At 36.0% G+C, this 61,241-nt stretch overlaps 6 protein-coding genes and 1 long non-coding RNA gene across 12 annotated transcripts in view; 3 read left to right on the top strand and 4 right to left on the bottom strand.

Annotated features, from left to right (window-relative positions):
• Positions 1–1,072: 1,072 nt before the first annotated feature.
• On the bottom strand, positions 1,073–9,710 carry LOC116166634. The gene is made up of 6 exons (XM_031481648.1): positions 9,462–9,710; positions 8,458–9,347; positions 5,169–6,261; positions 4,801–5,124; positions 4,423–4,622; positions 1,073–2,984 (listed from the first exon to the last, which is right to left on the bottom strand). Exons 1-6 carry the CDS (start codon positions 9,525–9,527, stop codon positions 1,436–1,438), a joined length of 4,122 nt encoding a protein of 1,373 aa, XP_031337508.1. The 5' UTR covers positions 9,528–9,710; the 3' UTR covers positions 1,073–1,435.
• Positions 9,711–10,772: 1,062 nt separating this feature from the next.
• Positions 10,773–22,316, bottom strand: LOC116166628 (plastin-1). Of its 2 annotated transcripts, none has more exons than XM_031481639.1 (6): positions 22,140–22,316; positions 13,961–14,391; positions 13,442–13,910; positions 13,181–13,394; positions 12,595–13,127; positions 10,773–11,518 (listed from the first exon to the last, which is right to left on the bottom strand). In XM_031481639.1, the coding sequence occupies exons 1-6, from the start codon at positions 22,215–22,217 to the stop codon at positions 11,345–11,347; spliced, it is 1,899 nt and encodes a 632-aa protein (XP_031337499.1). In that variant the 5' UTR covers positions 22,218–22,316; the 3' UTR covers positions 10,773–11,344. The 2 variants fall into 2 exon arrangements, with proteins under 2 accessions (XP_031337499.1, XP_031337498.1); XM_031481638.1 differs by lacking the exon at positions 22,140–22,316 and adding an exon at positions 15,577–15,983.
• Positions 22,317–25,202: 2,886 nt separating this feature from the next.
• Positions 25,203–32,208, bottom strand: LOC116166631. Its single transcript, XM_031481646.1, has 7 exons — positions 31,485–32,208; positions 31,198–31,385; positions 27,387–27,568; positions 27,155–27,221; positions 26,699–27,103; positions 26,377–26,648; positions 25,203–26,035 (listed from the first exon to the last, which is right to left on the bottom strand). Exons 1-7 carry the CDS (start codon positions 31,620–31,622, stop codon positions 25,602–25,604), a joined length of 1,686 nt encoding a protein of 561 aa, XP_031337506.1. The 5' UTR covers positions 31,623–32,208; the 3' UTR covers positions 25,203–25,601.
• Positions 32,209–35,055: 2,847 nt separating this feature from the next.
• LOC116166632 lies at positions 35,056–40,437 on the top strand. Its single transcript, XM_031481647.1, has 6 exons — positions 35,056–35,459; positions 35,508–35,645; positions 35,698–35,781; positions 35,831–36,007; positions 38,872–38,932; positions 39,479–40,437. The coding sequence occupies exons 1-6, from the start codon at positions 35,406–35,408 to the stop codon at positions 40,183–40,185; spliced, it is 1,221 nt and encodes a 406-aa protein (XP_031337507.1). The 5' UTR covers positions 35,056–35,405; the 3' UTR covers positions 40,186–40,437.
• An 80-nt stretch (positions 40,438–40,517) lies between these two features.
• LOC116166629 (glutaminase kidney isoform, mitochondrial) lies at positions 40,518–46,515 on the top strand. 5 transcript variants are annotated; one of them, XM_031481640.1, is made up of 14 exons: positions 40,518–40,776; positions 40,832–40,875; positions 40,959–41,000; positions 41,057–41,083; positions 44,270–44,360; positions 44,415–44,548; positions 44,597–44,726; positions 44,779–45,022; positions 45,072–45,193; positions 45,245–45,403; positions 45,455–45,631; positions 45,679–45,810; positions 45,857–46,011; positions 46,061–46,515. In XM_031481640.1, the coding sequence occupies exons 1-14, from the start codon at positions 40,663–40,665 to the stop codon at positions 46,344–46,346; spliced, it is 1,857 nt and encodes a 618-aa protein (XP_031337500.1). In that variant the 5' UTR covers positions 40,518–40,662; the 3' UTR covers positions 46,347–46,515. The 5 variants fall into 5 exon arrangements, with proteins under 5 accessions (XP_031337500.1, XP_031337501.1, XP_031337502.1 ...); XM_031481641.1 differs by lacking the exon at positions 41,057–41,083; XM_031481642.1 differs by lacking the exons at positions 40,959–41,000; positions 41,057–41,083.
• Positions 46,516–52,715: 6,200 nt separating this feature from the next.
• LOC116166626 overlaps positions 52,716–61,241 on the top strand; it is a 30,287-nt gene continuing 21,761 nt past the window's right edge. The window contains exon 1 of the mRNA XM_031481632.1: positions 52,716–52,953. Coding sequence (XP_031337492.1) covers positions 52,908–52,953 — 46 coding nt within the window. The 5' untranslated portion in view covers positions 52,716–52,907. The remainder of the gene's footprint in view (positions 52,954–61,241) is intronic.
• On the bottom strand, positions 56,226–56,843 carry LOC116166633. Its single transcript, XR_004144364.1, has 2 exons — positions 56,707–56,843; positions 56,226–56,660 (listed from the first exon to the last, which is right to left on the bottom strand). It is a non-coding gene; the product is annotated as an uncharacterized LOC116166633 (long non-coding RNA).

The following is a 61,241-nucleotide window of genomic DNA, read 5'->3' as shown; positions in this document are numbered from 1 at the left end:
AAAAATATTCAACATCAAAATTACCATATTGTCTATACTTACTACTGAGTTTGAGTATTGTTTTGTATATTCTTAACACCGCCTCCCACTGTAATTTCGATTCCTGAGTATCACCTTACTTAAGAGCTACCCAAACTCCTTAGACGTCACACCCAGCCCTCAGAAACGTAGGTAAAGTGAGAAGATTCAACCCCTGCCTGTATGTTACTGATGGCCAGCTTTGTGTAATGGGGTCAGTTACGGCGAAGAGAGTTGGTTCAAAACTGACTTCAGAAGAAGAAATGTTACATGATATGGGTTTGAAGGACCACCTAAAAATTCACTCATAATTTTTTTTTAACTGACTAATTAAATGTTATGGGTTGTTTTGGAGGTTTAGACCTCGAATATTACCTAATGCATGCAATGTTCGTGGGGATCTTGCTGATTAAACACAAATCTAATTTGTTAATGTTACATAATATTCAGTCAGTATTTTGTCTTTTATTTTTTTTAGAAATTATGGCGCGTTAACTACTGACAACTACCATAGTCTAGTATGATCTTTGCTACTGTGGCCTTTCGCGCTATCTCTTTGTTTTATTATACTTCTCATATATATTTGTGGCCTTTAGGTATTGTTTCTTAGATATAGAACATATAACCATGATAAGAATTGACAATTATGTTAAATTCCTGGGGATAAGAGATGGATGAGTTTCTTCCTTGCCATACACAGCTAAATCTATTCCGGCATTAATAGGCGCCTCCCATGGGGAACCGCAAACGGCTTTAATTGCAACATGCACGGTACGAAAGCATTTATTAATTCAAGGATGTGTTGAATATTCCATCAAATGGGTTTATGTAATCTTCCCAAATCATCTAGTGGTCTTACATAGATAAACATGATATTATCCTTAATCCTTAAAATTGGGCCTGAAGTGACAGTTATTCACAATAAGGCTGCAGTATCAACATAGAGGGATCTCACCTCACTTTAGAATAAAAAACAATTTTGGGTTTATTGGAAGAAGGCAATATTTTTCAAGAGGTACTGGAACACATAAAAAAAGATAGGAAACAAAGTATAAATTTTACTTTCACATCATAATGACATTTTTCTTACCAAACAAATAATCTATAAACAGTTCGTGATTCGCAGACTGTAACAGAGCGCATTCAGTTTCAAGTTACCGGTGTTGTGAATAGTGGACTACGAAGATCCAACTATGGGAAGAATCTTTGAATTGAATTACTGACACAAAAGAGACAGCTGTACCTAACGTACTTACATTACCACTAAGCCTAAAAGTACGTTTTCATCACCATTTGACTCACTTGGCACAAATATAGTGTGGCCCTACACACCCATGAGATTAACGACACAGCAGGCAATCTGATTTGGAACTACGCGCTTCCTATTCTGTGCACTTGTTATCCATGCAGGTTTCACCTACACTTCAGCTAAAAGATCTGACGCAATATCGATCTGCTCATCTAACAGTTTTAATATACTAAGCTTGTGCGAACAGATTTCTTCGTTTTGCCTCATATAAAACATACCACAATCTTCAAATTCGTCACCGAGTAGCAAAACAAACCGTTTCAAGTTATTTAGAAAAGCAAGTGTCCTTTCTGGAGATTCCAAACTCTTACTTAAATTATGAGCAGATAAAAAACTTACAAGTACAGTAAGTAATTCGCAATATGGCGTCTCAAATACAAATGAGAGGAATCTGCTAACTTCCAACGAGCATTCAGGTACAAATAGCAGAATGAAGGCAATTTCGTAAACTAAAGGTCTAAGAGTGAGGCCTACACAATTGTAGAGATACATCAATGTTGAAGAAAGAAACATTTGGAGCTCAATATCACAGCAAAGGGTAGAATGTTTATAAAGCAAGGCGATTTCGTGCAACAGTGTACTATCCTCAACATAGCTGGAGCAATGGGCTAGCATAGCGATATAAACTGATAATTTATACAAGTTTCTATCCCCTGTTACACAGTAACTTCGCAGCTTCACAATGAAATTCTCAGAACATGAGTAACAATACTCCGAAGCCAGCAATGACAAAATGATCCTAGTATATGTAATTAATACGAAATCATTAGGGTGCGTTAAACCCATTAAGCTAAGCAACATTACTTTGAGTACTGTACTTGTAAGAGAACTATCCACCAATTCGCTGTAGCGAGTTATAATGCTATTCACACACTGCTTTACAGTCATCAAATTGACAGACAAACCCAATATACGTTCTAGAAAACTGGGATAGTCTGCAATATCGATATTATTTAGAACTCGAATTAAATTATTATTTAACCAAATTCGGTTTGCAAAATTATGACCATTTGAAAGCATTACGATTGTCTTTTCTTGTAATTCTCTGTAAGAATTGAGCTGAATTCCTAAAAAATTATACAACGACATTTCATACTTGTTAAATTGTTTTAAAAACAGTTCCAAGTCCCTAAAGGTACTATCTATCTTATGTCTTAAAGCAGTCTCATCGTAATGAAATGTGTGAAATGTTTTACGGAACGTAGCGAGCAATGACATAACCGAGGCGAACACATTCTGATTGATAAAAGTGAAGTTCAGTTTCAACCACGTAGAAATATCACAGATAATATCAGGTACAAAAGTAGAGGGATACAAAGCGGCATAAGCGTTAGCCGCAAAATACCCTACAGTTTCACTAGTGCGAATTAAATATATGAAGGCTGTCTGTAAGCTTTTATGTATAAAAGCTACATTTTTGTCTAAATATGCATGAAATGAGGAGTAGTAAGATTCAGATAATAAACCTAAAATGGCAATAATGCTATCACAGTTAGCTACATCAATGCTTCCATATAGTTGTGTGATGAAGTATAATATTAGATCAGGATACAAAAGAACGAGGTCATCAATGCCATAGCGACGACGATTGGTTAAGCTGTTCTTTTGTCCAAGCAGTCTGTTCATAAGCGCTTGAAGAACTTGAATTGATGCATTCCTAAAAAGAGAATCAATTTTAGCATATTATCGCTTTTCTTCTTCAATTTTCAAAAACATTTTAAATCCGTTATTTTCGCATTTAAAACGCCCCAGGTACAAAATTTCAACAGGATCCTTTCTGCACAGACACATTCGTGAAATTTTGGGCATTCTTTGTTGCAAAAGGCAAAAATCGATTTATTTCATTGCAAGCTGTAAATATTCGTCTCCATGCCTCTGTATCTCATATAAGAACGTATTTTTATGATGTTGTGAATTGTGCAAATTGGCGGAAGTGGCTTATCAGGATATTTTGGCCGCAAATTATCTATTGAAATACATCTGTAACATTTCCATTTTTCTTTTTTTGTATATATTTTATTAATAGGTAATAATTGAAAAAAGTAGGTAAGATCGGTTGCATATCTTAAGGGGGATTTGACATGAATATTTTAGAATTGTACATATGAGTTTTATATGCACGAGATTTGTATGTTTAGAGTTCAAATTTACACACTGTATGTATGTAGGTACATACTAAAAAGATTTTAAAAAAACAGAGAATATTAAAGAAGAAAATGTAGCATCCGTTTTCCTCCTGCAAATTACCAGTTTTAGGAATCACTCTGTAGATGAACACCCGGTATCTAGAAGCGTTTTAAGTGGGCGCTTTGTTTTAACCGTTTACCGCTCTGACTTAATTATGAGCTGAGTTTTGCTACTTTCTGTTTAATTAATTATAAGAGGGAGGAGGAGAATATTTTTCCGCTTTCCTGCATTTACTCTTCGATAACCCCCAATAATTAATTTGTTTTTTACTGCTTTCCCGCTAAGGAAATTGGCGCAGGAGCCGTAGGCCATTATTTTGTTTCAGGTCGTCTGAAGTGCCCTATGTTTATAGGAAATTTCATCATAAAATAAGTCAAAGAATCGGCCCCCTCCGTATTTACACATATTTAGGAATATTCTGTATATTTAAAAATGTCCAATTTATGCTATAAGAGTTTGGAGTAAGGTAATTAATAATTTTGAATATTTGGGGGAGTATTCATCTGATGAGCAATTAATCATAAATCAACTTTTTTTGGGAATAGCCACTAGAGGGACAACATTTGGAACATCCTGGGAATACACACGATACCTTGCGTTCTGAGTCTCTTGGACAGCTGGAATTTAGTATGCCAGAAGCATGTGTGACGATAGAGGACAGTAACTACAGTAGATGTGTCTAGTTCAGATGTCCCACTTACCTTTTATGAGTACCGTCTACCGACACTTCATTTTTGAGATATTTGTTTACACCTCATCAATAGATATTCCTCGTTCAGACGATTCATTTTGCCTCAAGAAAAATTCATGAGAGGGGCCCGCTTAATAGAACCCGAGATAGAACCAAATTTGGACATTTCATAGTCCATGATCGCAACAGGTGTAAAAGTACATTTTGTGATACTTACTTCACATTCCAAAAACTGCTGGAAAACCCTTCAATAGCATGAATAGCTATTCTAGTAATATATGGAGATGTCTGGGTGACAAGGTTACTATCGGAAATCAATATTTCGAAAGTGTGTAGCGCAGATTCTTTCATGTTATGCTTTGGGTAGGGACTCGAAACGACGTCTAACATGAAGTCCATTGAATGATGTAAATTAGGCTACAATGAACTTATAATAATTACGCATTCTATGAAGCATAAAATATTTCTACAGAAATCATGTCGCTCAAAGAGTCTTCTTGACGAGAATCAATTAATTTTTTTAATTATATTTCATAAATTAATTAATATTCCTTGGCGAAGTGATTTTTGTTGAATCAGCGAGTAATCTGCTTACATGAGTGGGGTATTTTTCCGCAGAGACGACAGAATGAATTATCAAACGATGTTCCGGATTTTTACGAAGTTTAGATATCTTCACCTCAGATGTCCGATACATAGAGTTCAGAACAAAATCCAAATACTGAATGGCAGGAGCTTGTAAGTCCACAGAAGTTTCAAATATGTTACGGCAGATAGTGTGCAGTGCACCTGCGACAGCGCAGGTTACGCTTTTTCCGCTTCCCTGCTCCATTATTTCACCTAAAAATTCAAAAAATCGTCGAACGATTGCGTCGTCGCGTACAGTTTTCAAAATGAAGCACAGCACATCCATCATAGCCTACAGCAGTATTGTAATAGTGTCAATTGTTATGCAACACTTACAACAAGAGTTTGCTCGACATTCTTAAGTACAAGAACATTATCTGTAGAATCTTTTCCAAGCAAATTTCTTCCGATCTGCAAACATGTGTCGAATATCAAAGGATAATCTCCAATCAACAAATTCCTTTGTAACAGCAAAGAAACGCACAGAGTAAGACCGTAAACCAAAGCAACTCCATGGACATCAATTTGTCTATCGGATGAGCTCAATGCAATACTATGCCACCTGGTAACTATATTAGTAACTAATGACTCTTTCTTACTAGGACACGATTTAATCAAATTTAAAATGCAGAAATTTGCTTTCATTATCGATTCCTTATCCAGTTTATTTTCGAATGATTGGTTAATAGTTGTGCACGTCTTAATATATACATTTGACTGACTTTCTATCAGAGTGTACAACTCTGGGTACACCTTCTTAGATACTAGCCAGCTTTCTAAAATTTCCATATAAAACCCATCACTCATACACGGCCACTGATTTGTTTCCCTCAGATGGGCGAAGAACAGGTTCGGATTAATGGAATCCTCAATTTTGTACTTGATTCTTTGGTCATTTCGTACAACAGTACTTTGAACTAAAGTTAAAATTTGCGTGCCTACTTTAATCCGCCTTGAGCTTTTACTCAACAATGCCAGACGAATCATCTCATACAGCCACTGCATAAACTCGATATGGTGTTGGGCAACTTGCTCACTTATTAAGACCTGATTAGCTTGCATGACCAAGTGTGATAAAAAATAGTGCAGTTCCTTATCGTAAAAATTGTTGCTCGAAAACAAGGCACTTTGCAAATAGTACTTTATGCAGTCTACATGCCAATCGGTTAACTGCGACCGTTTGCGATTGAAATTACATACAGCCTTCAAAGCGTAGTACTGCATTGTAGCGTTGGGTGAATGCAGTAACTTTACAATATCCTCTCGATAATCGTTTATGTTAAGACAATCCTGTTCAATAGAGTGGTAGAGAACAATAGCAGAATAACAGCTAAATAATAAACTCGACCTTATTCCATTGTACATTTGCGATTTAAAATGAAGTACTCCCACTTTTACGCACTGTGATATTGTCTTCGAAATAATATCCCTGAAAATAAATGTCAATTACTTGTACACGCCCTGTATATAGCAGTAGCAGTTATTTTTATTATTATGAATTTATCAGACGCTTAGAAAAAAAGGCAGTATAAAACGACTGTATGGGGTGTTCCAAATTGCTATTTTTACGTAACTATTATTGTATCTACTTTTTTATGGTCCCACAAATAACTTTTTATTGCATTTTTGGGCTTTTATAATAATAATAATGCTTTTATTAATCCAGGTGATCCATTATAATAGATATAGGACATGTCAGAAATCATAAGTATAATATAATGTAACTATGATATTGATAAACATAATATATAATGATTACTTAATTTAATTTACTTAATACCTAAATTATCGCTAATAAACTCTTCCAGGGAATAGTAGGCTTTGAGAACTAGAATTTGTTTTATCGTCTTGACAAATTTATGATACGGTAATTGTCTTACCGCGGGCTGTAGTTTATTGAACAGTGTAATGCCCATGTAAAAAGGATTCGATTCAAAAAGGGCCAATTTGTGGTTCGGGTATTTTAGGTCAAAGCCCTTTCTCGTATGATAAGAGTGGTTTTGATTTAAATGACAAAATTTGTGTGTATTCAACCGAACAAACTTTAGTATTTCAAGTATGTATATACAGGGTAATGTCAGAATTTTTTCTGTTACAAATGTTGTTCTACAAGTATCACGGAAAGGAATATTAAACATAAAACGTATGATTCGTTTTTGTACAATAAAGACTCTGCCCACATTTGAAGAATTTCCCCAGAATATAACGGCATAGCTTAATAATGACGCAATATGCGCGTAATAATAGGTTTTGCATACATTCTTATTTGTTATGTGAGATAGTCTCTTAAGTGCAAAACAATTTGGTGCAATTTTTTTGCACAGGTAGACAATGTGATCCTTCCAGTTGAGAGACATGTCAATGTAACAATTAACCCAACAATTTAAATGCACTGACGTGTTCGATGGATTTTTCACCTGTTTTGAATAGGGCGCTTTCCCTGTATTTGCTTTGCTTGGTATAAAACTGCATAAAGCAAGTTTTGGATTTATTTAGTATTAATTTAATATCATCTAAATGATTTTGAACAGATCGCATGGTTTTGTTCATGTCAATTACCATGTCTGACATGTTATTCTTAGATGCTAATATTGTCAAGTCGTCAGCAAACATACAGTGATCACTACTCATGACATTACCAATGCTATTTACATATAATAATACTAATAAAATAGTTCGCGCAAATCATAAATCAAAATTGACATCGTCAATCTAAGCAGCTTTGAAAAGTAACTCCGGGAAATGCAAACTGCATCACTATATCTCTTTTAGTTCTCAAAATATCCCCGAAAAACATCGAAAACAAGCAATTTGGAACACCCTGTACAATTTTTAAGGCATGCACTTTCTGAAATATTTAAAGAAATAGAGAGTGACATTGAATCATTCTTATTGAAGCTGGACCTGCATTTCGCCTTCAGTCCAGATAGTTAAGATTGAACAGTGGATTCTGTCTAAATACACATTTGAATCCTAGTCTGAACCTGAATATGTCTAATACTGACTCGTAGGCTGGATCGAATGCTTGACATCCCAACTCAAATAAACGCTAAAAAGGTAGTCGTTTGAGTCTGAGACCGACCCAAGTTAGGGTGTATTTCTAATCCCCAATTATAGGACTAAACCTGCGTCTGAGTCAAAATTTGACCCATCTGAGTCTCAATTTTATACTATACTGGAATTTTGACATCAGCCAGTATAAGACACTTGTACGGTGGATTTGGTTTGAATTAAGTCTGAATCAGAATCCAAATTTGAATCCTATTCTGCTCTCCCACTGAGTTACTGGATGTATTGGAAGCCTGAATATGACTTACAACATCAAATCTTAAATCAGCCCTCAAATTAGTGCAAAGACTACAAATGATCTACAGACCAGACTCCAATGAACGTTCAGCCCTTGACAAACTATGACATGTTGACACCCTCCCTTGTGACAACTCCCATTGTAATCTGAACGTTGCAGTTAGAAAGGTTCTCTCATTACTTATTCACTTAGTACATTGACATCTAATTAACTAAACAGATAACTATGCTCTCTGCAATTTTCTTAAATATTTCATATTTCAAACAAAACAACAAAATTGATACCATAGAGCCAATTTTTTCTATGATAAGATCTTACCATTCATTATCGCAGTGGGACTCTACAACGATGACAATATTAGGAATAAATGCATCTTGCCAAACGTCAAGGCTAATGTGAGTTATTATAATCCGTAATAACTTTATGGAATGATCGGTAACGTTCTCTAACAGCATAACAGCCAAACGTGTGGTCATCGCACATATAAACGGACGTAATTTCACATTAGTGGGCCAGTAATTAATCAGGTGAATAACAATGGCGCATTCACCTTTATTCCACCACGCCATTCGACTAATCTTTTTGAATAGAATTAATTTGTCATCGGTACTCATTTGTTTGATAACCAATCCCAATACTTCATCGGCACATTTTGTCGCCTGCTTGTGATGTACTGCTTTTATAAAAAGATACATGTGCTGTATGATATCCGCCTGGCAAATATGTAACTGTGCACCGGCTTTCTTGACTAGAGTATGCAGTACATTCAAACAACATACGCATAATGGAGAGGTTGCCAGAGAATTCAGTGTACCAAGCACAGACCTTATCAACTGCAACATTACAGTGTGGTGTGAATTAAATTTACAAAATCTCCTTAGAATATGTGATACTGCGATGATCACAAGTGTTTGGAATGGTTTCACATTTCGTATACGTAGCGAGACATTGCACAGTTTCAGATTTAGCGTTAGATTACTGCCCAAATTTTGTAAGATATGCAACAGCGTGTACATCAGTTCATCAACATCATTTCGAGACAAAAATAACAGAGCGTCAAACAGGCAGTGACCTTGTGTGTAGAGATTATGCGATATACGTTCTTCACCATCACAAACTAGCGCAATAAATTGTAGTAAGGACATTGCATCGGAAATTTGTTCTCGCAAATCTTCTTCTGTTAAATGGACACTCCATTTTAATGTGATCTAAAACAAATAAAGCTACTATGCCTTTTGTTACTAATGTAGCCAATGTGAATTTTTTCGATAATGATAAATGAAGCCCAAAGTGAATTTAGGAAAAGACCATTGACAAATTACCTCCTTAATGAAGCACCGATTTCCAATATAATTACACTGACTTATCAATTTTTTAGAAATTTCCATTTCAACTATTCCAATGTACACAAATTTTGAGGTTAAATACAATACAAATTTTTGAGGTTATCTATCGCTGGCAGCGTTGGACAATTTAGTTCCAGGGCCGGCGCTATCACTTAGGGCTGGACTATATATCACGCCTAAGCACTTTGGCCGTTGAATCTGTTGTGCGTGATCCCAGCGTCTTACTCCGAGAGAGGCAGTTTGTTAAAAAATCTGAAGAACTTGTCTGGCTGCAACTCCCTGATCTGCTGAGGTGCTATTATAGACTCACCCAGGTCTTGTAGTCTCTGTCCGGAGACAGCCTCACACCAGCAGATGATGTGTTCCGCTGTCTCTTCCTCCTCGAAACAGAGGGGACATGTGTTATCCTCAGGTACCTCTGATGATATCTCAAAGGGCAGTCTACAGTGACCTTGGTTCACTTTCTGCTGAGAAGGTTTTAGTCTCCTGGAAACTGATCAATTGCCTGGATTGTCTTAGTCGAGGGACACATTCCCATAGACGTTTCCACTCTTTTCTGAGCTGACATCTCAATTACTCCAGCTAGACTCGCCGATGGTGCTCCCCATCAATAGGGTTCCGGTCAGCCTCGTTACTGGCTATCCCCTCATGGCTAATTGCAACCCACACTAACGTAACGCTACTACGCCTGGCTATTTCTTCCAGTTTTGCTTGGCATTCCATGCGAGATGACAGCTTGGAGGTCAGGCCTAACTGTCCAAACAAAAAACCACATCTACCCTCCTCAAGTCTTAAGGTGCTCTAAACACTTCTACTAGGAAGAGCGTTAATGTCTCAGCCCAGGCCCGTAGCCAGAATGAAGTAGCAGGAATGGCCGGTATTTTTCTAGGTGGGGCTTAAGAAATTTTTGATAAAGGCTTCCCGGTCAACCCTAATTTCCAGTGGGGGCAAGACCACATTCTAGGTGGGGCTGGCCACCCCCTAGCTCTACTCCCTTTTATATTTATATATAGGCCAAGAATGAGAACATGGTCACGTGTATATTGTCATATACTGGGATATGCAAATGGACCGATCGCAGCAGGCGAAGGGATTCATAAAGAACTCATATTTTGTGTAATTTTTTTTGTGCAATTTTGCTTTTTTTGGTTGCAGAGGAAAAAACCACATTGATTTATATCAATATTTGTAATTCATTACCATTTAGTGGCTGTACAAATCGTACAAATGTTAAATTTACACAGACGTACAAATGTTAAATTTACACAGACGTACAAATGCTACAAAATTATCGTATGTACTTCACAATTGCTTAAAAATAATACAATATGTTTCAGTTTCAGTACAAAGGAGCATCAAAGAAAAAAAGGATCGACTTATAAATGTATCAAATGCAAATTTGTGGTACACAACAATTTATATTCATAATTATTGGTAAATGGCACTTAGGTTGCTCTCCCGAAGTCAATAAATTATATGTAAAACATTAAGGAATATTATATACAATAAAACAACAATGGTAATAAAAAAAAAACTTTTTAAGTAATACGGAATGATTACGATTAATCAAAAAATGTCCTTACAAAATTATTGGTAAATATCAAGTATCTAAAATTCTTAAAAAATAAAATTACTTAAACTTATTGCACCCAAAAAAAGTTAGATAGAATGTAACCAGATTTTGAAAAATAATACTTGTACACAGACTAGTATACATAAATGGAATTCCATAAGTAATGATTTGGAATGTTCCTGAATCTAGTAATCACAGATTATGTAAATTTTTTTACAATGAATCCTAATGAATGTATTAAGCTGTTATACTAAGCTGTAGATTGCAATATTTATAATTCTAAATACTACTGTCTTGAAATGCTGTCCATATTGGGAACGTAATCTAGTGCCATCAGACAAGCAAACACGGTCATCACCATTTTCGGTTTTACTTCCGTGATGTCCTCCGGAAGGGCATATACTCGAGCTCCCGCTTTGCGAGCCATCGAAATTGCATACTTCGCATTAGCCAGATTATCCTGAAAGTTAATTTTAAATTTATTAATCTTTAGGGTCATTACACAATTAGTGTAAAGAATTATTTCATGTTAATTTAATGTTATATTTAACTTTTGGGGGTGTGAGGGATGAACCTCTCTACCAGATGCGTTCTCGGGTCGTATATAGGAGAACAACCTGGTAAACAGTCATTGGAAGCAAATAAGTTAATTAGTGTTTCGCTAGAGTCAGAGGTAGCAGTTGCCTCAACCAGTGCGTCAGTGAGTCACAAAATCCAGATGAGGCTGCAAGTATGCTGGGTGAGGCTATGGCCAAACCCAGCTGAAAGTTAGGCTCCATAAGATCAGTGTTGCAAGGAAACGGTAACGTTGGCTGAGGCAACACAGTGTAGAACTGGCTTAAGTAGCCAAGCAAACCGCCAAGGGAACACGGTAACTTGGTCAAAGGGAAGAAAAGATCCGAGTCCGACAACACCAAACTGCCCAGCCAAGACTTATCCAGAGAGACGACAGTCCCAAGTGGGAATACAGTTCAACAGGAGGCAATCGCTCTACATCCCACAATGTATAAACAGGCTATAGAGGGTAAAAAGGTAAGGGCACTGCATGGCAGGTACCCGGAGGTGAACATCACTACAGAAAAACTTAAAGCACATCATGAGGGCGTCGTTGAAAACATTACAAACCTGGAAAAAGAAACAGTGTGTTCTCAATTCCTCGGTTCTACGTTCAAACCAAGCTGTTTGCTAGTCAACATCAAAATTTTTACACATATTGACAAATGTATAATACGCTTCACACAGATTGTTAAATCTTTTATACTGATAAGAAGTGCATGGAATGTTGAGTATGTAACTGTGCTTACTTAATTTTTCTGCCACTATTTGAACTTTCTCAAGAGATAAAAAAAATGATCGACTATAGTTGTTGTGAACTTCATCTCGAGACACTTTGTATATTAAACGAATCACTTACACATTCCACAGCACCCTTTGCACTGAGACGCAACGAATTTGTGTGTCTAATGTTTGGACAGCTTTTTTTGTTAAGTTTGTACAGAGTTAAAGAATAAAAAACAATAAAATCTGTATATTTACCTCATCACTGCCACCAGTCCTCACTAAATCATAATTTATCGCGCCCGGTTTGATGGAGTCGATTAAATCGATAACGACCGTCGCGTCCTTAATACTAGAATCTTGAAAGTTATTAATGGAAGACTTTTTACTCGCGTTTTCTAATTTAGCATTAACCCACTGAACTATCTCCTTCTCTACAATAGGATTTCCAGTCTGAGCAAGTTGCGATAAAATTGACAATGTGTACGCTCGCATTAACTGCCATATTAAAGCTAACGTTAGCGTTATGTTTCCCTCATTTAAATCCTGGCCGGCGATTCCCACTAGCGAAAATTTGATTTCCCTTCCTAGTTCGATCGCGTAATTACAATTCTCTAATTTTTCCATGAACTTCCTAAGATTACTGAATTTCCTATGAACTTTCTGCCAATTGACAATGCCAGGTTTGATGATGTCGTACAGTTGAAATATGACCAAACCATCGGCAAGATCGGAATATAACCAATGCACGTGCGGATTTACGCCCATTGAATTTATCCAATTTCTGTAAGCTGTAAAATATGAATTGTAGCGAGCTCTCCACCGGTAAAGGTAATTGACTTACTTTTCTCTTCCCTTGTTTCTTCTAGTGTTTCAAAACCGTCTAAAATTCCATTGGATTGCTCTAGACATGGATGATTGTTAAAAAGATTAGCTACAAAGGCCAAGTTAAGTTTATAAACTCCATTGACGACGTCTTGTGGCGTTACAAATGAACGACATTTTAATTTGGCCGCTTGTTGTAACATAATTTCTGCCCGATTATGAAGATCTCTCTCCTACAAAAAAGTAGGTAATAGGGGAACCTCAGTGAGATTCTTATTACCATAAGTGCTTCCATAGTCACTCCATAATCTCCTGGGGCAATTTGTTTAAGCAGGTAAGTGTACACCTCAGAATCGGTGATATCACTTTGGAAGTTGTTAACGCGTCTATGCGTACCCGCCTTAGCTAAATGATAATTGACCCATCTCAACAATATAGCTTCTGGCGAGAGTTTTAATAAATCCTCAATCTTTTCCTCATCCGTTAAAAGAGCCGTAAGTCCTGGACAGTGCTCCAATGAGATTTGATTGAAAAGACCGATCCGAATGATTTGCCAAACTAATCCTAATACTAGATGTGGAGTTCCTTTCTCTAAACTGTGAGCATCAATGTTAACTACGTTACAACCTATTGATTGAGCAGAGGAAAGCGCAAGCGTTAAGTTTTCCAACTTCCTATATAGCGTTAAATTTTTTTTATTGATGGCTCGTTCGTCTATTGTATCCGGACAAGAGTGATTAATCACCTTACTGAAAATCTAATTTTAAAACGCCGTTTCAAGTAAAACTCCTTACCATACCATAATAAAATTCCATCTTTGACTTTGTCATATAAGGTTTTCCCATCGGGATCAATAGGTAATAAGTGCTTTAAATCTGGATCATGTTTTAAGTTCGAGTTGATCCAATCTGAGAACGCCAATTGCTCTTCTACACGTACACAGTGCATTGTACCTTCATTAGACGCATCCGAAGTTCCACCTAAATGATGAAGGTTTTCCTTCTTTTGAACTACCTGTTTAAAGGTACTCGCCACTTCGCTCGCTTTTAGATCGTTGCATAATTTTTCGAATTCGTCGTATGATAATTTACCGTCCGCCATGGCGCCCTTTTTTTGCTTGAAATCTTCCTCCATTTGTCTGACCTTCCAGCCAGGAATTTTGAAACCGCAAACGTCCAAAGCATCTTTCAGTTCTTTTAAGTCGATGAAGCCATCATTATTTTTGTCAATCTGGAAAAGAAAATTTCCTATAGTGACATTAACATGCTTTCCAAAGTAAATTAGTAGCCGTTCAATTGTATATTAATTTAATAAATTTAACCATTAGCAAAATTGGCGTATGTATTGCTGTATGCAATAGTGTGCGGTTACTAGACCAATCACAAGATACCTGTCCAGTTAGCTGGAAACTTAGAATTTCTAATAATCTCTCCTTGTACACATCAGAGAAATCCGAATGCCTCCATCAACTTCGAAAATCCCAAAAATTTATTACACATCTTTTGATTCACATCTGAAATAAATCTTGGCACAAATAGAAAAAAAAATCTATATCCGAGTATAAAGCCAGGGCCTACTGGACCATTTTAAAAACTATACTTTCATTTAGCTAACTACTGCAAATTGATTTATTTTTTACTCGATAACCGTCACAGATACGAAAACATTACAAGAGACCAAAAAGTTTCAAAACTTATCAGAAGAACTCTTATTTCTAGGATCTATCAGAGGTGCGCCGTAAAAAAGTTTTCAAAGTCGTATGACGCTGATTTCTGTTGAGGGTACGCGGTTGAATAAACACACGACAGGCAAAAAATATTAAGAAGATTGGTTAAGGGTGAGGAAAAAATCACGTCACTCGAATATCTCTTGGGCATTCACTCTGAAACCCGAATTTCGTAAAATTGTTTGGATGGTTACACACGTACTTAAACTGCCTTTCAAAGAAATAAAACAATAAATTTTTATTTCCGGATTATTTTAATAATTTCTGAATTATTTTTTCACGCTAGAAAACACCGATTCATTCTGGCCTGCAGTCCGAGCTCTTCTATGCGTATCAAAATTCGAAAATAGCATTAAAAGTTATAATGGCCTATGAATGTTAATCATGAAAGAAAATTCAGTTGAACGAGTAATTAACGATTATGGTACATTAATGAAGTTGGCCGAAAATGTACCACCGTTGATGCGTTACGTTAATGACAACCCACAGAAAAAATTCAAGAGTTCGATAAGTGATAAGATAATTTATATGAGTTTCGCAGGGTTTGACCGCAATGAATTGCGTGATTCATTCGTCGCCAAGTCACGTAAAGCAATTCTAGTTGGGCAGTGCAGATACAGAATATCATAACAATTAGCGACACTTTTACAAATTGATCGATAATTCTACAAGAGAAGAGTAAAACTTACTTGTTTATACCAGGCATGCACCTTCAGTTCATTGACAAACTCCTGATGAGCGCTAATTTGGCGACTGAATGTGACATTCATTGCAGACACAACTTAACGCAAAATGGAACTGAAATCAATAAGTCCAGATAATTTTATAGGAATAGTGGATTTTATCAATCACTTTCCTAAGAGGCGTGTGACGTAAGGATAGATAGTCGCTTGCCCTTGGGCTCGATAGCTGCAAGTGGTCTTGAAATAGCGAAAATTTTTGGAACACCTGGTATGGTACCAAATAGACATCTAAAGCGATGGCGCAAAGTGGAGAAAAGAGGTACTTCTGCTGAGGTAACAGCGTACACTGCCATAATCTTCATATTTAATTTTAATATAATTATCCAACCAATTTACTTTTTATCAACTTTAATTAGGTCTGAGGCGTAAACAAAGTATTAACATTATCTTACTGTGTACGCGCTCATATTTGGGTTCCAACTTTGGAATTCACTACCGATCTACTGATAATGTTGGCAAATTCTACCAGTAAGCCAGAACAAATCGCGAGAGCAATGTACAATTCGAAAACAATACGTACCATGACGTCAAACTCTAACACTATATTTTGTTTGCATTGATCGTACAAGGTACGAATGGATTACTAGATCGATTATCATAAATTAAATAAACCTTAAGGAGGCGTTTGTCCTCGTTTTGAAACTAAATGTCCAAAGTAATGATATAATGAAGAAGTATTGTACATTGTTAGTACCGCAATATTTGGACATCAACATTCAAAAATCGCTCGTTTATAGTTGGTGGCTGTCGAGACCGTTCGACCGTTTTTGGAAGGAAATTGGTACCTGTTGAGTTGCTGACCATTCAAACCGTACGCTTGGCGAAGAAGATAATAGCAGGCCCGTACCCAGGATGAAGTAGCTAAAGCCGGCAGGAATTTCTCGAGGTGGGGCTTGAGAAAAAGTAAACCTACGAGATTATTACCCAAATTACCTGTCAACATCAACATTTCTACACAAAAATGTTTTCTTGTTTGAATTTGTTTACAAGATCCACAGGCAACCCTTTAAGTGCACATAATAGTATAAGACCCTTCCCGTTTCACAAATTACGTAGACAACGAGTTGGGTAGTTTCTAGATCAGGTAAGAGCCCGTCTGGCCACCCCCTGGCTAGGGGCCTGGGTAATAGCGTAATGGACACTAATACAAGAAGGTGAAAATGCATGGCACATTAATTACACGTCATTTAGTTAGCGTGGGCCGTAGAGCGGCATTGTTATTAATTTGGTCCTCTTCAACGTCCTCCTTCTAATTAATTACTATCTACCATACAATTAAATCAAGGTTAATTAACATTCTCACGCGCGTAAATGCATTCTATGCTAATGCAAGTAAAGCAAGAACGTCGCATCACCATTTTTTCGCAAGATTTCTCTTTTCTCGGCGAGTACGGTTTATAATGGAGATAAATGATACATCCAGATTCTGAAAAAAAAGGGAAGGAAGTCAATAACACGACATTGTTATGGTATTGAGTATTGATTGCCCTAAAATAAAAGCTCATAGTTCAAGGGAATCTTACCATTAAAGTCCGCGGATAAAGTGTAGTCGGAGGGTAAACTCAGCCAAACACAAAAGCCAAGGTCATTTAACTTTATTGGGTTGCAGTGTTGCATCGGTATCGATCAATAAATAACAAAGTCGATTTTATCCATAAGACGTGTGTTTTCATTGGGAAATGGTCTATCACTTGCCACGAGAAAAACTGGTGTGGCCACAAGCTAATGAAACCCCGTTATGGATAACCCATTGCCCATATTATATAATTGGATGAACGTTTCAGCGCAAGGGATCGGGATCGGTAAATAAAAAATTATCATTTATTATCAACATGTTATTATATGTTTCAGAAAATGTGTCGACATTTTTGGAAAAATGTTAAAAATGTGCCAAAAAATGTACGAAAAGTGTACGAATGTTAGGAATACTTAAATGAATGCTCAGAAAATTTGAAATATTTCAAAACGTCCAAAACTTTAAATTTTAAAAAAGGCTGGAAATGTGTAAAAAATTTGGAAATGTTTAAGAAATTCCGGAAGTTCCTACGTAACGTTAAAAAAAATGTTATAACTTATTGCGAAAACAAATTTAGTGAAATTCTAGTCACTTTAGTTTTTCGCCCAAGAATTTCAGTTCCAATTTCATTTTCAAATTTTGAAAAACCAAACTTTTCGATTCGTTAATCTAAGGTTGAGAAAATTACATATAAAGTCTGACTATTGAATGTTTACCGGTGTGAAGTCACGAAGAATGGATGGTCAACTGATTATTTGTACCAGTGGCGGCGATACCGGCTTGTTTTCAGGGGATCATTAACGGTGTATTGTCGGCCTTATTATCGGGGAACCCGGACAAGTCGGGTTGAGGATTTATTTCGTAAATTTCAACATGTCTGATGGGCACACAATCTCGTGCTGTTATAGCCCCAGTATTGCCTAGTCGCTGTCTATGTAGGTAGTCCAAGTCCTGTCGGCACCAATATGGATGATCAGGTCCGAAAGTTCGAAACTTGAGCGATAACGCCGAAACGGATGTACCATTGGGCTATTAACGTTCTCCGTGTGCCTAACGGCAGAACGCCAGCGTTAATGCGTACATTCCGCCAGTGCACGGTCCCACATTTGGAGGAGCTTGCCGTCCCCATAGCCATCATGACCTATGTAATATCTTCGCCTACCAACAATGAAATGGTAGAACGGTTACATGCAAACCTCTGTCTAAATTTACCTGCGATTAGTTCGATGACAAAATACGGAAACACAAGTTGATGACATCTACCGCATGATAGAACCGAGGACAGAACAGACACGAACCGCACTGGCGATGTGGTGAACGCTGTGACAAACTTTAATCCATTTTTTTTGTCTAAGTGACTGTGGTCGCATGGTTGTTCAATGGGCTTCGCTATGGCCCAGACATACGGTTTTATATCAATTTGATAAACCCAGTACTCGACACAGTATGTACTATGTGTACAATAAAGACCGTAGTAAATTGGCATTTCTGTGATAGAATCTACGAGTGACGTCATACCGGCAAACATTCAATAGCCAGACTTTAGATTACAACATTTTTGGTGGCGATCTATGGTTGTAGGTCTCAAAATGAGGGGGAAGTAGGTACTTTTTAAAATTGGAACGATAATAACTTAAAAAAGTTACAAGATTGAAATTGAAATTTGACAGAGCTGATCATTATTTACATATTAAAAGTTGTGGGGAAGATGACTGTAACTGTTGCTTTACGTTAGTCGTCCCGAGAGGTCAGGCGGAGATTTGGTGTTGCCCAAAAAAACTTAAGTTGAAACTAAGGTTGTGAATATACCCAAACGAAATATTTTGGCTCCTTAGAAAATAGTCCGTTTTTGTCCCCTCTACCTACAGCGTGTGCTATTGGTTAAATAACTACAAATTTAAGCCTTTCGCGTAATTGCGTATGTTACTTTTTGGTTCAGCAGAAAAAAAGAATCCCCTGTTAACGTCTTTACGTCACGGCAGAAAAAAGAAGCTAAAAGCTTACAAATTGCAGACAGAAGTTATTGCGGTTAACCCTGCCACTCCCGTCTACGATATTTTCAAAGGTACAATGCCCCATTTTGTATTTCAGATATTCGTAATGGGCAGTTGGCATACCAATTGGAAGAGAAGATAATTTTCTAAAAATAAACTCTCGATTGATGAACTCAATTAGGTCTAGGGGTAGAATAAAATGTCCCTCCCACCTTTTACTTTTCAAGTTGAAGTATGTAGGTCATGGAGTCATTTAAATATTTTTCCATATAAGCGCACAAAGAATTATACTTCCATCTAGTTCATGGAACAAATATGGCGAAGTTAACGACAATGACATTTGACACTGTCATATAAAAAATGTACCAAATTATGACATTTTTGCATTGTGAGTTGAGGGAATTTAAAGAATCTTAGTGATAATGAACGAAAGCTTACAAAATAATGGTGGGTATTTTTAATAAGATCACATGAAAGCATCGACCGCCGATGCTTAATCGGAAATTCTATACAGAAAACCGGTCTATGGCACGATTCGGAAACTTGCGATGACAAAGTAATGATCCTTTCGATGACCCCCAATTCGACTATGGTCGAAATTAACATACGGTAGCCACTTGAACTTTCGAATGAAACGTATGTTTAGTTTAGTCATACACAAGTCGGCCCTACAGCAAGCAAACCACGTCACCGCACCCTTTCGCGTAATAAAAAAAAAGCGAGTTGAACGCCCCCACGATAGGGTTAGTCTTGTATTTATTTTTCCTCTTCACTTCACTAAAGTAGTTTGGGGCCCAACGAGGAGTCGATGTACAATAATGAATACCAATTACTGACGAGAGTTTAATATAATAACAGCATTTAAGATGTAATTGAATTACCAAGTCTACTCCTCGTATGCACCACAACATCCCTGAATCATAAAAGTATTTTTAGTGTGCTCGCTAATGGCCCAAATTGAAACAACCGGACCATTTTAACGGTTTACATAACGCACACGTTTCAGGTGAGTTATTACGCGTTTATGGTTTGACGATTTTCGCTCAATTCTAGCGAGCATTTAAAATTCGATTACCGCAAGGGGGAAAGTTCGAGGGGGTTACGTTTTCGATTACCATTCATTAATTCTTTAAATTAGAAACGACCGCGAATCCATTTCGAACCGGGTTATTGCTAATGGGTACGCTTCAGGTGGGATACGAAATTTTCGCCACTGCTTTAGAAATTAATTAACTTACAGTAAATGCGAAGGTAAATGTTTATTCCGAGCCCTTTTTTGGTATAAGTGTTCAGACCTTCGTCTTCGTCGAGGCCTGATACAATTTCTGTTGTCACAATTTCCAAATAGGTAGGTACTTGTCATTACCTGAACCCTCACGAAAAATATTATGTATTTGGTTTTGGTGACACAAGGTACTATGGCAGTTGTGAGTATATACAATTGCTCAGTGAATGTAAAAATTGTAAAACAAGTAATACGGTGCCACTGGGCATTCTAGAAACGGTAAGATATAAATTTGATTAAATGAGAAATGTGTAAGAAATTTGAAAATGTTTCGGAAATGTGTCAATAATTTTGGTTCGTTTTTTTTATAATGGAGCGAGGGAGAGAAAGAAGTAGTCAAGTGCCAGTTCCCAATTTTTTTGAACATTTTTTTGTGTATTTCTCAACTAAAACATTTCAAAACATTTTTTTCGAAATTTGTTTGGCCCAAATCTCCACAGTTTTCAAGGCAAAGATGGGAGTATGAAATGGAGAAACATCTCTTAGGACATTTTTAAAATAAGAAAGAAAAGCTTTATTGAATTTTCCACAGGTGGGAGGTAAGCCATTAAATCGAACTATTTCTTTCCTCCTATCCGCATTGGTAATTAGTTTAAATTTTTTCGCTTTTAATCAGTGGATGGAGCATATAGGCAATAAAACAAACACTTTGAAGGACAACTAGGGAAATAAGGGAGTCCCCCGCATTATCATCATGCAGAAAAACATTTGATAATGTGAACAATTTCGTATTGGTGGAATACCAAAACTAGAAATGCAAAAGAAACGGTGATAAAGACGGTAATTTCGTGTGACGTATTAAAATTAACGAACGGCAATAATTACGCTATTTATCGGCATAATGCGCCTTAATAACTCAAATTTCAGCAGGTAACGCGAAGTTATACTTATTTTTGCTGAACAGTTAAATAACATTAATTTTGTAATGCTTAGCATATTTTATAACGAGGTAAATGAATGAAATTTGAAGGAAGTGCATGACTCAATGGGAACCGTTAACTTTTTTAAGTAATTTACCTACGAGAGCGACTTACAGAAAATGAGTCAATACTTGAATTACGCAAGTAAAAAATCAAGGAAGAAGTAATATTGTACCGTGACTTGATAATTAGTCATATACTGACATATCAATTTTGCGAGCGTAGGCGGATTTACTTCATTTACACGACGAATTTTTAATTTACCTGGAAAGGTTTCCTAGTCGGCAATTAATTTACAATGTAAAACAAGATTGTTTGTTGTATCATATTACGTGCTTTGTTAGCGCGAAATTGCGAGGCACACTTGAATTCACAACTTACATCTCAAATTCGAGGGCGCACATTAATTAAAGTGCATTCAAATAAAAGATACAGAATTATTACCTAAGTCCTACATACGCTGGCAAGGTACTATGACTCATTATACAAATTTCTTACGCTCGTACGACATTGAATTTTCGTATTGTATTTAAATTTCGCTAGCGATATTCCGTCACGCTTTTCTGATCTGGTGTATATCTTTGAATTTAGGGCTTTCAGTAGGCGATTTTTGGTGCACGTCGATTTCGAAAAATTTGAATTGGTATTTAAATATTGACAAAACAAGATTGTTGTCACTTGGGCGTAGCTAACAAGTAAACTCATGTGTTACTAGTGCGACAGATAAAAGGAAGTTTAGGCGCGCCGATTAGATATCAAGAAAGATGGACAGCCCGATAGAACTAAGTACTTACCACTGTAAATTGCTCTTTAATTTCTATTCGCTCTTCTTTAGTTAATTTTGCGACCTCCATCGTGCAAGTGGAAGCCATTTTGCTTTTCACTACTCCGTCTACTGGACTACGACACTGTACTAACTAAACGCCGCACCGCATGTACAGAAAAGAAACGCTATCAACACCCTTCTCCCCCACCCATAATCTACTTCCCTGACGAGTCGATATGAATCACAATTATTGCGTCTCATTTTATCTACAACCACGAAATATCGGTCACTTAATCCAGTATTTACGATAACCAATATAAACAAAACGTATCCAAATGCCTATTTATAAAGGACTTGCGCGAAGAATACTCCAACCCTCCTGCAGTCGTCCCGTCCCTTAACATTAATTTCTCCTATGCATTCGCCCGATGCAGAAGTTCATAAACCTATCGCATTCGGAAAGCCCAAAATAACAACATGATAACGCATTTCCTTAATAGGAAGATCTATATCACAGATTTAAATAGTTGTGTTGTGTCTATATATTAAACATGCCAGACATAAACAACAACCATGCACATCCCTTCCCTTAATTTATTTCCAAAAATGATTCATTGTAAAAGTTATAATTTTCTCCGATTAACGGGAGGGTATACGCACGGAGGAAAATTCTTTACCCTTACAATAATGCGAGTAGACTTTGACAAGATCCCGATTATAGGCAGGTTAAAAGGTTTCCAAGCATAAAGATAAGATGATAAAATTGTGTAAAGACCCTATTATTTAGTTATAGGTAGTACATGGTGAATTATTAGTTTTATTAACGACTTCGAGATCGTTTATGTAATCTGTATTGCTCTCTGTCCGTCTACTAGTGTGCACGATAACTTTATTTAGAACAGTCCGATCACTTTGAAAATTGGGGCAGATGTTCTTCAGTGGCGTATTTACGGGGGGGGGGGGGGAAGGGGATATATTCCCCCCCCCCCCCCCCCCCCCGAAGAATTGAGTTATCATAGCTATTAGGTATTTAGTAATACTCCGCTATCCGCTCCGCCCACTTTAAAATAAAGGCAATAATATATAGGTAGAGACAATATTTGGTTTTGGTTAAAGTCTAAGTCACTAAAATCTAAATATTCTGTAGTATTCAGTATTCACTATTCAGTGAGTGATCAGTGTTGGCAGTCACACGTTTGGCTATTCGGCATCGATCGGCAATTCGCTACATTGATGCCCAAAATAACAAATAGGTATCAGGTACTTAGTACTGCTACTGAGGTGAGGTACCTGCGTCCTGCCTTTCACGAAATGACGAAAATAAGAATTTTAAATTTTAAAAACAGGAATTTTTTTGCCCATAACTTTTGATTGAAACGTCTAATCGAAAAAGTACGAATCGAAAAAAAATTGTCTCAGATCGACCGGAAAAAAATATTTTCTTATAGAATGTGGCCTGTAGAATCCATAATTTCAAACAGTTCCATAATCGGACTACTAGATCAAAAGTTACAGCCCTTTAAATTGTTTGTCGAAATTGGTTTTTTGCCTATAAATATACCTATTATTCAAAGTTTTCGTTGAACAATTAAAGCAAAAGCAATAAAGGGGCCTGTCAGCAGTAAGAAATAAAATACCGTTCTAATCTAATCTTTTTCGCCTGTACAATAATAAATAGATAAATGACTACCAGCATCAGCAATCTGCAACCCAATTTCTATTCTTACCCCCCCCCCCCCCCCCCCCCCCCCTTCTAGTACGCACTGGGTCACTGTATGTGCAACGAACTTGTTTAATCCCCCCAGAATAAATTTCTACGTACGCAACTGATGTTCTTATGGATATAAGAAAGGTTGCTATTGTTTTCATCGACGTAGACTATCAGCCCAAAAGCAAACTCGAGGATCGTTCACTTGTTCTATAGGCAAATGTTACAATGCTAAACATATATGCAATACTGCAATCTTCGTTCAACTCCAGAAGGGAAATGAATCATTACACGAAACGGATTTGAGTTGCTGCTAAAAAATTACTTTTTTTACAAATCGCGTAAATAATCCTCAATAAACTCTTTTGCTTCTGCCAATGTACATGATCGAGTAGGGTTGCGTTTCGGTGTGGGTGTATAATTCAAATTAGATAGGTATATTAGGGGTGTTGAAATTCAATTTTGCCTCTTAATTGGTGATCAAAACGGTCTTGACCTGGCACAATTGCAAATGTAATTAGACATCCAGGTTTAATGTCAAACACCATGATACAATCCAATGAATAAAGATACAATCGTTATTCTTATTGGTACTATTTTCTTGAAGCTATCGCGGATATCGTTGGCGTTGCATGCAGTACGATAATCTAAATTCTAAAGTGAACGTTCGAGGTGCAATAAAAAAATATGGATTTAAAATATGAATTAGAATTAGACCTAAACATCTGCAACATTCGAGAAGAAACTGCATTTACGTTTCCCTCTCCAAAATAAAAAGTTAATAGAGTGGGGTATAACGATCACAGGTAATAGTAAATTTGTAACAAATAGCAAACGAGCTCCTGGGTCACTGAAAATTTAATCAGTTAATTCAGGTAATTCTTGGGTGGTGATAATGATAAACGTAATACTAAACAGAGAATTGTACAATTCAAAACCGTTCGCGAGTTACCACGCACACAGACCGTTTGTGAATTACCTATCATGTACACATACCGACCGACAGAAAGTTCAAAATCATGAACGAGCTGGGTCGCTAATAAATAAGTAAAAATGAAATGATATGATTACTACTAGGGCCGTAGCAGGCGGGCGAAATAATGGTTTTCCGTGTCCCGCGAAAGTACCACTGACTGTAGAAATTCAAAAACAAACATTTTTTTGCCAAAACGGTTATTATGATTTCGTTAAAAGTTGTACATTAGACACAAAGGATGTACAACTGTCAAAAACGTTTTTTAAACTATCTTAATTGAGCTAGGAAGCTGTTCCATCAAGAATTTGGCACTTGATTTTGAACACATTAGGTGTTTATCACAAAACCTGACACCAAGACATCAGACACAAAATTCAAGGAGCATATCTTTCAAGAAAAATTTCAAAAAACATTTCAGTTTATTTATTTTCCAAGTTAAAGTACACTGTATACACGCTACAAGTTGGTTCCATCTTGTCACATACCAGAAAGTCGTGAGTTTGATACATGACATATAAACATAATTATAAATCTAACTACAACAGTAAAGACAAATATATATATTTTATAATATATTAAAATCTATAAAAAAATCGAAATGGAAATAGTTCAATCACATTCTTTGGCAATGCTAAACACTTGCGATAGAATTTTCTATAAAAAATATTTCTTACTCTTACACAATCCGATCAGGATAAACTAGAACACCATAAGCAATAGTTACAGCATTATCAAAGCATGAAAATACATTCAGAATAACAAATTATATCTATCGAGCTTGTAAATTAATTTAAAGCAAAGTACGTTCACTCCTTTTTCGACGCATTCACAGACAATGTAGCCGAGACCTGCTGGCCGGCATTAAAATTACGATCAACCTGCAGCAACTCGTCCACTTTCTTTTTCTTTGCAGGAGGATATTCGTCTTCATCGATACCGATTTTGGGAACATAATCGTCTATATCAGGCTCAATGAATTTTCTCTCCATGAACGATGCCTTCTTCGCTTTCCTATCGTTAAGCTCCTCTTCGAGGAAATCCTTTAATCTTTCGAAAGTCTTTCGAACGTCACTGTCGATATCGCCCGAGTCTCCATTGATAAGGTTGTGCCCTTCATACCTTTTTTCATAGTTTATGTAACTATATTCTTCGGTGTTATTATCTTCGTCTAAAATGACGGTACTGTCTTCCTTATTAAATAATAAGAATTCATCTAGGTTTATCGAATCCTCAGTCGTAGCTGTAACAAAGAAATGTCATCATGAGATGGGGAACAACTTTCCTCAAAAAGATCTATTTTTGTCCCGTCAGACGTTAATGGTCTACACAAACTGACAGACAGACCTGGGCAAAATTGAAAATACTATACTAAATTATAAATACGTTCGAAAAGTCAAAAGTATTTAAATGTTTTGGAAAAGAGAAAGGGAGTATAATTGTTAGATACAAATTTTTTCCAACACAAACCCAAAAATATTTTCTATTTACACATTTTTTGAAAAATGGCAACATGTCATTGCCAAATAAATTTAACATTTTAAAGTATAAGTGAACTATGAAAACGATTTTGAGTCAACATACCTTGTGAACTGGACAGTAACGCTCTTCGTGCGGTGAGCTGTTGCTGATCGCTCAGTTCTGATTTTTGAGGAATACGTAAATTAGGCAACGACACAAGCAGCGCAGAAACGAGCACAATTAACAAGCAAGTTGTAGGCGTTGCCTTGCTGCAACTTGTGTTAAAAACGAGTGCCTGTAGCTTATGCATCTGCGCGATTAGTTTGCTGTTTTGCTGTTGCAGATGTTTGACGCGATTCATTAGAATTTTTTTCTCTTCGGCACCCTGCTTAATGCTATAAGAAGATTCGAATGAGTCTCAAAGCAATTATGGGTAATACCTTACCGTTCTTCCAGTCCATCCACATACTCTTTTTTTCGTTTTCTTGAGTCTTGTGCGGATATTTTATTACGAATCTTTCTTCGTATTCGCTTAAGCTCACGCTCCTCTTGTTTTGTTAGCGGGTAATGTGTGGGTAGGCAAATTCCCTCTTTACTTAGTAAGCGTTTCTCTTCATCGGAGAGAACTAAAATAGGATACTGGCGGTCTGATTCGGACTTAGTGTCTAGCGAATCGGAATCATCATCGAATGTGTCGGGCGATGATGCTTCGTAGCAGTCGACAAACGTTTGTTTTGTGGGAACCGCATCGACAATTTTAGTAACCTTTATATTCTCAGCTTGTAACTCTTTCCCATTTATGATTTTTATATTTTTCATTTTTGCAACATTGAACGGAAGTAAAACAGATCTGCGAAAACACAACGATTATACCTGGCACATGCTGGAATTGCAAATACACCTTCCCTTTCCGGATATGGATTGCACACGGAATACCTGCTTGGCGGTATTTACGGATTTTCTGTTATCTGTAAGAAATAAAAATTAGAATTACTATAATTTTACAATAAAGAGAAAAATAATACAAGATAACCCCTATATCTGATCAATGTATCACATTTGGCCCCAATTAAAATATCTATTATTCATCTGAATTAAACATTTTTCGTTCTCATTAAATTACATGTACTTACTCTTCAATGTAACTGGTTTTGTGACTATTACTTTCTTTCCATTGGGATTGTTAATAAACAAGTTTGATGGAATCTGAACCTGTGGCGCCTTATCCATGACGTTTTCGTGTTGGTTGAGAATGTGCAGCATAGGATCATTATTATTAATGTTGTATTCTACATTGGTACCATTAACAAGAATTCTGCAAACAAAATGTGGAATTAATTGTTTATATCCTTTGGAATATGGTTGTTGGGTAGTATAATGAGAAATATAATAATTGCAGTAGCCACATTTTTCTACAAAGGTGCTACTAATCTATTACCGTGAAATTTATTGCTCCGCCTATTTGGCAGAATGGGAGTGCTAACTTAACATTAAGCTGGAGCCCTTCAAATGAGTCAAATGTATTTAGGGTGAAAATAAATTACCAAAGACAATTATAGAATTTTTTGCTAACTTCTCTAATTGTTGCTTAATAAACTCCAAATTTCGAAGTGACAAATTGTGTTTTAATGGTTGGAGGTGCCATTTACTCGAGAGTAAAGTGCACGTGTGGCGCAGTTCAGTTTATTTATTTATTTATTTATTGTCCCTCTTGTTCTAGGCCCTCAACAGGCTTACGCCCAATTACAGTGTGACCCGCATAATCCTTTTTAGAGGTGCCCCTGCAGAAGGTCTTAAGTTGTTCTATATTACTCCGGTATTTACCTTACGAATTAGGAAAACTGCAGGAAAACCTAATTCGGAGTAGCCGGCAGAATGCTCGAAACTGATCTAAGGAAATTCCCATCTCTGCACCAGATGAAAAATTCACCTCAAACCAGGTTCGAACACCCGACCTCCGGATTGATACCCAAACGCTCTATACCACTGAGCTATAATGCCGGAGTTAAAGCCTTAACTGTGGTGCTAAGGGTCTCTGGTTCGAATCCGGGTTCGGGCATGGATATTTGTAAATGTATAGTGGGTTGTGTTGGTAGAGCAGCCTTGGCTGAAACCCCGCCCACTCAAAAATAAAGGCAAAATAAAATAAAATAAAATTTATAGCTGCTATGGTTTTAATCTACAACATTGAATTTTATTAATTAAATGGAAACGGTTGGAGGTGTCCCTTACTGGCAAAAGTAAAATAAATACACGATTGCACACGCACAGCATGGGGAAATCAGAGACCATAATGGAGTCAGTCGGTTAAATTAGAAAAAAGTTGCGTATTTTAGGGCTTAGGAAGATGATTCGAAAATTCCTATCAGTTCCGAACGATATGATTGTTTATTATGTCATTTAAAGAAAACCATCCATCCACCTGCTTTATTCTTTGACAGATGTACCACCACGTCGTGTGACGCTGCCGGGCCGACTGGCTACTAACCTCGTTACTAACCTTGGGTTACCGCACGTCTCCCGTAATAGGGCCCCTTCACGTGCATTCCCGGAACGACGCTCCGTAAGTTTTGGAGTGACGTCAATCCAAAACTGTGCGTGTAGTTCATCCTCGCGCCATGAATGATACGCGCCTGGCGTGGAGCGATGGAACCAAACATGTTTGAATTCCTGGCGTGGCGCGAGGCCTCCGCGCGCCAAATGCGAGCGTGTAGTTTCGTTTCGCGCCTTCCCTTCGCGCCGTTAGAAGAGGATGCGCTGTTAAACATTGGAGAGGAAAAAGGATAGACTACATTAGCAAAAGTCCTATAGGTTTGTTTGTGTGTGCTGTGCGGTGTGACATTAATTGTGGTAATCCTCTGGATTGGTATTATTACGAGTATTATTAATTTCTTGTAATAAAATCAAATCGCCAAATTTCTGTCTCTTCAAATACCATGGCTTGGACCTCTTCCTCCTCTTCTTGGGCTCTTCATTTACGTTATCCATCATATATTTGTGAAGAATTACAGCTGCAATTTTTTTTTACCAAACTCATCTTGTCGACAGTACCACTTTGGAATGAATGAAATGGCGCGAACGTGTAGTTTATTCACTGCACAACGCGCCAGAAGTTGGCGCTCCACGCTTCGTTCCAAAACCGATGGCGCGTCGTTCAGGGAATGCACGTGAAGGGGCCCCATAAGCGGACGGCGAGGCACACGCGCATGGGTGTAAAATGGACACTTGCCCGTGAAATTCTTTGGACTGTTTGTTAAATGGGTGTAAAATGGACACTTGCCCGTGAAATTCTTTGGACTGTTTGTTACTGAACGATTACTTTCGAGACCACATTTGTTACATATGCTTACCATACCAACAGTACAGTCGCAAGTGCGTTAAATCAGAATCGATAGGCAAAAGGCAATATTTTCAGAAATTTTCATGAACAATTTAGTTACTCTGTAATTCTTTAATTGACGTTAAACTACGAGATAAAGTGAGCGCACAAGAGTTTGGTGAAGATTTTAACCGATGAAGTTCCACTTTGGCCTATCCAAGTATGCTAAAATCGACGTTCTGCTGGTACCAATTCTAAATGGTTGTTTTTTGAGAAACTAAATTATGCACCAAATGAAAGGTTAATAACTCTTAAACAAATATTTATAAAAATCGCGAACATTTGATCTGTACTTTGTAAAAAATAATTCTTAGTCAGTTTTTCACAAACTTTCTACGAATATAACGGTTGGATTAATGAAGCTGATTTTTTTACAGATTAGTGATAGGTACTGCTCCCCTACTATATGAAGACATTTAATTAAAAAAGATCCAATCGATATATTGGTCCTTTTTTTGCCGAATCAAATTTCTTTTTGGTTTTTTAAAAGACTCTGACACGAGAAAAAATTACCAAACCCGAGGGCAAAATTTAAAACCATAAAAAACGGCGATTTCTAAAAAATAAAAGGTCCTATCTAGTTTTAAATACGATAAATAAATATTCAACTTTATAATTCTTGCTTTTTTTCGACGTTGCTAGCTCTCGTACTAAAAAGGCATGCTGATCCAACTCAACTTGCCCTGTATAGAAACAACTACCGTCCCACATCCATTTTCCAAGGTTTGTTAACAAAGAATTTCCAAATATTTTGAGGATAACAACGTTTTCTCTAAAAATCAAGTTAGCTTCCGTAGAGAAAAATGTACTTTATCTGAAAAATGTATTACCAAAGGTGTGCCACAAAGTAGTAACCTCGGACCACTCTTGTTTTTAATTTACATGAATGACCTGTCAGGGTCTCAACATATTGATTGACAGGCAAACACCTGGTGTGAAACAAACATGTAACTTGAAGTTAGGTTCATTAGTTTTAGACAGTAGAGACACTTTTAAGATATAGAAATTCAGTGATGTAGTGGAGGTGCTTGTAACGTGAAACGTAAAATTAAAACGAAATAAATAATTAAAGACTGTTTGAATAAACCGAGGAATAAACACATGATAAACTAGAAGAAATAAAAACACAACATCGAACATTAACCATCAATACAGCTAAAACAGCAATAATGATTATGACACCCGTTAAAAAACTGACAAATGTACTGTATGTTGACTGTTCTACAATTAACAATAATATACTTGTTAATTTTGGGTGAGCAGGGTTCCAATTCGTGTAACACCTGGATTCAGATCATAGACCTTATGGAGTTGTGTCCCTAAGCCGGCTGGTTTAGTATATTATCAAAATTATTAATGATATTTTATCCCGCAATTATTCAAACTTATACAACAATCAAGCATGTTGCGTAATAAATAAATAACTGTATCTTTAGTCACAAGGGGATGATTCAATGGCAACAATGTTCATTTATAAACAACATTACATTCAATGATTCACTTATTGTAATAAACAATGCAACTAGAAAATTACACTGCACTTTCGGAAATTAATGAATACTTACAGATCATTAAGTTCGTATCCGTTACTCGAAGTTGCACTTTCCGGCGAGGAATTATTCGTCATCCGTAATTCTTCAGCATCGCTGCTTAGGCCACAGTCGGTATCGATGGTACTAAAACTAACATTGTCGGTCTCGCTATCGAAATTGCTGTGTTCCATTGAAAGTACGGAATCGAAGAACTCTGAGGACTAAATTAGAGTATTACAATTGTTGCAATAATGCGAGAAAGAATTGAGCAGTCAAAATAATAAGGTTATCAAGTGGAGAGCAATGTTATCAAAACTAACCATGAGGCCTGGATTTTCATACTGCATGTTTGCAGGGATGTCAATTTCGTCCAGTTCTCGCCTAAGTTGGGTCAGAGGGTCCATCATGCCGCAATCTAAGTTATCGTCCATGTATTCCTTCAGTAAAAGACGTGACATATTGCGTACTAGTGGGAGTCTTTTAACACACACTTTTTAACAACACCATTACAAACACTTTGATTTATTTACACTGCTTTGTTTATTTGCATTTTCTAGTAACGGGAGAAATTTGCATTATGACCATACGACGTCTGCTAGTTCCAGGCCAACGTGGAAGTAATGACGTCAGATTTAAATTACTCCCTTCAGTCGTTCCTAGTTCGTGTTGCCATCTACAGTCAATCACCCATACTTACGAAATGTGGGAATTTTGTAATTCATTCCTCAAGATTTTTCACTTACATCGCACTTTAATTCGTTACATAATTATATCAAAATATCTTATCTCCAATTTTTTCACTTATCTCCGCATTTAAAAACGTCCATTTTTCGGCAATATCGTCGCGCTTTGCTCTACATCTTCAAATTTGCGAAACATTCGGAACTTTCAAATAAATCGCAACGGGCCAACTTCCCGTTTCTCTACCTATTAAACCGGGTCTCACACCTAAACGCCTTCCACTTTCTTTTGGCACTGTTATACCTATCAACATTTATCGTTGATTAAGTTGACCCAAATTTCATGGACCTTCACCACCTCTAAAGTCACATTATCTTATATTTTTAAGTGCAAACATCATCCAAACGGTTATCGCAATATGATAAGTCGCACATTATTTCGAAAACGGCGCATATTCAATTCCTTGTTTGATGCTCCAAATTTGAGACATAAGTATATTATAAAATCTAATCATTTCTATTCTCCGAGAACTTTTCTCGAATGTTCTAAAAGATCATGACAAACAAGGACACTTGAGAGATCTTCATCTGATCACTTAGTCTCACGATGTGAATTGTATCCCCTTTTTTATTCACTGAGAGAATGTATATTTATTGAATCCATACAAATTATATGGAATTTGATTTGTAAAAGAAGTTATATACACTGAGAAAAATGAGTCTATAAGATATTAAGATTCCTCTGTAGGTTTGCCATATCACAGATAAAATGGGGCCATATATAACATACCTACCAGCCAAACGTTCTAATATGAAATGCTGCTAGCAAACTGTCGATACCTACTGGATATTCTTTGCAATGATAAAAATAAAAAGAATGTCTGTATCAAAGAGCACAGTATGATCTTTGTCTGTACTATCAAAAAAGATGGATTATCAGTCTTAATTTTTTAATGCCATTAATAGAAAAATCGTTTTCCATAAACAACAACCGTTGTAAGGTGACTTGAAAAATTATAATATGAAAATGGCAGATTATTTTTTTCGTCAGCACTTAAAGATAGGTACCTACTATTGTCATATACTACATCTACAAAGTTATATAAATACCTATATATCACTGAGAAAAATGAGTTTTATAAGATGATGGTCAATCTGCATTTCAATATTATTGCAAATGGTTAGACCACCAACAATACAGTTCCAGTTTTGCATATTTTCTTCATGTATTGTCAAACACAATCCCTTGTGTAAATAAGTCTATCGAAAAATTTTAGGCAATAATTGAATAAAGATGGACAAATACCGGTTTCTTTTACTGCATTTTTCTATAATCACATCTGTAAATTACCTGGTTCTAACCAATTAGTGGACAAAATTAGCAAAGCTTGGTAACATTTCCCAATGCATTAATGTTTCCTTAAGCGGCAGAGCAAAGCGATGCAAACTATATGGTGTCCGTCTGTCCATTCGTCCGTGAACACGATAACTGTCAAACGCTTGGACCGCTTTGGTTCAAACTTTGCACAGTTGACCTATATGCCACAAGTAATAAGCCTATTGAAAATGGGTCAAATCCAATGACCCTGTGGGGTCTACGCTTCTCTGTCCCTGCCAAACGCTCGAACCTATTTGGTTGAAATTTTTGCACAGTTAACATATATAGGTACCTACGACATGTAACAAGCCAATTGAAAATGGGTCAAATCCAATGACCCTGTAGGGTCACACCGAGGTGCTCTGCCGGTTTTTTAGATGCTCTTTAGGTGTTTATTTGTTCCAGTCAAATGCGGTTTATAGATTGTCATAATTATTAAGTTGGCATGTAGGTAATTCATTTACGTATGGAGGATCCCGATAAAACGACATTTCTAACACCCTAAATAAATTTCTTGACGAAGTGATGAACCCGTTCCTTCAATACGTGCACCTTTGGTTAGGAAATGTAATTTTTCCACGTGTTCTTCAATGATTTAACTGTAGCGACTTTTATGCCCAAAAGTAGTAAAAATGCAGGGTAGGTATATAAAAAGTTTAGTTTGACCATTGAATAAAAAATTGTTTGACTAAGATATCCTGGATCAAAAAGTGCGTATTAACTCCACACAAGAATGTTGCAATTAGGAATATCACTGTTATTGTTGACCTAATCTGAAGTCATCTCTTTTGATAGCAAAAGTTTGTACTAAACATCAGAACTTGAAAAAGTTATATAATAGTTCAACGTAACTATATGTCTGAGGGACTTGAATTACCCATTTGTTTTCGGTCACCACTTTTATTAGTTTGGGTTAAAAGGTTGAACTCTATAGGTACATACATCTACATAGGTTGCTATCTACACAAAAATAAGATTAGGATAATGTACCTTTACACACAGATAACTTTGATACAATATCAATTTCACAATAAAATTTCAGATACCCACCAGCGAACTGGTACCTACCTATCTCGTTGCCTTGAAGACTAGTAATTTCTATACGGAAAATCAATACCTATACCTGTTTTATATTTGGAAATAGGTTTATGATGAATTAAATTGTTGGAAAGCAGCATTGATCGACAATTTTTTCTTTCAGAAAATAGTTTCTCATACCTACTTAATATACATACAATACCCGCGTATAAATAAGTATGCTATATCGGAACAAAAGTTTTTCAGGCAATGGCTTTGTATTATATTTTCACCTTTTTATTAACTTGATTCCTTGAACTTAAATTTCACATTATACATTTAGTAGAAGGTAATGAAACTGACCCTTGCCTGTGCCCCAGTCAGCCCTTGAATTCCAGCTAGTATGTGAGCCATATAGGTGACTCCTATCAAAAATGATTGTTAAATGAATCGTTTTAATGAAAGTTACCTATCAGATAAATTACCATTTTACCAGAATTTTGCGTTATTCAATTTGCTGCTTTGATTTCTTGAAATCAGTTTAAATACGGGCCCAAGTTACACTACTTACAGGAAAATCCATTTAATTAGTAATTGTCGAATGGCATATACCTACCTACTTACTGTTAATTAAACATTGTTTAATTACATTAACATGGTTTAATCTCTTATCTCAATAAACTTAGGAAAATGTATGTACAGGCCAATGCCCTTAAAATTTAAAAGTGGCAACCCATTCTACACGAACGTATGATAGTAAAGTTCATTCATAAACTAGTAATACAAGTTTACAGGTTTCTCACACAAGTGTATTCTCATTGTATTTACTGTTTACTTCCATACTGGCAGCTACAGTGCTCCCTTTGTCCGTTTATTGTTAGCAAAACTAGTGTATTGTAATGAATTTAAATTAAATCAACAGGTGCACTAATTTAAATATTTGTTGGAAGAGTCATGCAAAGGTCTCCTCCTCTTCCTGTCTTCTTAATGCTTCGAAACTAAAAGACTAAAGAGGTTATAAATGAGCTTTAACTTAAGAAACAGGATGTGTAAAGTGTACCCAAAAAGTTTGTTCAATGAAAAGTGTATGTTCTGGTACGCAAAACAAAAATTGTGAGTTATGAAGTTAGTGAACTATTACTTTGTGTATAAACAATTAAACTGCTATGGGAATTTGTAAGCCTCGATACTTTATTCTCACTGTGTGTCTTTTACAATTGGTATAGGTACCCCCCTAAAATAAAATATAACTACTCCAAGTTTTTCAGATATCTGTGATAGAACGGCAGGTGTTTGACTTCTTCGGTTTCCTGTGGATTCCGATACTCGTAAATTTTTTTGAAATTATTTTTGTCATTTTTGGATTTTTTGGCGCCTTCCAATTCAGAGTGAAATATTTGATATGGGTAAGTGAATAGGTAGCGAAGGAATAATAATTTCAATCAAACTCTTTCACAGTACTCCCTCTCGAACGTGGTCTGGCTAGGATGGAATGCCTTTTTAATCTGTTTATATTTGGACATTGGAACTTTACAACACAAAGTGAGGACGCTGTTTTTAAAAGGATCACAATTAACAAGTTACATTTTAGGAAAGCAGAGTATTGAAGTTAGATCCAGATAGCGGAAGTTGGTGGGAGAATGGGCCTGGATGTAAAGGGGTACTTAATACAACTGTTCCCGTGCCTACGTGGGAAAATGTCACCAATTGTCTTGTAGATTATCGACATGTCGAAGTTTTTCAAGCAGGTCTACAGTGTATCTTAGCGGTATATATTTTCTTTTACATCCTAGTATGGAAAAAGTAAGGAATATCGAAATACTGATACTCTGCTCTGATTTGGGCTCTAATTAAATGAGCAGAGGTAGCTTGGATACAATATTAAAATTTCCATTGCATTCAAATTTTATCCTGTGAAATATTTATATGTGTTTATGGCTAGGTTTGTGGGTATAGGACCTTTCCCAAAAAAGATTTATAATAACATTAAATACAAAAATACTCTCGACATGATATACTATACATGGGTTATAAAGGTTGGTAATCTAAGTTTTGCAGATGAGAAGAATTTTTCTTAAATCAATAAACCAACGTTTATTTCATTTGAGTATTCAAAAAAGAGATGAGTTTATGGGTGTAAATTTAAAAAAGTGATTTGTCATGAACTCAAATTATTAAAATCTCTGGCGCAAAGTAAAAGATGCACGAATACAATCAGATCCACTCTATGAAAGAGGTTCGCTTCCTCTTGTAGGCATATGAGATCCCTGCATGACTTCAAACTGTAGATGCACGTTTAGAATATGTCTTAGATGAACCTCTAAATTTGTCGCTATTGACTTTATTACTGACAAATTCAAAGGTTGGAATTCAATCACTTGTCTCATCTGATCAGCCGCCACTGCCTCTGTTGGAGATTTTTCATTTTCCCATAAGGGGCGAAAGTAAGTATTAAGTATTTGTGGAATTTTACTTAAATTGTCGAATAACCCATCATGCCTATTAAATATGTTTGAGGTTTAATTCTCCATATAAGTAGTCACACTATTTGTATTTCTCAGAAATGTGTAACTACCAGTCTAGATGGGATTTTAAATATCATAGGAGTATTTCCACTTAGAATGTGTGTTGTGATAGTTTCCCCAATATCCTCTTTATCGTTTAGTAAGAGTCACAACCCCTAAACTGCACATCGTCAAAAAGATCACCGGTGTGAAGACAGCGAAAAATTTCCTAAAATGCCCGAAACACCAGTAGCTAATAGGTATAATAAATAACAACATGCTACAAAAATTAGGGATATGTAACGTTTATACGCCGATAACGGCATATTTTTATGATCAACTGGCAGACACAATGGTCAAGGCAACACTGGCGCTAACTGCAATGTGAAAATTTGAACACCTGACAGTGACAGATCTCACCCACAGTGAAGAAGCCTCCCAGGTTCTACTGTTCACCCATAGCGTAGGACCCACAGTGTAGGTGCCCCAGGTTCTATTGTTCTCCCATGGTGTAGGATCGTCCTCATTCGTGTTACAGCTGTATTTGACATTTAGGACTGACACTGTTTTAATAGCGCGGCAGTCCTGTCAACAAAAGACCATGACGAATCTCCTTCCCTGAAAACCCCACAGAAACAGCATCACTTCAATTATTCACTTCCCTCTGTCGTCGTCACCTAAGAGAAGAAATCGCCAAAGGTACAATTTGCGTATTGTTTGTTTAACTCAGGCAACTTCCGCCAGTGTCTTGACAATTCCAGCTTAAAAACTATATAATTATTTTTTCTCGAACTTCCATCTAAGCAGGCGACTCCGACCACCCCGTCATTATCTCGAACAGAACGTCCACAATAACATAGTATTATTATTTTTTGCTATTTGGTAGGTTGGTATTTGGCAAATTCGTCACGTGTCAAAAAAAAATAGATTGCGCATGCGCAGACTTTCTTATTCGTGTACCACTCCCCCTCCTGTTCATTTTCTTTATCCGAATTATAATAATCCACTGTTTTATGAGGATCATAATCGTTTGTTAAAAATAATCGATTGTATTGAGTAATTGATTGATTATCAAAGAAAAATATTTTTTTTTAAATCAATTTTAAATGTTCCTCAAAAACTAGTCTTGAGTCCGATTACAAATTAGACTTTTCTCGACCCTGTGCCACTTTTTTTGTAAAACTTAATAGGACAAACAGAATTACATTTGTTTCTGATATACAGGGCGAATTCGAAAAGTTTGGCTTTTTCTTACTACTGATGTAAGATAGAAAAAAGGTAAACACTGCCTATTTTAGATATTTTAAAAACAGCTGAGATACACTGCAGTCTCAAGCACAATAGGATACACGGTACAATTAAATTTTATAATTTGTCAACATCGTTACGGGCCTCGTGTGACATGCCTGGTATATAGTATAAATCAAATATGCTCACTGCGCAAACTGTCAACTTGCCTGTGTCCATATAACCTAAGTTATTCGGCTTCCAGTAGCGGTTTACCTTTCGGGCAAATGCTACTTCTTACTGAAAAGTGCTATCAGTCTGAACTTTCAATGAAAGGTCCTTTATAGGAATGGAAATCAAAAGGAAATTTAATTTTTAAACGGCCGGTATAATGAAATCGTTATGGTTTCATTAAAAAAATTGACTGATTGGCTGCTGGTATATTACTATCAATTTCTCCACGAATTTTCACATTAAATTTTACCTTTTGTAATGGAATATATAATAATATAATAACACACTACAAAAAGCGAGACAAAATGGGAGGGAGTTGATAATCAAAGATTTTTGCATGAAGTAAATACCCAGCTCCCAGAAAATTCCTGTTTTTTTTTATATTTATTGGGCTGTACTATAATTGTTTGCATAATATTGTCGCGAGCCGCCACAGACTATATTTTGAAATTTTAATTAGCGCTTTGTTTTGTAGACCCAATGACCTTACAAATGTGACACGCAACGTCTATAAAAACATTCTGAATATACATATTTAATTATTTACCGTAGGACAGTCTATTTCATAGACGGACGGGCGCCGGTCTGCATACAGATTTCTATCTTATTGGTTTATTATGTCAGCGTCCTCTTTTTCTAGATTTTGTTTATGTTTTCGTTATTTCAGGTATTTGGCATCACTATAGGAACTTGCTTGATTAGAATGCTTTCCGGGGGTTCCAGTGAACGTAAGTATTTTTTTAAATATAAATGTTTGTTATCGAGGCCCTCTCCTTGATGAAGGTTTTAATAATCAAGTGTTAAATTTCTAATCATGTGCCACCTTATATGATTACTTGCTTATTATTTCAATTGAAAATAATCGAAGCGGGTCGTTCTATTAAGTTATACATGCAGTCAGTTCGTGAATAGGTCATAGACGTACTTGTTCGGGATCTAGGATGACAAAAATCATTGTTTTTGCAATACCAAAACGCTAAAAATTAGACCCACTTAAACTGAGGGGCCGGCCAAAATATGAGTAATGAAAGAATGTTAATTGCATTAAGTGGCTATCAATTTTTAATTGGGCTATTAACTGAATTGGAAAATTTGTGATAAAGGCTGTGGTTGGTTATTGCAATACGTGTTTAACGATTTGTTACTTTATTTATAGAGCGTTTCGGAATGTTGGTCTTTTATGATTAGGAAGGTTTTATGGCTTTATTTCAATATGTAACCCCCATGCAAGAGTTCCTCTGAAGGTTAATTGGCGATGGTAATCATTGTTTCAGTACTTCAAAAGTCGTCCCAAGCGAATTCAAAAAGGCGGTCGCTCTACTCAATCGAGTTTAGTCAACAGTTGGAACGTCAACAACGTGACGAGGACTATGACAATGAGCAGGTTACCGTGCCAATTTCTCCAAAACCTATGACCCCAAGACGAGTGAAAAGGAGAAGCGTAATGACGCGAGGTTCCTCTAGCAGGCAAAGTACAAGTAGTAGGCGTTACTCACATTCCCGCTCGTCGACGAGGAGTTCGAGGAGGATGGCTCAGAATCCCGTGACGCAACTATTGGAACAGCAGCAAAGAATTCAAGCGAATGCGGATTCAACCGGCCAATCTCTTATTGAACCATTGCCCAGTTATTGTAATGCTAATAATAACATGCTACAACAAAGTTGGCAGAGTAACGGACATAGTAATCCAACATATCAACAGTCGTCGATGCAGTCACTGAATGAACCAGATGATGTAGATGATTTATACAATAATAGACCAGCATCGGTTCGTTCGAGTTACTCTAATTTTCACGGCACAAGAGCCATGAGCCATAGATCATCTCAACATTACAATAACCATGCCACTCCACAAGTGCCTCAAAAAAAACTACTTAATCCTAATAAACAAAACGTGCGCAACACTATATTTTTAAACAGTGGGCCACCTGCGTACAGTTCGCAAGGACAATCCGTGATTGATTCCGAAACAACAATTTAAGTTTTTTTTAAGCGTACTTAAGTATAGTGTTTCGATCACGATATAGTGTTAAATAAAATAAATTAATTAGGTTGCGTTCGGCGGGAAGACTGTAAGTGATTTTATTTTCCGATTTTCAATGAGTATTTATAGTAAGCGTTTAAATACCTAGTCTAAACTGAAACCCCCCGTTTCAGCCACTCAGAATGTATGATTTAAGTTTTTAAATGATTCGATTTGTGATGAATGACAAAATACATGGTATTAAATTTATATAGTGTATTATTTTCCGGAAATTACTATTCTATCGTTAATTGATATTGTAAATGTTTTTTATTAACCGCTCCCTTGACAAATTTACGTACGCGCACTCATGGAATAGGTCCGTAACCGCGCGCTTTCATCGCAGCCGCTTATAGATCGCGCTTTATTTTGACACGCGCCGCATTTCGAGAACGAACTTTTGTTACTGTACGGACAATATTGATCTTCTGCAATATGAAACGACTAGTGTTAAATTTACGAAAATGTCACCCAATACGTTTAAATAATCTATTTATAAACAGTGGCTCTAAATTCCTATCATCTTATTATCATTCGTTCGACGACTACGTAAGTAACCGCTAAAAGATTATTATAATTTACTTTGTAAATGCATAATTTTTAGGGGCACCATCGAGAGCATGGCAAACGTAACAATTTTCAAACCAGGTATAAATACGCTTCCTTAACCAACTTTTTAATCGCTCCTATTTTTTATTTTTTTTACAAATTTCTTCTTCAAACAATTTCAGACGGAGATACTCATTTATCCACGATCCGAATTACATTTATTTGTAAGTAGTTAACTTAGTTAAATCATAATCAAAAAATGCGCTTAATTTGCTTTTAGTAATACACAGGATGAATACAATTTAAGGTACGCATAAAATGTGTCAAACGTATTGTTTCCATCACGAATTAATTACATTTTATCTACTTCCTTGAGTAAAATTCCCCTCACTGATAATTTTGCCAGAGAAATGGAATTCACTTGCACATTTCACCATGTGGTTTTAGATTTTTTTATGAAGGAGAACACAAAGCTTTTCACCACACGCACTTTTAGCATTCAAGTGTGCACAATTGTTAATTTGTAGGTTTGGAATTTACATATCGCGGTTAGTTGACAATGAATGACGTAGGGCGACCGCCAAACTTTACGTAATTGTCTATAAATGTGCAATATACCGGTGTTTTCTGCAGCCCAACTGTCTTGATCCTCACCCTTAGGTATACTTCACCAACTCTGGTCGCTACTAGTTACGCACTAATTCATGGCCCTAGACCCTATATGAGTCTTGATATGTAAGATTCTGCTGAATTTTCCGTAGGCCGACATTTGGTCTTCTAACAAGATGTTATACTAACACCTATTTTTAGCTATAGCGTGTTTGTTTTTGCCTATCATTTATTTATTTTATACGTATGCAGTAACATGTAAATTTAATAGAAGTGTTTGCGCTTTCCATATTTACGCAAATAGTCACAATTTGTACATGTACTACTTCAATGTAGATTTTCTATTTCACCAAAAAAAGCACTTTTGGAATTATCATTTGGTTACTTGGAGGAGTACCATTTCCATTCCTAAATATTTCAAACAGATTTCCAAAATGTTGTAAACATTTCTGACCTAGACCGCCTCTCCACAATGGTAAGTCTCGGATGACTCGATTTTCTGCAATGAAAGTGATTTTTTTGATATCGCCCTAAAATTATCCTCTCCTTCTTTCCTGGACCACGCAGTCCTAACATCTATACAGGGTGGTGCCTATAGCGCAACGCAGCATAGGGATTTCAATGGTAATTTCTTTATAGTCAATTACTAGCTCCCCTAATTTTTTTAGAGAAAAAGTCTGAATACGTTTTTTTGAGAGAAACAAATACTGCATCTGTTCATACTATTACACATAATTTTCCGTTTTTCAAAACCGTAGAAATCGACAAAATAAAAAATTACATTTTTATAAATCAGTGATGCTTGGAACCTTTTAACAAACTACAAGCGCATCGCATCTAAGTTATCGTTGTTTGACGTCGAACGATTTTCATATTTAATTCTGTTTCAACTAACCGACGCAATAAAAGGCATCTTAGGGTAATGTTTTTTTAAAGAATGTATGCTGTATCTGCATCAGATACTATTTGTTTATCATTTTCCGGAATCAGACTACCTACATAATCGAAGAAAAAAAACTGATTTGAAGATTTGTTCTTAAACTTATATTCGAATTTTCCGCTACTGCAGCCAAAACGATGAATGTATTTGTATTGTCGTTTTCCTGATGGTTTTGGACATTTTGAACGTTATTGCACTTGCAGTTCTTTAACTAATTAATAAACAAGTATAAATTTAATATACGTCAAAGGCAAATAATGAAACGTGATCGCTGTTTTTTTAGGTAATTCCAAGGCATATTTAAATTTAAGTTAAATTTCCTTTTTGTACATAAATTGCAATAAATGCATTTAAATCTCATTAAGTACAATTACATCCCATTAAATACACTTAAATGCAACTAAATTCTGTTAAATAGCAAAGCAAAATATTCAGCTAAAAAACTTACCGGACCTAACCTCATTTAGAAAGAACACCCTGTATATTTTAATCTAAAAAATTTAACACACTAGGGATGATTTAAAAAAACTGCAAGTGATCAAAAAAATGTTTTTGAATTAATATTGAATTTTAATGAATTTCTATGCTGTTCCTTTTTAGAATAAAATATACATTATTCAAAAATCATAAAAAAGCTTTTTGTAATAAACAGTTTGTAGGTATATGTATTAGCGTATACGTTTCATGATAATTTAGAGCTAATTTGTTTGCACCTTTGAAACTCTAAATGAAAATTATCAGAGCTTCATATTTTAGTATAAAAAAATTAAATTTGGTACATTTTCATTGTTCATGTTTGAAAAAATCAAGTTGCTCTCAAGTTTTACATCCTTTATGCCTAATGTACACTGCCAAAATTTTAAAGAAATCATAATCGTTTTGCCGAAAAAAAATTTGTTTTTTAACTTTTTTTTTGTAATAAAACTTGCTACAATTTTTGTAGGCTGCATATATAAAAATAAGGTGTTTCGAATAACGCAATAAAAATTTTAGGATGCTATTTTTTTTCAAAAATTGGGTCCATTATTTTTTGTTTCCGTGTGCCTAATATACATATCAAAAATTTGAACAACATCCCTTCTAGTCGTTACCTCGGAAAATAAAGTTGATGATGGTCTCAAAAACTCGAAACGTTAAACTTAAAATCTAATAATGGCAGCTTGTAGAAAAAGTTTGTTTACAACAATCCCCTTCAAACAAAGTCACAAGAAAGTAAAAAAGAAGCAAACGAATCCGAAAGTGTTCGAATTTCTTCTCTTTGTAAGCAGCTTTGAATTACACCCCAAAATGTGCAAATTTGCCTCTATTTAAGCGACTTGGTTTCTGAGATCTTATTCGGGATTTTTTTTTTCATTTCAGTAACATTTTTTTAAAATTTATGGATCAAGTTAAGTTACTCCCATTTTGTGACTACGATTTTGGAAAATTTAACATGAAAAAGAAAGACATACCATAATCTAACTGGCCCTAAAACCAAATTTTAAATTCAAAATGGCTTAGTCGAAGCAAATTGTATTTGTTTATGTGTCCCGTTTTAAAATATTGTCTAGTGAAGTAATTATATAGGTAACTTATTGCATATTATTAAGAATCAATCTGTGACGATAATCATCCTGTGTATCTAATTTAGCAGTCAAAATCTAACCTGATCTTCAGGTTGAAACGTGAACTAACAATTATTTTGTACCAATATAAAACAGTAACAGTGTTGGATGAAGGTTTGCACTATTTTAAGCTTTAAAGACACTATACATACACACTCACAATTTAACATTTCCTCATCATCATCGCATTACAATTTGAAAATTAAATAACATCCAATCTCTTGACTTACTTGTACTCTCATATATACCTATAACATCTGTTAAGTTCACCAATTTACTATGTCACATACATCAAATGAAAATATAACAAACGATAGTAAGATAATTAGCAAAATTTTAGGTCTTCTGATTTTAATAAACCAGAACAAGCACTTTTTCAAATGTTTAAAAATGAAGAGACTGGCATGTTATCAATGGGAAAATTCTTATCCGTAAGATTTTTCCTCTTTATAGCTTAGTTCGATTAATTAACCAGTCATTTCTAGGCTTTACGGACTACAGGGTTACGAAAAACAGATCCTCGCCTAAAGGAGATGATGGATAACTTAAAAAAGATGCAAAAAAATGCGGATAATTCGTCTATTGATACCCAAAAGTTAGACGAAGAGACCTTTTCTAGGTATTTTTTGGAAGTTGTGAGTCTATGACTTTATTGCGAATGTTACAGTATTGTGTCCCAAAATATTGGTTTAATATCGAGAGCGTTTAGGCATCAATTCATTATTCCTGAGTTTGAAACCTTCTCAAAGGAGATTGAAGAGATTTACTGGAAATGTAAAAGTAATACAGAAGGAAAGGTATGGAATGTACAATCTTGTATGTATCTCACAAGTCACAATGCAATTTTAGGTTGCTAGCTACATTCCACAATTGGCACGCACTAATCCCGACTATTGGGGTGTTAGCATTTGTACCGTTGATGGACAAAGGTTTTCACTTGGGGATGTTAATGTACCTTTTACATTGCAATCATGCAGTAAGCCTTTGACATATGCTATTGCTTTAGATCAACTTGGCGAAGATGTTGTGCATCACTATGTTGGCCAGGAGCCCAGCGGAAGAAATTTTAACGAATTGATTTTGGATTACAACAGTAGGTGGGTTATTTTCTGCAGATACCTGTTGATACGAACTTGTTTAAGAAAAACCTCATAATCCGATGATAAACGCTGGTGCGATTCTCGTTTGCGCGCTTCTAAAAACGTTGGTGAAGCCTGAAATGACATTGGCGGAGAAATTCGATTTTACTATGAATTACTTTGAGGTATTTCTTTTAAATCGAGGTAAAGTAGGTGGCTGTCTAACTGTATTGTAGAGGTTGGCTGGCGGAGAAGACTTAGGATTTAATAATGCCATCTTTTTGTCCGAACGTGAAGCTGCAGACAGAAATTACGCGTTAGGTTTTTATATGAGAGAGCACAAGTGCTATCCTGAAAAGACTAGTTTTAGGGAATGTATGGATTTTTATTTTCAGGTGAGTTACTTATGGACTAGCACAGTTCCAATTACATTTCCTTTATTGCAGTGTTGTTCCATGGAAACGAGCTGTGATATAGTATCAGTAATGGCCGCTACTTTAGCTAATGGTGGTATTTGTCCATTAACCGAAGAGAAGGTCTTAGGTCCTGAAAGTGTAAGGAACGTTTTATCTTTAATGCATAGTTGTGGAATGTACGATTACTCTGGTCAATTCGCATTCAAGGTAGTAACATATAAATTTTCCTTGCAATATAAATTAAACTGTTTTAGGTGGGGTTACCTGCCAAATCGGGTGTTTGTGGTGGGCTCCTTGTGGTTATACCTAATGTCATGGGTATCTGCACTTGGTCACCATCTTTAGATGCCCTTGGTAACAGTTGTAGAGGAGTCCAGTTCTGTGAGGTGAGCGTCTTGTGCCTCCAAACTTGGTCATAATGGCGTATTTCAGGAGTTAGTTAAGAAATTCAATTTTCATAGATACGATAATTTAATACACGCGTCTGACAAAATAGATCCCAGACGTCATAAATTTGAAACCAAAGGTTTAAATATAGTAAATCTTCTATTTTGCGCATCCAGTGGAGACATTACTGCCTTAAGAAGGTATGCAAGTTACAATCTTTTGTTTAAAGGACCAAATCACTCGTTATAGGCATAAATTATCTGGAATGGATATGACCCTATCCGATTATGATGGTCGAACCGCCCTTCATCTGGCAGCTGCCGAAGGCCACGTCAATTGTGTAGAATTTTTACTGAAACAATGCAATGTTCCACATAACGTCCTAGATAGGTGGGGAAATTCGCCTTTGCATGAAGCCACAATGTTTGGACACACTGCCGTTGTTGATTTATTGAAAGAGTGGGAAACTCATTGTGCTCTCAGTGGCGCTAAAAAGGAAAAGAAGGAAGATGACTTGCCTCCACTTAACACTTAATTGAGACAGTATTTTTTAGAGAGAGTTTTTTAGATGTTGCAAAAGTACTTATGTGCATTTGTAAAAGATTATGTTAATAATTCTTCCTTTTTCTAATGTCGTTCATATTTATTATGATTAAAGTTCCAATGTATGTAAACATGCAGACAATAAAGTATTATTTCATAAAGTACAGTATAATGTAGCAAAACCAAAGCATAGAGCGCTGTGTTCATAGACAAAACAAGCTAAGAACACAAATTACGATTTTCGATCTTCATTCTTAGAAAATTTCGGACTTTACTCAGGTCAGTCGTTTCAAACTCTTTGGCAAGGCACGCCTTTACGATCCGGACAAGCTTCTCAGACGGATTGACCACTAGCACGTCATCAACGTATATGACAAGGATCACCTGATCACTTCAGTACCTCGTACGTACAAACAGAGGGCATTGGCGCTTCGTCTGAAACCAATCCTCTTCATGAACGCATTGCATTCCATTGCCTTGGGCAGTATTCGATTTTGTAAATACTTTTTAGTATTCAAATCCTTTAAAGTATTCAAATACTTTGTAATTAAATACTTTTATGGAAGCAGTATTTGTTTTTGTAACACAAATACTTTCACAAATATTTAGTATTCGAATACTTCGCATAGTAAGTATTTGAATACTTAACCTTCCTTTTTTACCAAAAATCAACTACTCCAAAATTTCTCGGGAAAACACTTTTTCTTATTAATTCTGGTGCGTGGAATCCAAATCAATTTGTACTTTTTCGATCAGACTTCTCAATCAAAAGTTGTAGACTAGAAACCAATTTCGAAAGAAAATTCAAAGGGCTGTAACTTTTGAACTAGTAGCCCAATCTAAGTCAATTTTTTTTCCGAGTCGATCTGAGACAATTTTTTTTGCTGGTCTCAAAAAAAGGCAGTGTACAACCTTCCTTTTTTACCAAAAATCGACTGCACCAACATTTCTCGAGAAAACACTTTTTCTTATTAATTTTGGTGCGTAGAATCCAAAACAATTCGTACTTTTTCGTTCAGACTTCTCAATCAAAAGTTATAGACTAGAAAAGAAACCAATTTCGAAAGAAAATTCAAAGGGCTGTAACTTTTGAACTAGTAGCCCAATCTTAGACCTGTTTGAAATTATGGATTCTACAGGCCACATTCTATAAGAAAAAATTTCCGGGTCAATCTGAGACAATTTTTTTGTCGTGCCTCAAAAAAAGACAGTGTAAGTATAACTTTCCTTTTTTACCAAAAATCGAATGCACCAAAATATCTCGGGAAAACACTTTTTCTTATTAATTTTGGTGCGTAGAATCCAAAACAATTCGTACGTTTTCGATTAGACCTCTCAATAAAAAGTTATGGACAGAAAACAAATTTCGAAAAAAAATTCAAAGAGCTGTAACTTTTGATATAGTAGCCCAATCCTCAAACTGTTTGAAATTATGGACTCTCGATCTCAGACAATTTTTTTTCCGGCCTCAAAAAAAGGCAGTACTTTTAAGTTATTCAAATATTTGAGAACAATTTAGAAATGTTTAGGGAAAGTTTCCATTCTCACAAAATCAAAATCCGATACATCTGAATACCGAACTCGATAGTCTACGTAACTTAAAAACAATAGGGACCTTTCTCATATCCTTAAAACCATGTGTACCAATTTTCAAAGCGATCGCACGTTTCTAAACAAGTTATCATGCACACGGACAAACGCATGATCAAAAATGGATCTGGTTTCCCATCTTCACCTGGCTTTATTTTGAGCACCCATTTGCACGATATAGCGTTTCATCCTACCGGCAAGGTCCAGGTACCGTTCCGTTGCGCTCCAACGAATCCATCTCGTTCTGCGGCGCTGCCACAAAACCCAATCACTTCGCTTCTGCATCTCGGACAGTGACTCCGTCAGATCTAGTATCCCCTTCGTAGTCTTTATGCCCTACGGGGACGTGATGTGCTTCAACCGGCCGACCACCAGAGTCGAAATCGACATCTCGAGCCTGAACAATTGACTTCGTTGCAAGATTCCACACTCTGTATCTAGCTGGGCAATAGCCAAAGAACATCCCCTTCCACGCCTTCGTGTACAGTTTCTTGCGGTGCTCCTTTGAGACGTGGACATAAACGACGCATCCGAAAACTCGCAATTTCGACACGTCCGATTCCGTCCTCCCCAAAGCTTAGCAGGCGTCTTATCGTAGCCGTTGGCTCTCGTTGGACAACGGTTCATGATGCACACAGCAGTCAATCGTTTCTTGGTTTTAGATGTGTTGGGTTTATTTGTGTGTTTCTCCATTTTCCTCAAGTCTTCTATCATTATCTGCCGCGGTTAATGTTTCTGCAAAGTTTCTTCTGAGTCATTAATTGTTTTAATTAATTATGTCTTGTTACGCGGCTTCTGGTTTATGAATTTGTTTGATTTTTTGTTTCTAACCAATAAAGAAATAGCGGTTCATTTCTTTTGCAAGAAGACGTTTGCGTAGTCACACAAGATGTCAATTAGTAGGTAATTACTAGTTAGATCGGCGTCCAAGTAGTAGCGTATAGGCGGTACAACTGAATATCGAGGTAAACGCTGCACTTTGTGACAAAAGCATGAAACTCGGTACACATGTTTATTAGGTCCAAATAAAACTTTTGACCCGCAACACCCACCGAAATTTTCGTGTGGGTTCAAAATTTGAACAATTTTGTTCAAAAGGGTGTTCAAGATTTTAAACCTGTAAAAATTGACGAATTTCGGCATTTTAGGGGTCGTTTTTGAATGATTTAGGGTCGCTGATGCCAATGGCGGCATCAAAAAAGTTGTATATCTGACCCTTAGGCCCCAAATTTGGAGTATTTTCAAAATAATGGTTAAATTTTGAATTTGATAGTTTTAACCCTGCGTGATGTTTCGGATGTCGATTGCAGCTAATTTGGACGTGCACGACATGCTAGAAATGTTATATTGACGTTAAAACAGTTTCTGGTGTGTAAATAGGCCGTTAATCGTTCAATAATTTGTTCAAAATTTGGAAATTATATACTTGAAGGATTTTGCCGTTCTTGGTGTCGTTTCCATATAATTTGTGGTTGCTGATGCTAATTTTGTATTCAGAAAACAGATGCGACTCATAGTTAGCCCCTTTTCATACTATTTTACCTATTAAGAGGGAATGTTCGGCGCAGTCATACCCTTGTTGCCCCGGATTGCAACAACTATTGAATGACAAAGAAAGACGAAAGAAACGGGCATTTCATTAAGATTCGGAAATGGACATGTTCTCTGACGGGATATGCCGCCTATGCTTCCATTAATGGCCTTCCGTCATCGCTTGTTGGGAAATCTGTACTTCCAGTCAGTCTTGAACTCGCTCCAGGACAAGTAACATCTCGTAATATCTCTTGGTACGAACTTGGAGCAGTTACTACCCTATGCATACACGCTAGAGGCCGGTTATCTGGTACAACAACTCAACGAAGGGAAGAGGATTAAATCTACTTTCGTTCATAACAAAACAAAGTGGCACAAGGCCTGTGCATCGAAGTTCCAAGGGGCTAAATTGGATCAACTTTTACTAAAAGTTCAGTCTTCAACCAGTGCTATTGATGATTGATGAACCTGAAGAGGCACTCGACGACTGGCGGCCAGAACCAGCTTCTGGCTGGTCAGGTCATGGTGGTAACGGTCTCTTAATATGCGCTTAGAGCTCCTACAGCGACGCACAGGGCCTAAAACGCCTGTGACTCGCGGCCTAATCGTAGCGCCCGCCGTCTGATGGACTTTGGGGACTGCCTCGGCGACTTCTGGGAACACCTAGGCACTGCGTTGCGATCGATGGCGTTTCACGGTATCGTTGCGATATCCTCACTTCAAAGAAAGGGCGTCGCCAGAGGGGGCAGGGAAGGGAAGCTGCCCCCCGTGTAGAGATTACAAAAGTAGCAAAATGCAAAGCAACCAAAGTGTCTTGGTTTTCTTGACCGATAATTCCTTATTACAGTTATTGTGGTTGTAAAGGTAAGACAGTACAAGAGTGAAAGTTTGTGTGCACTGCACTATACCTACAATTAATAATTTTTTTATCCTTCATATGTCGACTTGCCCATCTCTGGGCCATCATCTGGCGACATTCTTCCTTCAAGGGGCACGAGTCGGACGGAACTTGCTCACTGCGTGATGTTACTTGTAGTGGAGTGAGCTCAAGACTGACTGGAAGTACAGATTTCCCAACAAACGATGCCGGGAGGGCAATAATGGAAGCATAGGCGGCATATGCCGTCAGAGAACATGTCCATTTCCGAATCTTAATGAAATGCCCGTTTCTTTCGTCTTTCTTTGTCATTCAATAGTTGTTGCAATCCGGGGCAACAAGGGTATGACTGCGCCGAACATTCCCTCTTAATAGGTCAAATAATATGAAAAGGGCCTAACTATGAGTCGCATCTGTTTTCTGAATACAAAATCAGCATCAGCAACCACAAATTACGACACCAAGAACGGCAAAATCCTTCAAGTATGGAATTTCTAAATTTTGAATAAATTATTGAACGATTAACGGCCTATTTACACACCAGAAACTGTTTTAACGTCAATATAACATTTCTAGCATGTAGTGCACGTCCAAATTAACTGGAATCGACATCCGAAACATCACGCAAGATTAAAACTATCAAATTCAAAATTTAACCATTATTTTGAAAATACTCCAAATTTGGGGCCTAAAGGTCAGATATGCAACTTTTTTAATGCCGCCATTGGCACCAGCGACATTAAATCATTCAAAAACGACCCCTAGAATGGCGAAATTCGTCAATTTTTACAGGTTTAAACTTTAAACCCTTGAACACCCTTTTGAACAAAAGTGTTCAAATTTTGAACCCACACGAAAATTTCGGTGGGTACTGCGAGCCAAAAGTTTAACTTGGACCTAATGAACACGTGTACCGAGTTTCATGCTTTTGTCACAAAATGCAGCGAAAAAATGTGTACCGCCTACGCTATAGTGTTATTCCAGGGCCTGGATTATTCAAGTTCATGACAAATGAGTATTGCGGCAGTAGTTCATTGGTACCACTCGTTTTGCGTTTTTTGTAACGGATTGAGCGATGACCAGGTTTTTGGTCGTTGTTCACATTCTTGCTTTTTCTTTTTATGGAATGTGTTTTTTTTATTTGGCGCCGTTGTAATGCGATCTGCATAGCTGATTTTGGACTTTAGAACATTCCTTGGGGTCCATAAACTTTCTTGACATTTTTTGTTATGTCGGTTACTCACAATATCGGATGGTTTGGAATTAATTATGTAACGTGACAGTGAACTACCTTTTTGTTTTCTATTTTCGAAAATACAGGTCCATTAGTAAGTTCTTGCTCTAAGCTCTATTGTCGATACAGTTATTTCCCAACAAGTTCGTAAGGAATTACTTAGTCATGGAGAAAGATCATCCATCGTATAACGAAATAAGAATGCTACAAATCACCATAATGTAAAGGATGATGGTCCTTAACCACGTCGCGAAAAGTTAATTAAAATCATTTCGCCTTCTAATCCGATACTTTAAAACGGAAGTATAACTTTCATTTTAATCACAGAATTTGAATCGCTGATGTAATAGGTATCGTATTGATTTCGAGTGGGTGGCAATAACATAGCAAAGCCGCCAATTACATACATCATTTCTCCTCCTTTGATATCTGTGATATACTTTTAGAAAGGATATGTAATTTTGACCTAGAGTATTTGTCAAATATAGCAGTAGAATGAAGAGAGAGCGTGCAGACAAAAGTAATCGCGCTTCCGCTCATACCCGACATTGAATGAAAAGCTTCCAATTTGTTTCATTTTCATTCAGTAGACGTAATTCTGTAATTGCGATTCACATTATGTCAATGGAATTGTAAGCTAATATAACGAAAGCCTAGCTTACCTATACTTGTTCAACACAAAAGGACTTTCGTAACCGTATTGGCGCAAGAACTGCCAGCTTCGTTCTGATATACAAATTTGGTTTTCCTACTTACATATCAATACAACATTAAATTACAAAATACTTTCTTTATTCATTGTTGCGTAACACTGCTGATTGTGAATCTGCACTGTTGTGGTTGCATGTGCAACCCCCGCACGCATTTCCACTGTACACAAAATTGCTTTCAGGGTTAAAAGGTACAAACCCACTCATTACTAAGAGCAATTCAGGATATGAATTTTTAAGAAAACATTTTTAAAATGGTTTTAAAAGAGAATGTTGGCTACAAGGTCCGCAGGCTCGTTCGAAACCTTAGACCCTAAGGTGTTCAAACTCAAGGTTTTTTCGTAGTGAATGTATTGGTAAGGCAAGGGAAAATACCACAAAGTGGGGTTTAGTTTTCTCTAAAGCCCCCACTGATACATTTCACTTAAGAAACCGTCTTTGTTACGTTGCCATTCAGTCAGCGTGAGTAAGAGTTTCCCCTACATTTGCCGCCGCGTATTTCTCGTTATTACGCTCGAGGAGATTGTCGCTCTATAAAATATAATAAATGAAATGTGGTTTTAGCTCCTGCGTGTGTTTTTTTATTGAGGATTACAATTAAATTTTAAAATGGCACTTTTTGCGGTATTCGTGTTATTGATGCTGACCTCTTTTGGTAAGTCTTCTTTGAAATCTTAGGAAATCGTCTTTTAAATACGGTGTATGTGTAAAGTATGTCTTGCATACATACACTGTATACATAAGTTTAATTTAATTAATGTGTATAATTATAGTAGTTAATGCCATGTTTGTGTATGATGATGAGTTAATGAATGAGAGCGAAAATTTATAGGCGCACCCCAATTATTACCAGATTTACAATTGTAATTAATAACCTGGAACCGGATGACCGTGGTTCTTGTTTGATTTTTGTGAATATGGTCCCTGACATTTCATTATCTGTCTCAAATTTAAATTATGCAAAACCGCACTAATAACACCAATGAAGAATGCTACCGATTTCGAAAGTTATTAAATTTCGATATTACATAATAATCAATATGCACATAGTTAGACCTATCGAATTCTTCCTAAAATATATGAACTTGTCTTCGACATTAGATTTTGATGGGCATAAATTGACCTCAATTTTTATGTGTTTTAAGATGATTTGAGTATTGGTAAATAGCATTTGCACTTTCGTAGTGGTTTGAACTTTAATAATTGATTATTTTTTATTCATTTAAAATTTCACTTTTTCTCTTGTAAAAGAAATGGTCTGCCTTACTCACCTACTCACTTTCTTACTACAGTATTTGATAGTACATATTACCATTGAATAAAAACACTATAGTGTTTTTATTCAATGATATTACATAATTGCTCGGAGGTCTTGAAGGTTTATTGAGATATATGAGTAATCAATACGTTGTAACTGTAAGTTGCTATATCTAACTGTTTTTACTCGTGTTTTTATGAGCACTGTGTAAGCGTTTAGACATCTCAAAAATAACGTGGTTAACCAATCTTCCATTTTCCCTAGAATTGATCATGCCAAAAGTTTTCCTGCCATATACACCCGAAAGGCCTTCTGGAAAATGTGAATTGTGGGTTTTTTGTGTACCATGGTAGTCCTTCAAAATGTTGTAACTGATGTAACTCAGAGAAATCATAAATTTCCTCCCGAGTGTTTCTTATTTAAGTTATTCACTGTAAAGGAACTTAATTCTGGGCTCAGAAATAGGGCGACTTCATCATGTAAATGATCTTGAAAATTATGCAAATTACACCAAAATTGCTTCAAGCAATAGGGTTTTCCTGTGGGGTCTGCTGGAAGTGAATCATAGTGGTTGAACTTTCTTAACCACAACGAATGACACGGGGTGAATGTGTTTACCAAATGGGCAATTCCGTGATTTTGTGAAAGAATTTGTGACACGATTTGCTTATGGCCTGGTAGCATCGTTAACTGTTAAACTGTTAACTGGTTAAATGACAAAAGCTGGCTTTTTGTCTGTTAATCCTACCCGATCGTAAATAGAACACTTATCTTAATCGCTTAACACGTGACATATAATGTGCGAAAACGGAAAGTCGAAATTTGTTGTTTTGTCAGTATTGTAATTAAATTAAAATGGCAAACGGCACAAAACTTCCACTCGCAGAGTTTTGTTAGTACTTTTTAGTAATTTTTCATGCGTATAAACAAATTCCGTACGAAATAAACTAATTAAAATTTTCTAACACAGACAAGTAATTCGAAAACTCAAGTTTCACTCTTACATTACTAGAAATATATTTAACCGGTTTAGTAAGAGCGTTCCAATTTCTTGTACCGTACTCGTTTCAGACACCCTGATCTAAAATGTTGCTTTGCAAATGTACATTAAAAGAAAAAAACAACCCCTGGTCATGAGGGATGCTTTAAATTGTACTTAAAACACCATTTTAAGTTGAAATGAAAGTGTTTCCACAAAGAAAATGGATCATTTATTTCTAAAAGAGAAACAATAGGTGACTTATCGCTTGTTTGTCGATAATTTTTCGTTCAGGCATGGGTTTCAGCAAATATGGAATTTAGGTGTCTCCAATGATGACTAAGTAGGAATTGGTACTTTTCGTGGTTTTTTATTGTAGGCAAGAAGAAGATAGAAAAGAAAAAATGGAAAAACTGGAGTATGGTGACAATTCGATTCGTATTACCACAAGATCATTGGCAGCACTTTGCATGTAATAGTCGCATTCATACCCACGATCGTTTAATAGGTAGTTTCGTTAATTTTCTTAGGCGTGCTCATATGTTTTGTTTACAATTTTGCTATATAACCTTGTATAAATTTAGTACCGCAAGAAGTTACAAATAACAATTTATTTAATTATCCGGATTACGAAATGATGAAGGACGGCGTTTTTCTTAGATTTGCATCTTTCCTAATCGATAGATAAGTATATAACGCATGTGAATTCATTACGGGAAGGTTTCGAAAACGACGCTAATCGGAAATGCAAAATTTAGAGTGTTAGTACCTCATTAAAAATGATGCAAATTAACTACACGTGCACTTTTGCCAGCACAAACAAATAAAAACCAGAAAAATAATTTCATACAAAGCAATAGGTGTGGCAAACACTGGAAAAAGGTTCTACAAAATTTTCCAAATTCTCGTCCGGTTAGTTTTTTTGCTTAGACAAATATTCAAGAATTCAAGCTAGTTCGTTAACGATTTAAAAAAACTAGGATTACCAAGGACGTAATTGAAAATTGAAAAAGTAAAAGGGGTCCCATTTTTGCCACGTATGGATCTGATAAGTACAGTAGACTTTAGGCAAATGTTAACCTTCTCAGTATAATGATCAACGCAAAGTATACTTACAGAGTACATATTTAATAATGCTTCTGGTTGCAACACCCATTGATGGTATCCGTTTATACACGTTTAAAGAAGATGGGCGTTAAGATTCCATTGTAAACCCGCTTGATTAAAGCAATTGTTTGTGGAGATAAAATGGAAACGGATTTCCTTTTCCATAAAAATTTGTGTTTCATTTAAATTTTTGCAATTATCAATAAGTACGTTTCAACATTTCGATGCTTATGCTAATAATTGATGAATTTGTAAAAAAAACGTTGGCCATAATAGGTTACGCCTCTTTCAGGATTTTGCAAAGGGCGAAGGAGCCTGAACCTTGTTTTTTTATGAAGGCCATTATAAAGATCAACACTGATTTAAATCGTAGGTGTGTCCGCGGTATAATTAAATTTAAAAAATCTGTAACTAAGAGTTGATTGTAGTTGTTCGACCTTGAGACATATCCGTTATTTTGATTTGGTACCAATTAGGACTTTCTCAAGTGATATGTTGAAGAGGAAGGCGTGATGGAGGTGAGCGATAATTGCGATCGTCCTTGAACTATAAACTATATAGAATAATAATGTGGAGGCGAAAATGTAACGAAAGGAATTTAATTATTTTTCGTAATGATTAACAACATTAGCCTCGAATTATGCAATTTCGTTATAATATTGTATCGTGCGGATTGTTTCAGATCATATCCTGATGTATGCCCCTGTCCTAGTTCTAGTTTGCTCTACCCTTCTAGGTTCTTGACGCAACCCGCAACCGCTTCAAAGTTCAACAGTGCAATTATTTAACACCCAATAAATCGATTAGCCGCACTTTTAATTATTCTGGCTATGTGTTTATGGTTTTGTTTGCCAAATTACGGTAATGACAAATATGTAGCGCTTTCACTTGTCACTTTCACTTCTGAAGAGGTTGGCTTATAATTTTCTTAGCGCACATGCTTGCAACCTGGCAAGAATTCTCTATGATTGTTTAATACGGTGACCTACTTGACCATATTGGCGTTTCTACCGATCCACTGCGAAATGATTCCAAAAATAAAAAAGAATCGTGATTGAACTTACGTAACTCCAGTAGGTAATTCCATTTGTGGTTGTCTTCCGAATAGAGATTATGAAATTCGGTACGGAAGTATCGATTAGGTACGAGCTTCCAATTTTGAACGCCCAGGCTGCGATGTGTTTTAATTAGTAAACCGGCAATTGGCAACAAGCAAGAATGTTGTCAATAGTAATGTTAACTACGTAACACGTGCAGAATTACATAAATATCATGGGTGGGGTTTAAACGTATGGATCACAATTATCATAATAAGCTTATTGCCATTTTGGATATTTTTTTCGAATCGTCAATTAAGTAAAGGTTAATGCGAAAATTTAAACTGCACTTAGTTTACCCTATGCCTATGTAATTATGCAAGGTTTGTTGCGTTCATTTAATTTTGTTTAGTATTGTCTAACAAAGCTTCCGTGACGTTTTAACACAGTGCTTTAAAGAGCCTCGGATTCAAAAAGAAAAATTCCTACTACAACTTATAGTTAGGATTTGTTGTAAAAGAATGGATTGTGTAAATTTGTCCCAATTGTGACAATTAAAAGCGATTGTACCATTTTCCGGGATTGCCCACTTACGTTTTTTAAAGTACATAATAACAAGTGAACGTAATTTTATATGCTTTCAAATTGTGTTATTCTAGTGAAAATCGTTTATTTGTTAATACAACTTTCCATTATATAGTCAGATGGTACCTAACTCATTTGTTTGAGTTTGTAACTTATAAATTTTGCATGTATAACAAATTACTATTAAATAGTTGATTGGTGTGAAATTTCTATTGACGGCGTTACACTAGCTAGACAATACTTAGGTTACACTGTTTTTAAAGTAAACCAATCACATTTAAATTCATTTAAACCGCTATGACGTAATACGTGAATTAGTTGTTGCCTTTTTCCCTAGTGATAATTTCTCTTGCAACAGTTTTGATTAAGTAACGTATATGTATAAATGATTTCCTATCAATTAACTTATGTAGCGCACGCTGAATATATATCAAACATTTTGAAAAGACAGGTAATTGTCTCTTTGCCAAATTACATCAACGGGATTTTTTTGGATTGTCCTTTGAAAGCTGCCAAGGACACATAATAGTCGCAATAATTATGGAAAATTGAAAGGAAATTTAAAAAATAATAAAGTCTGATGCACGTTCAATTCATTTGATCGTTTTTATATATCTAAGTATTGACCACAATTGCGGTATGCTGTTTAGATATCTACACTCACTATTTAGAACAACCGTGGCTAAGTAATGCTTTTTACGCAAATCCCATTCTCCTTTCATTTCTGAGCACGGCATAATAATAATATCAATTATAGGTAAATATTCACTCTTTATGCATAGTAATTTGTTATCAAAATTCTGAAGGCATTTTGATGACATTGATGAATTTTTTTCTTGCACTAAACTTATAAAGGCATGGTGGAAGATACATGTAAATTGGTTGTTGAATTTTTCATTACGCAGATTTAGCTAAAAGCTGTAAGTTACGAAACGAATACAAGGTAACCCTCCGGTTGCAAGTTTTATAAAATAACCAGCGTTTTAAGAGAATTGGTAAATCAATTACTTCTAGATACGGAGTGAAAGACTTGACATAAAATAATCAACATCAAGAATATTACGTTTCGCTTGAGTTGGGCTATCATCTTCAGATAGAGTCATGTATGGTTACGTCGTGATATCCGTTTTGATCTAATACTTCTTGATCAGGTAAAGACTAATGCCTAATTATCACGTTTAATAAATGTCATGAAAGGATATTTCTGTAATTAAGATGGCAAATGTTAGGTTGATCTGATCAGATTATTGAAACTAGAGACCTAATATCATATGAGGCAATGTGATATACGGACGTAGTAGTACCCAAGGGTTAGGTAGTGGATGGCTCCGCAAAGGAAAATGTTTTGTTATGTTTACCATTAAATATTGGACGATTCACATAATGGCAACGTTATTGTATTGTAAGGTCATGGCTTTATACGGGTGACGCTAAATATAGGCATAATTAATGATGCCAAGGTATATCTTAAATATCTTTTCCGGATAATAGTCAGTCTTATAATTACAATTAATCTCCCGCAAAAGAAACAATAAACAGGAATGGATATAGAAATGTAAGGAAATAGATAATGTAATAATTTGATTTGTGTGGAGGAACAATCTAGATAGTGGATGTGTCGTTTTATGATACAATAGTATGCTTTCATTGAAGCACTGCCGGTGTTAAACATTATGGTATACCTACCACAGTCCACAACATCCCCCAAGGATTATGGCAAACAAATGAAACTTTCCACTCTTGATACTACAAAGAATTTTTAAATAGCAACTTCTAATGATCTAAATTTTCTTATTTTACCCGGCAGTTTATTACAGCACGTAATGTTGATCTATGTAGAAAATAACTCATTTAGGGACTCTACACAAGTACAATACAATATATAAACAAACCTTCACTTTCACCTCTTTCCGGGGACACAACCTTTTTCGAACTCAAAAGTATGCACTATAGTATAACAACAAATTTTTTGTGCACATAACTCATTACTTTTAGAAGTAAAGTAGTAAATAGACGTTTCAAAAAAGCACTTGTCTCCCATCGATGCGTGTAACTTATTTTTTGAAAGTTTTTGCAAACTCTTCTTCTTAATTTTACAAATTCCTGTGGAATATGGACAGATGTATTTTTAACGTATCATTTTTTGTTAGTAGTTTACAGTTCTTATTGCTGCACCAGAAATATACAGTTTTTAACATACAAAAATGTGCCAGGTCAAATCTAAAAGCGCTCTTCACCGTTTAAAGTCTTCGCACGTTTTATTTACTTTTGTTTGTGTTTATTACTAATACCTATGACTAATAATCCATTTATTTTCTGAAGTCAGTAAACACAAAGCTCCTTATTCAATCGAAACGTAAAGAATTACATTTTACCATTTATTCAATGATTTTACGCAACTTATCCCGTAGGTAGAGAGTGCCGACACTCTCATTAAGTTGTCAATGGCCTTCTTTTTTGTCGGGACATGTTAAATGGGTCAGATTCTACTTTTATGTACAGTCTTAATATTATCATAGATTTTAGTGTTTAAATCTGTGATATTAATTAATCATGATAAAAACTGCAGTATACATATACAGTGGTATTTTAACATAGGTATTGATATTTCACCTTAAGTTCTTTGCATTAAAACCAAAAAGAAAGTAACGACCGAACTTCTCAAGTAATCGCTCATCCTAAATATTAACCGCGCAATAAGCTGCTAGATAGTTTTTAACTTACGCCGTTGTGACGCTCCAAAAATATTTTTTCAAAAATCCAGTACCTTATTTTTCGTGTCCGTATGCCTAATATATATATATATATATATCCAAAGTTTGAACAAAATCCGTCGAGCCGTTATCTTGGAAAATTGCAAACGTACACACGTACTGTATACAGAGGGAAAAAATGTTGTACTTAAAAGTTTGTTTAAAATGATGATCACAATAGCGTTGAAATAAATCGTTACCATCAGATTTTTTGAATCCTAACAACCTATTGACATTCAAATTAAGTTACATAAAATGATACAAAGCCAAACAGTAACAAGAAAGATCGATCGATATCACGTATACACCATTGGAAGTAGCCGAAGAAATTTCGTATAATTAAAATTGTAATTCCTAATTAGAATTAATTTAGTTTTGTCGAAAAACATTTTTAGTTTTTTAACTTTTCCATTTTTTCTCAACTTGTCACAATGTTTGTACGTTGCACACAGAAAAATGAGGTCTTTCGAATACCTCAATAAAAACTTTTTTTGAAAAAAAAAGATCGATGCCGTTGCGGCGCTCCGAAATTTTTTTTCAAAAAACTGGCCCGTTATTTTTCATTTCCGTATGCTTAATCTACACATCCCAAATTTGAACTGAATTCGTGAGCCGTTACCTCAGAAAATTACCAACATACGTACGTACATATACAGACGAAAAAAATTTTATTCTTTGAAAGTTCCTTAAAATGATGTAAAACGTCGACATTTGATGAAATGTCCAAAAAACGGTGATCGCAATAGCTACCTATTATTAATTTAGCTAAGAAGCTAAAAATCATAAATCGCTGTCAATCTGTAAAGTTAGGTAAACATTATCATAAAGTAGAAATATGTCTTTTAGGAAATAAATGATATATTACATTCAGACGTGGCTTATTACGGGCTAGCTTGATTATAAACATTAAAAATTTGTTAAGCCGTTTGTGAGCAAGGGGCGAAGGTGCACATTCAAATTTGTTTTTTAGATTTTAATAGCCCTCATGGACATTTCCTGCAATGAAATAAGTTTAATTTCTGATCGAGTGACACCAATACCAAGTCTCTAAGTGGTGCCTTTGTGACTCAGACATACAGAGCGCAAAAGTGCACTTTTTATTTTTTGAAAGTGCACTTTTAAAAAGTATGTACTTGAACTTTAAAGTTCTATGAATAACTAGGTACTTTACTTATCACGTATTTACCGAAAGCAAGCGTATAAACCCGGCCCACTAAGGACAAG

This window comes from Photinus pyralis, unplaced genomic scaffold, assembly GCF_008802855.1.
Source record: "Photinus pyralis isolate 1611_PpyrPB1 unplaced genomic scaffold, Ppyr1.3 Ppyr1.4_LG3b, whole genome shotgun sequence".
Lineage (NCBI taxonomy): Eukaryota > Metazoa > Arthropoda > Insecta > Coleoptera > Lampyridae > Photinus > Photinus pyralis.
This window is presented reverse-complemented; position numbering and strand designations above follow the sequence as displayed.

Excerpts from the sequence above, each read along its gene's own strand:
- LOC116166634 (XM_031481648.1), bottom strand. The coding sequence starts at position 9,527 with ATGGAAATTTCTAAAAAATTGATAAGTCAGTGTAATTATATTGGAAAT. Across the intron at positions 9,348-9,461 it reads ATCGGTGCTTCATTAAGGAG|ATCACATTAAAATGGAGTGT; the intron begins GTAATTTGTCAA and ends TATTTGTTTTAG. Across the intron at positions 6,262-8,457 it reads TCCCACTGCGATAATGAATG|GGATATTATTTCGAAGACAA; the intron begins GTAAGATCTTAT and ends ATTTATTTTCAG.
- LOC116166628 (XM_031481638.1), bottom strand. The coding sequence starts at position 15,657 with ATGAATGTCACATTCAGTCGCCAAATTAGCGCTCATCAGGAGTTTGTC. Across the intron at positions 13,911-13,960 it reads AAAGATGGAATTTTATTATG|TAAGGTGATTAATCACTCTT; the intron begins GTATGGTAAGGA and ends TTAGATTTTCAG. Across the intron at positions 13,395-13,441 it reads TGACTATGGAAGCACTTATG|GAGAGAGATCTTCATAATCG; the intron begins GTAATAAGAATC and ends ACTTTTTTGTAG.
- LOC116166631 (XM_031481646.1), bottom strand. The coding sequence starts at position 31,622 with ATGTCACGTCTTTTACTGAAGGAATACATGGACGATAACTTAGATTGC. Across the intron at positions 26,649-26,698 it reads GTGGATGGACTGGAAGAACG|CATTAAGCAGGGTGCCGAAG; the intron begins GTAAGGTATTAC and ends ATCTTCTTATAG. Across the intron at positions 26,036-26,376 it reads GTTACTGTCCAGTTCACAAG|CTACGACTGAGGATTCGATA; the intron begins GTATGTTGACTC and ends TCTTTGTTACAG.
- LOC116166632 (XM_031481647.1), top strand. The coding sequence starts at position 35,406 with ATGGGAATTTGTAAGCCTCGATACTTTATTCTCACTGTGTGTCTTTTA. Across the intron at positions 35,460-35,507 it reads CTGTGTGTCTTTTACAATTG|ATATCTGTGATAGAACGGCA; the intron begins GTATAGGTACCC and ends CAAGTTTTTCAG. Across the intron at positions 36,008-38,871 it reads GTCTACAGTGTATCTTAGCG|GTATTTGGCATCACTATAGG; the intron begins GTATATATTTTC and ends TCGTTATTTCAG.
- LOC116166629 (XM_031481640.1), top strand. The coding sequence starts at position 40,663 with ATGAAACGACTAGTGTTAAATTTACGAAAATGTCACCCAATACGTTTA. Across the intron at positions 41,084-44,269 it reads CAGGATGAATACAATTTAAG|GTCTTCTGATTTTAATAAAC; the intron begins GTACGCATAAAA and ends GCAAAATTTTAG. Across the intron at positions 46,012-46,060 it reads GACATTACTGCCTTAAGAAG|GCATAAATTATCTGGAATGG; the intron begins GTATGCAAGTTA and ends CACTCGTTATAG.